The sequence below is a fragment of the Chanodichthys erythropterus genome, chromosome 9, assembly GCF_024489055.1.
Source record: "Chanodichthys erythropterus isolate Z2021 chromosome 9, ASM2448905v1, whole genome shotgun sequence".
Taxonomy (NCBI): Eukaryota; Metazoa; Chordata; class Actinopteri; order Cypriniformes; family Xenocyprididae; genus Chanodichthys; species Chanodichthys erythropterus.
This window is the reverse complement of record NC_090229.1, coordinates 5,457,231-5,520,255: the sequence shown is the minus strand read 5'-3', so window position 1 is coordinate 5,520,255 and position 63,025 is coordinate 5,457,231. Positions and strand designations below refer to the sequence as shown.

The 63,025-nt window shown below is 36.1% G+C and overlaps 3 protein-coding genes across 4 annotated transcripts in view; 2 read left to right on the top strand and 1 right to left on the bottom strand.

Annotated features, from left to right (window-relative positions):
- The first annotated feature begins 11,431 nt into the window (after positions 1-11,431).
- vsig8b (V-set and immunoglobulin domain containing 8b) lies at positions 11,432-30,249 on the top strand. Of its 2 annotated transcripts, XM_067394339.1 has the most exons (8): positions 11,432-11,586; positions 13,301-13,398; positions 17,058-17,227; positions 19,904-20,105; positions 22,275-22,424; positions 22,678-22,800; positions 24,213-24,351; positions 27,362-30,246. In XM_067394339.1, exons 2-8 carry the CDS (start codon positions 13,329-13,331, stop codon positions 27,606-27,608), a joined length of 1,101 nt encoding a protein of 366 aa, XP_067250440.1. In that variant the 5' UTR covers positions 11,432-11,586; positions 13,301-13,328; the 3' UTR covers positions 27,609-30,246. The 2 variants fall into 2 exon arrangements, with proteins under 2 accessions (XP_067250440.1, XP_067250441.1); XM_067394340.1 differs by lacking the exons at positions 11,432-11,586; positions 13,301-13,398 and adding an exon at positions 14,950-15,170 and having other exon boundaries at positions 27,362-30,249.
- A 5,876-nt stretch (positions 30,250-36,125) lies between these two features.
- Positions 36,126-37,106, top strand: tas2r202 (taste receptor, type 2, member 202). Its single transcript, XM_067394153.1, has one exon. It carries the CDS (start codon positions 36,129-36,131, stop codon positions 37,104-37,106), a length of 978 nt encoding a protein of 325 aa, XP_067250254.1. The 5' UTR covers positions 36,126-36,128.
- A 7,325-nt stretch (positions 37,107-44,431) lies between these two features.
- dock5 (dedicator of cytokinesis 5) overlaps positions 44,432-63,025 on the bottom strand; it is an 81,892-nt gene continuing 63,298 nt past the window's right edge. The window contains exons 43-51 of the mRNA XM_067394338.1: positions 61,973-62,059; positions 60,293-60,469; positions 59,859-59,942; positions 55,133-55,270; positions 52,763-52,929; positions 47,738-47,882; positions 46,546-46,696; positions 45,419-45,540; positions 44,432-45,273 (exon numbers count right to left, since the gene is read on the bottom strand). Of these exons, the coding sequence (XP_067250439.1) occupies positions 45,172-45,273; positions 45,419-45,540; positions 46,546-46,696; positions 47,738-47,882; positions 52,763-52,929; positions 55,133-55,270; positions 59,859-59,942; positions 60,293-60,469; positions 61,973-62,059 (1,173 nt within the window). The 3' untranslated portion in view covers positions 44,432-45,171. The remainder of the gene's footprint in view (positions 45,274-45,418; positions 45,541-46,545; positions 46,697-47,737; positions 47,883-52,762; positions 52,930-55,132; positions 55,271-59,858; positions 59,943-60,292; positions 60,470-61,972; positions 62,060-63,025) is intronic.

The following is a 63,025-nucleotide window of genomic DNA, read 5'->3' as shown; positions in this document are numbered from 1 at the left end:
TTGCTAATGTTCCCATTAAGTTATAAAAACCGTGAATGTTCTCTGAACATTTGTGAACATTATAAGGGAACATTCCATTTTATCATTTTGCAAACATTATGACAGCATTACTTTTGCATGTTGACAATGTTACTTTTAAATGTTCTGAAACAAATAATAACATTTATAAAATGGAATTTGAAAACATAAATTTGAATGATGTATATAAAAAAAAAAATTGCTAACGTCTAACAATATTACGTAGGAATAATTGACGATGAGCCGTTGAATCATTATAAAGCACACCTGCTTCATATCGTGCCCGCATTGACAATTTTGTCCAATTTTTGTCCTTAAAATTCCTTACACATCAAATCTCCTGCAAATTCCAAAATGTAATTTTACAGCTTGACTTGAGCCATTGTTATAGCGGACCTGTAGGTTTAACTGCTTTAAGAACAGCAATGTTTTGAAGTTTTTCAATTGCCAAACTATGTGAAGACTTCAGATGCAAAAGCCTTTAAGTGCCGTCTGAAATTTTCTTCTAAAATTAGCACTTTTATCAAGCTCCTATGTTAAGGTTCAGTAATTTCACTTTAATGGCAATTAATAGGTCCTTTTCATTGCCATTAAAGTGAAATAACTGAACATAAACATACAAGCTTGTTAAAAAAATGCTCATTTTATAAGAAAATTTCAGGTGGCACTTAGAGGCTTTTGCATCTGAAGTCTTCATATATTACTGATAGTCAAGGACCAGCACTGACAGCAAGTTTTTGTAAATTTATGTAATATCGAGAGGAAAACTTGGAAATAGTTTGTCATTTTAATCATATTATTTGTTATATCTATTTGCATGGTCAGTGTCTTTGGGGGTTTTGGTTTTGGCTCTTATGCTGTGTTTTTTTGGCTGTAAGTACCTTTGAAACAACTGAAATAATTTGGTGAATTGATATGCCTGGATCTACTTTAGTGGTCGGGAGCATTTCAGTTGTGTTGTTGCTTGATTTCTGTCATGATCACCGTCTGTTCCTGTCACTGTTCCTGGACTACATCTCCCATCATCCTCTCTGTCACTCACCTGCACACACTTCACACTAATAACTGATCACCACACCCAGCTGCAGCTCATTACCTGGACTATAAAGGACTTCCACACACACCACCTCACCGCGAAGTATTGTTTAACTGTTGTTGCAATTTCCGAGCGTTTATTCCCTGTTTGCCTGTCTGTTCTCGACCTTGTCAGTTCCTGTTGTTTGATCTGTTGCTGCCTGTCCTGATCCTTGCCTTGCATACTGTTCTGTGAGTGATATCTGCCTGCCTTTTGACCTTCCGCCTGTACCCTGACTACGACCCTGCCTGTCCTTTGCTGCTCCTGTTTGTTCCTGATTGACCCTGCCTGTACGACCATTCTCATTCTTAATAAAACGCTGCACTTGGATCTCCTGCCTGAGTCTCCATTCATAACAGAATACTTCGCCCAACCAAGATCCAGCAGTTACCGTGAGTGTTTGTCTCATCCAGCATCAGCATGGAACCAGCAATGTGTCTTGTCAGCCTTCGTCAAGGTAACTGTACCCTGGAGGCACATATTCAGAAGTTTCTGGATATAGCCCACTTATCTGATCTACCCGACTGTGCCCTCATTGACTTTTTATTTATGGATTAAACCAACCACTTAAGGACTATGTATTCACCAATGGTCCACGAGGGTCGTTCGTGGAGTTCTTGGACTTTGCCCTGCTCACCGCTGGTTCAACTTTTACTGTGGGGGTCGCGGAGGAACGCGACACCACGCTGAACCACATAATGGCTACCGCGCCAATGGACACTCACAAAATGGCGGCTACCATCACAACAACAGGTCACGTCTCCACTGATCGCCCAGAGTCACGTCACGTCTCCACTGATCGCCCAAAGCAACGTTACGCCTTCGCTGATCGCCCAGAGCAACGTCACGCCTTCGCTGATTGCCCAGAGCATCGTCCCGTCTCCGCTGATCGCCCAGAGCAAAGTCACGTTGCCGCTGATCACCCAGAATCACGTCACATCTCTGGATCTGTCTGGGAGTGGAGAGGGTTGTGTTCCAGTGTGGCTGATCCACCGCTGATGTCGGCGCGTGCGGCTGGAATTCCCAAGCATCAGCCGGCCGCTTCGCACTCAAGCCAGCCGGCCGCTTCGCACTCAAGCCAGCCGGCCGCTTCGCACTCAAGCCAGCCGGCCGCTTCGCACTCAAGCCAGCCGGCCGCTTCGCACTCAAGCCAGTCTGCCGCTTCGCTCTCAAGCCAGTCTGCCGCTTCGCTCTCAAGCCAGTCTGCCGCTTCGCTCTCAAGCTCGCCTGTTGCAACGCTCTCAAGCTCGCCTGTTGCAACGCTCTCAAGCTCGCCTGTTGCAACGCTCTCAAGCTCGCCGGTTGCAACGCTCTCAAGCTCGCCGGTTGCAACGCTCTCAAGCTCGCCGGTTGCAACGCTCTCAAGCTCGCCGGTTGCAACGCTCTCAAGCTCGCCTGTTGCAACGCTCTCAAGCTCGCCGGTTGCAACGCTCTCAAGCTCGCCGGTTGCAACGCTCTCAAGCTCGCCTGTTGCAACGCTCTCAAGCTCGCCTGTTGCAACGCTCTCAAGCTCGCCTGTTGCAACGCTCTCAAGCTCGCCTGTTGCAACGCTTTCAAGCTCGCCTGTTGCAACGCTCTCAAGCGCCCTGGACGCGATGGACAAGATGGCTGCCTTGCCAGTGCCTACGGGCAAGATGGCCGCCCCTTCGGTGCTCACGGAGGTAGGGGACGTTCCAGCCATTAAGTCCGCTCCAGAATCCGCTTCAGCCAGTGAGTCTGCTCCTGAACCCGCTCCAACCGGTGAATCATCGACTCACCCTCGGAAAAAGAGGAGGAGGAGGAGGAAGAAGGCGTCCTCCTCTCCTCAAGACGCTGATGCCCTTCAAGAGGCGTGCCTCGCCCTGCCGGCGCCACTCGAGCTCCTCGCCCTGCCGGCGCCACTCAAACTCCTTGCGCTGCCAGAGCCATTCAGGCGTCTTGACCTGCCGGCTTCACCCCCACGCCTGGCCCTGCCGGTGTCACCCGAACTCCTTGCCCACGAACCTGCAACTGGCCCCGCTGAAATCCCCAAGAACTTTTTTTTTGGGGGGGGGGGCAGTAGACCTAGGGGTGGGGAGCTGGTGGGTGGGAACCCTGCCCAGCCACTGCTGTCAGGGCCATTTATGGACTGTAGCACACTTGGGCCATGTATGGACTCATTGCCGTGGCCACCCAAACCACCTGACCTGCCGTGGTTGCCCGAGCCACCTGATCTGCCGTGGTTGCCCGAGCCACCTGATCTGCCGTGGTTGCCCGAGCCACCTGACCTGCCGTGGCTGCCCGAGCCACCTGACCCACCGTGGCTGCCTGAGTCCCTGGGGCTGCAATGGAGATTCCGTCCCCGTCTGCCGTTAGATCTGCAATGCACCCACCCCCCCCTCCCTAGCTGTTCCTTTTACGGCGCGAGGACACGCCTTCCGGGAGGGGGGCATTATGTCATGATCACCGTCTGTTCCTGTCACTGTTCCTGGACTACATCTCCCATCATCCTCTCTGTCACTCACCTGCACACACTTCACACTAATAACTGATCACCACACCCAGCTGCAGCTCATTACCTGGACTATAAAGGACTTCCACACACACCACCTCACCGCGAAGTATTGTTTAACTGTTGTTGCAATTTCCGAGCGTTTATTCCCTGTTTGCCTGTCTGTTCTCGACCTTGTCAGTTCCTGTTGTTTGATCCGTTGCTGCCTGTCCTGATCCTTGCCTTGCATACTGTTCTGTGAGTGATATCTGCCTGCCTTTTGACCTACCGCCTGTACCCTGACTACGACCCTGCCTGTCCTTTGCTGCTCCTGTTTGTTCCTGATTGACCCTGCCTGTACGACCATTCTCATTCTTAATAAAACGCTGCACTTGGATCTCCTGCCTGAGTCTCCATTCATAACAATTTCGTTGTGTTGTGAACTTATGTTTGCTTTGTTAATTTCGTTGTGTTGTGCACTACTGGGCCACCGTACAAAAAAAGCATAAAAAGATTTCCATTTTTAGTTGAAAAAGGTGTTGTGTAAAAAGCCCCTGAAAGTCTGCGTGAACCAGAAGCTGCAAACAACTTTTCTCCAGTGTTGTGACATATTTCCAATTGAAACTGAATATTGAATAGAGGGCAGAGCTTTACTTTAGCGCTCCTCCTCTCCATGTCTCCATGGCTTATAGCAGACGAACAGAACGGTTGCAGAGGAGTGGTTTACGCATTTTCAACCCAAGCCGTCTAACTGACGTTATCAGAAAAGGAACGCCATTCCAGACCAGAAGTAACTTTGATTAAAGATTACCGCGACAAACGTCTTTTTTCTGTTTTAAATTGCACAGATTAATTGTTTACCACAAGACCAGTAATATGCACTAACAAAGTAAATAAGGTCAATTTTGATTTCATGTGTACTTTACTCTACACATCTAGTGTAACCACACTGTCAAACCATGCTTAGATCACATGACCAGCTGAATACTACAAACAACACCCTTACAATCATGTACTTTCAGCTGAAGAATCAATTCATAATGGGAGGCAAATATGTCTGTGAATGCATTGCTAAACAAAAACATTTCTGCATGCCACTGCATCCACACCAGTAGGTGTCAGCAGGGTCCAAAATGAACACTCAACAAGCACCAAACACAAGTAAAACCTGCCTTGGATGAGTAAATAAATGTATTTAGTTGGTAACTGCAGCCTTTTACATTATTAATCAAATTTAAATGCTTGCCTGGCTCTCGCTAAATGTTAAATCAAACAAGAACCGTCATGAGTCATGACCCATGCGTCTTCCACCATCATAAATTTATCTAGGACATAATTTCTTACCTCCAGAACTCCATTTGGCAACATGTTGAGTTTTTCTCACATCAAGCCACTAAAACAAAAATAAGCAAAACAAAAATAATGTGTCATTATGTTTTCAATGGCAAGTGCAGCAGTTCCAAATGATGGAGATTGTCTCATTTCATATACAGTATGATGCAGCAAAAGACATTATCCTACACTCTATGCCACAAACATATGGGAAACTGCTAAAATAATCATGTTGTCCCAAGGACAAATATTTTCTACTGAACATAGTAATCTAAAATACAGTAAGCATTATTTATTGATGGTATATTTTCTCTATTCACTCACCAAGTTGCCACTGTTTGGTATAAAATAAATTATAGAGTGTGTAATGGTGTAAATCCTAACACCTCTGTCAATGAAAATGTATTCTGCACACCTTACAACTTGCATATAGAGCTCTACAAAACAGTCAAATATTAACAGCCAAAATAAATATTGACATTACGAACAGGGGTAAATCTAGAAAATTAAATGGTCCATAAAATAAAAATTAAGAGAAAAATGATGAAATATCTAGGAATTAAATAGGCGGAATCTAGTGCTTCTGGAAATACTTCATATGTTGTTTATATGAAAATATATTTTGGATTCAAACTGGGTCAGACGTCTCCAGATGACTCATGAACTGAACATTTTCTGAGATTTCCTGTCACCATCTGTGAATCAGAGATGATTGAAAATACTGTACAGTTTTAAAGTTTTAAAGTGTTGGCTTGACATATGGTTGTTCTTTAAGGTCAGATTATAGATCAAGTCGTTCATTATCCGTGTGCACAACAATACAAATCCACAGTTATTTTCAAAGCATCACACCATATAGAAAATAGCGAAGTACGGTCACGTCCTCTCATGTCCTTTCATCTTGTGTCAATGTTTTCTCACTACTAATGGACTGAGTTCATTGAAAACCACAACAAGATGCTTTATTTGTACTTGATAAGAAGAGATAATGATTCTGAAAGCTTATATCTCAAGGTCTTCAGAGAAATTACATGGAATGGTCTTTATTTTCTAATCACCACCAATTATCAGCAGCCGCTATCTCAACTATTAGCTCTGTAGCGGCTGTCAGCCTTGAAGCAAAGCCTAAGAGAAAAATATCAAGACAAGCTGAACATTGTTTTTGTGTTAGCAATTAATAAGATTGAACCTCGACCACAGAACTTTGGTCATCTAATATTCATGCTAAATCCTTTATATTACTGTATATTAATAATTTTGTAGAATTAAAGTGGCTTTATGTGCAGAAGAATTCAGAAACTCTTGTTATTAGCGATGGCCCTTAAAGAATTAGTTCACTTCAGAGTTTAAATTTACTCACCCCCAAGATTTTCATGTCTTTCTTTCTTCAAGAAATGAAGGTTTTTGAGTAAAACATTCCAGGATTTTTCTCCATATGGACTTCACTGGGGTTCAACGGGTTGAAGGTCCAAATGTCAGTTTCAGTGCAGCTTCAAAGAGCTCTACATGATCCTAGACGAGGAATAAGAGTCTTATCTAGAGAAATGATGGTTCATTTTCTTAAAAAAATAAAAATAAATAAAAATGTATAAACTTTATAACCACAAATGCTTGTCTTGCACTGATCTGAGATGAGGCATGTATTACGTAATCATGTCGGAAAGGTCACACGTGACGTAGGTAGATGTACCGCAGTAGGGCGAATGACTCCATCTCATTTTCTCCTCCAACTTGAATTTTTTTTTCCTGTAAAGGCCGGTTGACTTAGTCTTTGCACGTTCATTTTGTAAACAATTGCTCTGTAATTCTGCCTGTAATGTGTGGCGCATCACAGAGCCGTGCAGGATGAGCATTCGTGTTTAAAAAGTTTATACATTTTTATTTATTTTTTTAGAAAATGACCAATCGTTTTGCTAGATTAGACCCTTATTCCTCGTCTGGGATCATGTAGAGCTCTTTGAAGCTGCACTGAAACTGACATTTGGACCTTCAACCTGTTGGTAACTGTTGAAGTCCACTATATGGAGAAAAATCCTGGAACATTTTCCTCAAAAACCTTAATTTCTTTTCTAAAGTGAACTAACCCTTTAAGTAAACTGAAGCTAGCAACATATAAACGTACAAGAGACTGAACATGATTCAATGCCCCGATATACACACAGCTTTTCGCTTAAAAGTAAAAAGTTGGAAAGTTGGAAACTGTTCACGAACATCCCGACACGGTTCACGCTGCTGAAAGTGACATTTAGGGTGCGTTCACACTTGTAGTTCGGTTCGTTTGGTTCATTTGGTCCGGACCAAAGAAGAAAAAAAAACATTTAGTCCTGGTCCGGTTAGCGTTCAGATTGGCAATTTTATCACCGAACCTTAAGGCACAGGGATACATTCATAACATGATTGGTCGGATTTTATAACGTATTATGCCTATTTTGAGACGGAACTTACCATCCAAAACAATGCTGTGTGCTGAGGTAAATGCGCTCGTTGTGTGTGTGTAGCCTGCATGTGATGGTATTTTGGCCAGCTGGGAACTCTTGAAGCGCTTATAAAATGTGTAAAGTAGTCAAAACACCGGCGGGAATCCATCCGTCACGTACACAAACAATCTAATGCGTGGAGACGCGCGTCTGATGCATGTGATGGGAAAACTCACGTCTATGACGAGAAAAATCGACATGCGTGATGATTCTGTCCTTTTTAGGGTCTCGTCTTCCTGTTTTTGGTTCGGTTACATGTCTTTGTTCCGTGTTGCGTTCATATATCATTCGAACCGCACCAGAGTTCGTTTGGAAGCTGGTTTGGTGCGCACGAGGGTTCGGATGGCAGCATTCACACATGTTCAAATGAACCGCACTAACCGAGCGATCGCACCAGGGTTCGTTTTAATCGAACCAAACATGACAAGTGTGGATGCACCCAGATGAATATATAGATGAATATGTGCTGTGTGCTTTCCTCGCAATAACAAAATAAACACAACAAAAATGACAGTGGTGAGAAAACAGCAGTTCAGAAAGCACCTGATCGCTGTTGGCACCAGCTCTGCAATTCACCAGCATCATGATGATAGAAGAGGAAATAAAATTACTCTGTTACGATTAATTATAAAGTATATTTGAGACTATATAGATCTTGCTGTGTGAGACTATAGTTTGAATTAATCGCTTCACATCGACAGTACAGAATAGCTCTTTCGGCATTATCCTGAACATCCTATAAACATTAACTTCATGTGTCATTGAACGGAAGAGAGGCTTTTGGGAGCAAAAACGTCACAAAATTTTGATATTCCTGGCGAAAACGCCCGAGTCCTTCACATAAAAATCAGGCAACCTACACTATAAAAAATCCTGGGTTAAAAACAATCCAAGTTGGGTTAAAAATGAACAAACCCAGCAGTTGGGTTAAATGTTTGTTTATGTAAATTAAAAATCAGACATATAATTATTAGAGGCAACAATAATAATCAAAAGGTGAACATTTATTAATAAGCAATATAATAAGTGGTTATTGTTTGTTTATTATTCATTAAACATATTAATAAATGTTAATTTCCAACATACTTTGCGTTTATTTTAAGCAAGCAATACAGTCATTTTTAAACAATAGTTGAGTTAAATAAAACTACCCAACCGCTGGGTCAAAACAACAAATTCGCTGGGTTTGTCCAATTTCAACCCAACTTGGGTTGTTTTTAACCCAGCATTTTTTAAAGAGTAAGAAGTCAAGGAAGGTCTCATTTTTTTTACAAGCTACTCCCACATTGGCAATAAAAAAGTGATTAATACAAGAAAATTGTATAGCCCTTTTAACTTACACTCTAAAAAATGCTGGGTTAAAAACAACCCAAGTTGGGTTGAAAATGGACAAACCCAGCGATTGGGTTAAATGTTTGCTCAACCTGCTGGGTAGTTTTATTTAAACCAACTATTGTTTAAAAATTGCTATATGGCTAGCTTAAAATGAACCCAAAATAGTTGGGAAATTAAAAACCAGATGCAATTAGAGAAAACAATAATAGACAAAAGGTGAATGCTTATTAATTTAGCTTTAATATTTTATTAATTTATTTTATATTATATATATTATATATAATATATATATATTATATATATTATATATTTTATAAATTTAATAGTTTAATAGTTTATTAATATACATTTATTAATAAGCAATTTAATAAATGTTTATTGTTTAATAATTATTCATTGAACATTAATAAATGTTCATTTCCAACATACTTTGGGTTAATTTTAATGAAGCAATACAGTAATTTTTAAACAATAGTTGAGTTAAATAAAACTACCCAGCAGGTTGGGCAAACATTTAACCCTACCGCTGGGTTAAAACAACCCAATCGCTGGGTTTGTCCATTTTCAACCCAACTTAAACTACCATAAATGAATGACGCAATCGTGTGTTTAATCACAGAACTTTGGACTAATAGAATAAAGTTGTATGACAGTGTTGAATTTGTTTGCAATGCAATTCAGTAGATTCCACCTTCACTCAGCACTATTCAAATTCTAATTCAAATTCAACATCATGTGGGGGAAAAAAACTGTTACACAAAGACAAAATTCTGTGGGAAAAAAATCTTGTTAAACAGAGACAAAATCCTGTACTCAAAATCAAACTCATGAATGAGACCCACTTCCTCGTCGATTCTGAATTGTACACACATTCACACTCACCTCATGGCTTTTTCCACAGAGGCTCGGTGATGTTGCCAGGGTGATCATATCAGCATTTCCACGGTTCTGTGTGTAGCTGTGGGAGTTTGAGGACTCATTGATGATCAAAAGAGCTCTTGACTGACAGAAGACTTCATCTGAGTCCTTGTACGCACATCCATCGCCTACAGTGACAGCAAAGAATGATTCTCCTTGTATTGTACATGTTTTGTAGTGATAATTAGCATCTGAGCAGTGCTAGCAAACAAGCCCATTCCCCAGAGAAACAACACTGCAGTATTTACGGTTTTACATCTGCCTAAAGTTGCATTTCCAAAATAAACACATTGCTTTAACCGACATATGGGCCTTTTGGGCTTAATGTGAAATAATTTTGACAAAAAAGAAGCACAGCTCAAGCGATCACATTTGTCATGCAATATGCAACATAGAGGCAACATAAGCCACACTTCAGTGCAATGGTTCTCATTTGGTTTTGAATTTTGCATTAGGACAGTACCAACACAGTTCCAAAATTGCTTATCGAATGTAAAGAAAATTAGCAATAAATCAAACAGTGGTGAAAATCAAGTTTTTAATGTTGATTATATGTCTATGTGGTGTTTTAATATGCTGTGCAAATTCATGTCAACACCATTGTTGAGTATTTTCTCCTTAAAATTGCAGTGGAAAAAAAGACTCGCTGGTATCTGTGACATCACAAACTACCTTGTAAACATTCACATCAACGTGCCGGCGGGTTTTAGCATATCATTAGCAGTGAACTAGCAGGGGAGTCTCAAGAGAAGCCAGGTTATAGATCTTTCTGTTGACATGAAAAATCATGTATATTTAGCAATATGGTGGGTGTATGATGTATATTACGATGTTATGATGAACATTATATCTTTCTGAGTTGTTAAAAGTGTTTGTAAGGATGCTGATTGTTAGAAGGCAGCTGTTTGACTCTGACATGGTGAACGGGAGCATGGTTTGTGTAACATTAGCAACACATTATTAGCCGTTTGATAACATAGTCAAGCAAAAGGCTAATCATATTAACTAGCGTTATGTGTCCAATATTGTAAAGAGCGAGATCTCTGAGCTGAGCGAGTGGGGGCGGGGCTAATTTGCATATTCATTGACCCGCGTATATGAAATGAGGCAAAGGTGCAAGCTATTAAGGCATGTAGAAAATTTTACACAGGAAAAAAAAAAAACATTTAAATATGTCATTGTGGTGACTCAAATATGAGTTTTAAGGGATAAAATTATTGACTACAGGGAGACTTTAATACTAACCCAAATTGCACAGGCCAAACAAAATGCAAAATGATTCACATGGCCAAGACTGAGTAAGAAAACCCAGAGTTTTGTAAGTTCATAAACAAGTGTGACGTACAACCCAACACACAGAACAAGCACTAATATTGAATTAGGATTAGTCATATTACCAAACAACAGGTCTATTATCACCAAAATACCATGTGTGATGGATGCAAGGCCTTTCAACTTCAACACCAACAACAAATATGTGAGTCTGTCCTTTTAAATGTTGATGTTTATTTTGATATTCTAACTATGGATGACTATAGTTATTCGTATTTAGCATTACTTTCAATATCCAAATGAGAAGCTTTTCTGTGAACACTGTGTTTGGATCATGAAATCCAAGGACTCTTGAAAATTTAAAATGGCTGGTTTAATTCACTTACTGTGATTCTCTGAACACATTTCACATTATAATCCAGAGTGAACATTGCACTGGAGCAAAAGCTCTCAACTGCCTACACAGAGGCCATGAATCACAACTCAGACATGTCAGGTGTAAATAGGCTGGTCATCAGTGAGTTTCACTCAGTTTGTGATTCTCAGGCTGTGATTGGTGGAATGCTGTGATGGGGCGGAGCTTGAGGTGAAACACCTGTTTACCTGCTTCAAGCAAGAGTGAGAGTTGAGTACAAGAAACCGCAAAGAAAACAGCTGATAGGACAACTGTGTTTGTTGGATTATTCTGAAATTGGTTGCTCCATTGAGAGGTAATTTTATTTTTTGAGTTTACATGAGCTTTATATGAATAACAAAAGAACCAGAGCTTGTTGTGAAGTTGGTTGTGATGGGAAGAACTGAAGTTTGGACTTTGCTCTTTAAAAGAGCAAACAGAAATGAGATCCTTGCCTTCTCTGACCTCCATTAATTAGTTTTTCTGGCTTTTTTAAATTCTTATGAGACAGAAATGATTATTGCAGACCGTCAGTAAGGTTCATTGAATCAAAAGCTGCATTCAGTTTTGACAGGACAAGTTTTAATTACTGTGTGTTTTATTGGCAGCTACGCTGGCACATGATTTGTTCCTTAAATGATTTATGGACACACTGATAAGAATCATAGTTTCGGTGTTTTGAGATGTAAAACCATTTCCTTTTTATTGTGTTTCTCTTTGATAACTCCACCTGGTGTTTCAAACATTATAATATTTATGAAAATATATGATAGGCGACAGTGTTTGAGAGTTTTGGATTTGTCACACTTGTCATTTGATAGTGCACAGTTTCTGTTTCGAAATGTTTGTTTTGAATTAATGTTGTGTAAAAAAAAATACTTTTTAAATTAATTTAAGTATATTTAAATATTATTATTTTATTAAAATTGTATTTTACATATTACATATTTTATTTTTCTTTGTTTAAATCTAGATATCTAGATATCAATCTGGCAAATATAGCATTCCAACAGTAACTGAAGAGACACACACAAAACAATACATTTTGTATTTTCTCTTTAGTGAATTTGATAAAAGTGAACTTTTTATATAAATGTATTTATCTTATATTATTATTTCTTATAAATAATCATATTTTTTTTGTAAAATTATATAAATCAGTATCAGTATTGGCCTTTAAAAATATATCTGGTCACTTCTATCAAAATACATTTTTAATTAATTTAAGTATATTTAATTATTATTATTAATGTATTATTTTATTTTGTTTTTTTGTTGTTGTTTGTTTTGTTTTGTTGTTTTGTTTTGTTTTGTTTTGTTTTGTTTTGTTTTGTTTTGTTTTGTTTTGTTTTGTTTTGTTTTGTTTTGTTTTGTTTTGTTTTGTTGAAATAGTGGATCAATCTGGCAAATATAGCATTCCAACAAGTAACTGAAGAGACACAATAAAAATACATACTGTATTTTCTCTTTAGTACATTTTTAAATTTATTTATTTATTTATTTATTTTATTTTTTTTAAGTCTGGATAGTGGATCAATCTGCCAATTATAGCATTCCAACACTCTTAAACATGAAGAACTAAATAAAAATACATACTGTATTTTCTCTTTAGTGAATTTTAAATTGACTTTATTTCAATTTATCATTATTTCTTATATTATTATACTTTTTTATTGAATATAGCATTATATAAATCGGCCTTTAAATATAAATTATATATATATATATATATATATATATCTGATCACTTCTGTCAGATACAAGTCCATCCACGGTTGCTGATTTAATTTTTTCTGTGCCATATTTGTTGACATTTCTCCTTTACTACTTCAGAGTGATTAATGATTCATTTTTACACTTTTGAATTGAAACTCGAGACTTTCTCATTCCGTTTGAGCTAAAATGACATTTGAATTTGTCATACGTGAGACCCTTATCAGAATCAAATGAATCACACTTGCAAATGAGGTGTCCAGTCAGCTAAGGGACAATGACAGGCTGTGCTCTCTCTCTCTCTTTTTTTCTTTCAGGTTTTCAGTTAGAAGTTGACATTTGGCTATGAGCAAGTCCTGGATCAACTTACAGCTAGCTGCATTATACATCATTGCAGCGTGTCTAAATCATGCAGGTGTGTGAAATACTTGTCTTTTTTATTTATTTATTTAACAGTCTCTTTGATGGTTTTCTGCATTAAAGGTCACTTTCTCTTCACTTTGTGTGGGCTGTATCGAGTTTCCACGGCAGTGTGACCATGTTATGCATAAATTAACCCTGCATATTAAGAAGTTGCACTGGCCTCCCACTCCACTTTATGGAAATTCAATCTCTGAATATTACTGCTTCTGAGTTTCAGTTTAATGCCTTTGCATTAGAATTTCAGACTTCTAAAGAAGAAGCAGATGTAGTGTGCACAAAACAATAGTTTATTATGTGTGAACACGATTTGCATCGTATTAAGTGCAATGAAATTATAGAGCATGAAAATGCATGATTTTTGACCATATATCAACGGGTTTAGCCAAGCGGTGTTGCTCAACACATTCATGCTTGGACTGTTTTTATTCCAGCTGAGAGAGGCGATCCGTAAATCACAGACACTCCCTGCGTTTTGTGTGAAAGTGCAATACTAACAGGGATGACACAGTCGTCTGACATGTTCTGTTGTTGTGGTGGTGCAAAAAAACAAGACAAGCCCGACAATCTGTAGCATTTAAAGAAAAAAAAAAAAATGGATGCCCCTAGCGAGGATTGCTCATCTGTAATCAAGGCAGTTGTCTGTGAATTTGAGGCACAGATTGTGACAGGAAGATCTGAGGAAAGGAGAGTACATCAGTTCACGTTGCACAGATCGCCTAATTGTTGTTTCAGGTATTGTGTCTTCACGTTCAGTTTCTGATGACAGTAATTATAACATTATAATATTGCGTAATTCCCTAAAAAAAAGTAACTAATTGCGTTACTTAGTTATTTGCATTACTTTGTCTCATCTGGGCCATCTTGGTTTTTTTTTATAACAACAAAAAAGTTCTATTTTTGCTACACTGTAAAAAATGCTGTTCTTACTTAGAGTTTTTGTCTTGTTTCCAGTCCAAATATCTAAAAATTCTTAGATCAAGAAGCATTTTCTTGACAAGTGAAAATTATTTTCTTGTTTTTAGAAAAAAATAAGTCAAAATTAAGTGAGTTTTTCCTTAAAACAAGCAAAATAATCTGCCAATGGGGTAAGCAAAATCTTATTTCAAACCAAAAATAAGATATATAATCTTGTTTTCAGTTTGGATTAAGATTATTTTGCTTACCCCATTGGCTTATTATTTTACTTGTTTTAAAGGGTCATGAAACCCTAAACCAAAATTTCTGAGATTTTAACAGAGTTATGTGTGTTGAACACCATTGAAGACAATGTTAGCATCTGTTAGATTTAATAGTAGGGGGGAAATGGTTAAATTTTAGTTTTTATACGCTATTTTCGTCTTCCGGGTTTAAAATCTTCATCCTGTCCACGTCACAGGCTGTAACGTGGCAGAGCACGATAGTGCTTTGATGACTCATCGGTGTTTCATAATTATTAACGAGACTGAGTTTTTTATCCAATGAGAAAACACTTTCTTAATTATTCATGACACCACGTGGATCTTTCCAATGACGAGGACGGTTAACGGCACTAAACAGCGAGAGACTGACTGACTGACGGTGCGTGTCCGTTGGCGCGGAGCGAGCAGGTAAGCGCGAGTGTTTTCGGTTCATTCCTATGGAAGTTGAGCCGCGCGTAAGTTAAATGTGACGCTCAACTTCCATATGAATGAATCTAAAAATGCTCTGGTCGCTTGCTCTGCTCCAGTCGACACGCAGCCTGACTGACTGAGCGTGTTGCAGGTTCGGCGCGTGGATCTATGCTATGTACGCAAGGTTTTTTTTTAAGCGTTTTTTTTTTTTTTTTTTTTTCAAATATATGCATGTATAGTGTGTATATAAACAACTATATATTTTATAATGACTGTAATTACACATGTACATTAATATGTTTTAAATAGAATTACGATTACTGTAGGATAAATGTAGCAGGGCATTCAGTAACCCTTGAAAAGACAAAAATAAAGTGTCAGTGTATTTCATTAGATTTTAACTTTTCCAGTTTTTTTAAAAAATGTAGTATTTCCTCATGTTTTACCACTGATTTTTAGTGACAGTCGATATGCATGGGCTAACTGGCGATGAGTTTCCCCCCTCTCTTCTCCTCTCCTCTCCCCTCTTCTCACAGCCACCACGCCCATTTAAGTTGCATTTTTCAAAAAGATTGTGAGCTAGACTTGAGCGGAAAGAGGGGGGTTTCATGACCCTTTAAGGACTTTGACTTTTGACTTTTATTTTCTTGTTTTTAGAAAAAAATACTTCTTGATCTAAGAATTTTTAGATATTTTGACTAGAAACAAGACAAAAACTCTAAGAACAGCATTTTTTGCAGTGCAAATGTAAAGGCCATTTCACACCAAAAGTGCAAAAATAAGCCAAGCAAAAGGCAAATTCACACCTGTACAGTAGAGGGCGCAGCTCAAACAAACCTTTCAGCTGTTCTGCCATTCTGGATCGCAGAAGAATAGGATGCAGGAGAAGTACTTGTTGGAAATGAACATTTATTAATATGTTTAATAAATTAACATTTAACCCAACCACTGGGTTTGTCCATTTTCAAACAACATGGGTTGTTTTTAACCCAGCTTTTTTTTTTTTTTTTAGAGTTTACACATAATATAGAATGTACCATATTTATTGAAATATTCTGCTAGGTGCCACCATCTGTGGAAAACATTTTCCAGTGATCATGGCTCAAGTAATTCATCAAATATGGGAGAAGAAAGTTATTACTGGCCAAATATCCAGAAGCACCCTGCAAGTGCACTTTCAGCATTTTAAAAGAGCTGATGGATGGTGTCTGGATCAGTGGAGTGATGCTGTACAGTCCAAATTGCAGCAGTCTGTATCATCCTCCACACAACCAACACTCAGAATCAACCCACAAGATTGAAGCATGGGAATTGCACTTAGCAGATTTTCTAGCACAGACAGAACGTGTAGATAAATGGCACTATTAGCAACATTGATTCATTATAGCAAATCCCCCTCTCCATCCCTTTTTAAAAGTGCATCATGGAAAACAGGACTGTTTGTGCTCTTTTGAAATAAATGGTGCCGTTTCATTCCTTCCTCAGACCAATCACTGAAATTAAGCTGCAAAAATGGTTTCTTCAGAAATCGTCACAAATATGAGCACATTAATCAAAAGGTTAATGAGTATTCATCATCTTGGAGGTGTCATTGACATGCATTTCTCATGCAAAGATGTTAGCCAATCATAACAGAGCTAATTTACATATTAAATGTGCAGTTGACAAACTGAAAAGCTCGTTTAATTTGCATTATAAACAAAATTGCCATTGATTTTGGTGCGGGGGACCTTGACTAAGTTTCAGAGAGAAAATGCAACACAAAATTCAATTCAATTCAATGGGCAAAAACTGGTTGTTACCTGGTGAGCCGTGGCCCAAACATGGTTGAGAAATCAGTTCTGATTGGATATATTATGCAAATAATACAATGCAACAAACCATATAGTCATGAGTAGTATAGATAGCACAATAAAAAGGCTTATTGACTAGTTAGGAACCAAACCAAATGAAATTCAATTGAATATGACCTATGATAGGGGGGTTGGTTGGGCAAGACAGGTGTTTTTAAAATGAATGGTCATTAATGAATTATTCTGTATCTCTCTCTGTGAACCTTTAGCTCTTACGTGGGCTATACAGGTGACGTCCACAGGACCACAGACGATCAAGAAAGCCCAGGGGGAGAGTGTTTCTTTGGGATGCACGTACACTCTGGACGCAGCAGATGTCGGAGACCTGGACATTGAGTGGACAGTCGTCAGTCAAGACATGACCCAGAAAGATGAGCTGGTGAGAGGCCACTGAGAATACAAAATAGAGTTTAAAGATGGATATTTTTTACTTTATCTTATTATTTTAATATGTTCCTTGAGGTCCACTTATAATGTCCATACAAACAAATATATATGCAGAAAAAGTATTATTTTTAACTCATTCTGTCCCTCTGTCTGAAATTATCCATTTTTAAGGCGTGTCTGTAAACGGTCACTGGCTAAAGTAATTGCATAGGAAAAATATCAATGCCCGCTCGCTATTGCACGTGAGTAAGGGTACGTTTACACAACAATGTACTAAAAACTGTTTTTTTTTATTTTTCCTTTGCATCTTTTGTATAGAGATAACATTGTTAAAATGATCCCTGTTCAAACGGATCCATGAAAATGACTAAAAATGCTGTATTGTTCATGCCAGGCCAGTAGTTGGCGATGTCACTTTGTAAAGAAACACTGCGCACCTACTGTATAGACTAACCACGTAATACACGTGCATGACGTCACCATTTTCATTCACCACTGTTTGTGCTTTTGTAGTTTACACTGAGACTTCCACTTTTAAACTTGTTTTGAAAAGTTTGCATTTTCAGGCGTTGATGTGTAAATGAACAGCCAAAACACATAAGTTTTCGGTTTTTAGTTGAAAACCCTAAGTGATTTGAAAACACAAAAAAGCATTATTAAATTATTTACTTAAAGGGACCTATATGTCAAAAGCTCAAGAAAAATTTGACGTCTCATGTCATGACCTCTTCAAACCACATTCTCATCTTGTATTGATGCTCGGGTTGGCTTTTAGCATCTTTAAGAAATAGCAAAAAAATAATAATAATTCAAATAGTTCCATCTTTCAAAAGCATCAGAAACAAGTATAAAGTTAATTTACTTTACCTTCTTGCCAAGGTAAAATTTCTTTGCTTTAGCTTATCTTGAAGTACAAAAATATCTAAAATTTAAAGTGCTACATTTTGAAAAATGAAAAAAATCATAAAACAATAAAATAAAAATGTAAAAATTAAACTATAAATTAAACTATATAGGCAATATATATAGGCTATATAGGCAAAGTTAATAAAAATAAATAAATAAAAAAAAAATATATATATATATATATATATATATATATATATATATATATATATATATAATATATATATATTACTACTGCTCAAAAGTGTGGGATCGGTAAGATTTTTAATGTTTTTAAAAGAAGTTTCGTCTGCTCACCAAGGGTGCATTTACTTAATTAAAAATACAGTAAAAACAGTAATATTGTGAGATATTATTACAATTTAAAATAACTGTTTTCTATTTGAAAATATTTTAAAATGTAATTTATTCCTGTGATAAAAGCTGAATTTTCAGCATCATTACTCCAGTCTTCAGTGTCACATGATCCTTCAGAAATCATTCTAATATGTCAATTTGCTGCTCAAAAAACATTTATTGTTTACAATTGTACAAAACATTTGTGTACAATTTTTTTTTTCAGGATTATTTGAGGAATAGAAAGTTCAAAAGAACAGTGTTTATCTGAAATCTAATCTTTTGTAACATTATAAATGTCTTTACTTTTGATTGATTTAATGCATCCTTGCTGAATAAAAGTTTTAATTTCTTTAATTTCTTTTTAAAAAAATAAAAATTCTTACTGACCCCAAACTTTTGAACGGTAGTGGATAATCTTACAAAAGCTTTGTATTTCAGATAAATGCTGTTCTTTTGAACTTTCTATGCATGAAGAAATCCTGAAAGAAAAAAAAGTACACAACTGTTTTCAACATTGAAAATAACAACAAATATTTCTTGAGGAACAAATCAGCATATTAGAATGATTTCTGAAGGATCATGTGACACTGAAGAATCACAGGAATAAATTACTATGTAAAATATATTCAAATAGAAAACAGTTATTTTAAATTGTTTGAGTGAGCATACAAAACTTTTTTTAAAAACATCAAACTTTTGAGCGGTAGTGTATATATATGTAATAACAAAAAAGAAAATATGAAATTAAACAAATATAAAAACAAACAAAAAAATAAAAAAATTATATAATTACAATATTACACTGTAAAAAAAAATATTTTTGGAAGATTGTTTGAGTATGTATTACGAGAAATACTATTTCAGTTTTCTACTTCAAAATTTCAAGTTTAATTATATTTTTTACATGCTCTTTCTTTGTAATTGTTTGTAAAAATTTACTAGCATTTTCTGAGTGAAAATTCTTTCTACATCCATTTTTACTAAAATAACCCTCATATTACACGAAAGACACTATGGAACATGTGTTACGCTGCAAGACCCTTTAAAATGAACTACTGAAGGAATAAAGGTGATTTTAACAATGCAAAGAATGCATGCTGTGCAGCTTTTCTTGACGTAAAACATCTGGTGTTTTCTTGATAAGACAAGAATGTTTTCTCAGCTCCATGGTGATGCTCAGCTACACCTGATCAATCTTATCATCTAAATGGATTTATTTTGTAATTTCCTCCCATTTCTCCCTTGTCCAGACTACTTAACCTCAGGCTTTTCAGGGATGTCAGTGGAGATTCAGAGAAATCTGTGCGTATGGTGTAGACTATTAGAGGCTCCGTCTTAATGACGGCGGGTGGTAATACCTGTTATGTTAGATAAGGCTCACTTGTCCACAGTCTCACTGAGCTTCTCTCTGACTGTCTGACAGATCTTATCCTACACGGGAGGGAAACAGTATCAGCTAGGAAACCCAGACCTGATGAGTCGCATGAAGTTTGTCGGCGACCCGAGCCGCGGCGATGCTACAATCACCTTCTCCACCCTCAAGGTCTCGGACACATCCACGTACCAGTGCAAAGTGAAGAAGACACCGGGCATCGACTCAAGGAAAGTCACTTTAGTGGTGCTTGGTGAGGATGTGCACAAATTCTTTCTCTGCTGACTGGCTCAGACAATCTCATCGAGCTGCTGGGTTTCTGTTTTACCGGTTCTCTCCACCCTAGCATGTCCCTTTCACCCAGTTGTTCACGATGACATGACTGGAATGGCAGGTGGGGTGGACGCTCTTTGTTCACGCCTGCCTTCTGTTTTCCTCTATTAACCTCAGCCCAACCCCGCCACCTCGTCTGTCCAGAGACTCAATGATTTCCGCTTTCTTGGAAAACTCTGGCTCAGTGCTGTGAGCCTTTAAAGGATTAGTTCACTTTCAAATGAAAATTACTCCAGGCTTTACTCACCCTCAAGCCATCCTAAGTGTATATTACTTTCTTCTTTCTGATGAAAATAATCAGAGATATTTTAATAAATCATTTTTCTTTATCACCAGTTGCTCGCAAAATTATGGACAATGATTCACAAATCACGTGCATCATTTCCCATGATAATAAAATTAAGTATATTATTAAAGGTGCCATCGAATTGAAAATTGAATTGATCTTGGCATAGTTGAATAACAAGAGTTCAGTACATGGTAATGACATACAGTGAGTCTCAAACTCCTTCTTATATAAATCTCATTTGTTTAAAAGACCTCCGAAGAACAGGCGAATCTCAACATAACACTGATTGTTACGTAACAGTCAGGATCATTAATATGTACGCCCCCAATATTTGCATATGCCAGCCCATGTTCAAGGCATTAGACAAGGGCAGCCAGTATTAACGTCTGGATCTGTGCACAGCTGAATCATCAGACTAGGTAACCAAGCAAGAACAATAGTGAAAAATGGCAGATGGAGCAATAATAACTGACATGATCCATGATAACATGATATTTTTAGTGATATTTGTAAATTGTCTTTCTAAATGTTTCGTTAGCATGTTGCTAATGTACTGTTAAATGTGGTTAAAGTTACCATCATTTCTTACTGTATTCATGGAGACAAGAGCCGTCGCTATTTTCATTATTAAACACTTGCAGTCTGTATAATTCATAAACACAACTTCATTCTTTATAAATCTCTTAGCCACAGAGCATATAGCCTCAAACTCATTCAGAATCAAATGCAAACAACCAAATAAATGCCATACTTATGCAATTAGACATGCTGCATGACGAACACTTTGTAAAGATCCATTTGAGGGTTATATTAGCTGTGTGAACTTTGTTTGTGCAATGATAGAGTCGAGAGCTCGGGAGGGGGCGGAGAGTGCGTGATTTAAAGGGGCCGCAGCCTGAATCAGTGCATTTCTAATTATGCCTCAAAATAGGCAGTTAAAAAAAATTCAATAAAAAAAATCTATGGGGTATTTTGAGCTGAAACTTCAGACACATTCAGGGGACACCTTAGACTTATATTACATCTTGTAAAAAAAACATTCAATGGCACCTTTAAATAAATCAGTAGCCTAAATAAACAAGTAACAAGCAAACTTAAACGTGTTTGCTTAATTTCTTTAAATAATTTGCTGATGCAGAAAGACTCGATTTTCTCAAGGCTCAAATGTCCTTTTTAAGTAACGAAACTTCAAGTAACATTTTTGTTCTTATTTTAGTTACAACTATATCTCTGCCAAGTGCTGGACAATATATTGATATATTTTTTGGCCATTCAGTTTAATAAATGTGACTCTAATTTCATGACTTGCAAGTATGAGAGTGTCAACAGGAAATTGTATTCCCAAACGTTTTTATTTCCTTAAATGTGATGCCTTTCTGTGTGAAATATAAAGTAGGACTCGATTTTATCTAATTAGATGGAAAGCTGGTGTTTTACAGCAGAATGTAGTCAGACCTGATTGTGAAAGATATCACTACTGTAGCTATCCAAGACAGAAAATAAAAGTAACTTAATGTAACATAAAATGTAAAATTCTAGTGCCTGCAAGGCATATTTCATGTATTTGTTTAAAAATTATTTTAAAAATGAACACACTTTGTTACTTAAAAAAGTAACTAAAAAGTAAAGTAACTTTTGTGGTTTAAAAAGTAATTCCTTTTCCAATACTATCATTACTTTTCCAATACACATTATTATTAAAAAGTAAAAATATTAAATTAATAGCTCTCGCAGTCTCCATGCATCAGCCATGTGATTTTGTCCATGACCTCTGATTCTTTTTCTTTTGGTCTCTTTCAGTACGACCTTCATCCCCTAAATGCTGGGTGGAAGGTAGCGAGGAGAAGGGCGGAACCGTTTCGCTCCGCTGCAAATCCTCCCAGGGATCATCACCTCTAAAATATGCATGGACAAAGGAAGGTGGAAACATGCCACCAACCGCAACACAGAGTGAGTCTCCACCCAGGTCTAGCGCCACACTACTCAGCACATACTTGAAGTGAGAGCTTAATATTCGGTCCCGCTTGAATAACCTGTAGCTTCAGGCCTGTGTGTTGTAAAGCCAGCTGCTGTAGATGAAAACAAAAACATTTCTTGAGCCTCATAGCAACCAAACAAGTTTTGCTGTGTGCAATCTGCCGTAAACGACACTGCCGGGCCTTTCGCAATGGCTGCACATTCTGAATGACTCTTTTGTTTGAAGGTCCCCTGACAGGAGAGCTGCTGATCAGAAACCACAGCGAGAGCTACACGGGGAAGTACATTTGTGAGGTCAGCAATGAAGTAGGCGCAGAACGCTGCACATACGCCCTTCAAGCTTATAACCGTAAGTATGGGTGGATCCACAAAGTATTTGCACAACAAAGACACACTTGATGTCTGATTGTCAGTGCATTACATAACGGCATGTCAAATTTATCTGACAGGAAGCAAGCACAGAAATTTCACAAACGTATTCATTATCAAAGAGAATTAAACCTGCAGTTACTCTGCAAGGACACCTGTGTAAGTTTTTGAGTCTCTTGTGCTCACCAAGGCTGCATTAATTTGATTAAAAATGCAGTAATGATGTGAAATATTATTGCAATTTCTTTTTAAAAATATTTTAAAATATAATTTATTCTTGTGATCAAAGCTGAATTTTCAGCATCGTTACTCCAGTCTTCAGTGTCACATGATCCTTCAGAAATCATTCTGATGCAACATTTCTGATTATTATCAGTGTTGAAAACAGTTGAGCCGATTAATATTATTGTGGAAACTATTATATGCTACAATTCAAAGGTTTTGGGTAAGTAAGGTTTAAAAAAAGAGAGAAGATATTAATACTTGTATTCAACAAGGATGCATTACATTAATCAAAAGTGACATTAAAGACATTTATGATGTTACGTAAGATTTGTATTCCAAATAAATGCTGTTCATTTAACTTTATATTCATCAAAAATCCTGAAATAAAATGTATCATGGTTTCCACAAAACATTAAGCATGCAGCAAAATAAATAAAAATCATTATTAATAATTGAGCACCAAAATAACTGATGATAATTTCGGAGCAAATCATCATATTAGAATGATTTCTGAAGGATCATGTGACACTGAAGATGCTGAAAATTCAGCTTTGATCACAAGAATAAATGACATTTTTAAATATATTTAATTAGAAAACATTTTTTTATTGTAATAATATTTCACAATATTACTGTTTTTACTGTATTTTTGATTAAATAAATGTAGCCCTGGTGAGCAGAAGAGACACTTTCAAAAACATCAAAACCGGTATAAGTGCACATCCACTAAAAATCATCAAAAACACCAGCTGATTTAAAGATTTCGTGCAAAAAAAAATGGAAGTTGGTGAAGAAAAAAGTTCCTGAGGCCTTTGAGACATTTTTAATCTATTACTTTAAGTGTCCAAACACTTGAATGGTAGTTATTTGCATGTAAGAGTCTCTTTATGCTTATTAAAGAGAAATCAAGAAATCCAGTCATCCTCCTGTGTATTCAGCATGTTTCAGTTCAGGGTTCATATATTATATGTGTTTATGAAGGCCATTATGCAGTATGTGTCCTTGTACAAATTATCCAGACTCACTCAACAAAGCATTATTTTCTTTTGTGCATATTATTTTGATGAACCTAGATGATTTTGTAAGGCGTTTGAAGCCTTTCAGATGAACTTTTTCCTCAGTGAGCGTGAGATAACCTACTGTCTTTTATCGGAATCTTATCTCTAGCAACCAATAAAGTGGGAGTGATTGTGGGAGCTGTGATTGGTGCTTTGCTGCTGCTGCTCCTCCTCCTGTTGCTGATCTGGCTTCTGATTTGCTGTTGCAACAAGCGGCGCTATGAAAAAGAGGTTGCCAATGAGATCAGGTAAGATATTGCTGGTCGTATATCCGAGTGAAACGGATTATTGAAAAGGAAAGAATTTAAGGTTGGGACCTGGTTCTATGCATCAGTTGTTGATTGGATTTTGAGATGTGGGCGTTTGCTCTCAACAAATGGAGGCAGATGAACATGAGCTTACAGAGGCGGAGGTTAAGTGGACTAAATGCTTGGACAAGTCCTGCATACATGATCAGAGAAAAGTGTGTCATTTTCACCAGGAGGTCAATTTTATGACATTTTGAATGAAAAATTACACGAGAAAAGATTGTTTACAATAAGATCTATAACATTTAGAAAATAGATGAGGTGCATTTTCAGTTCATGCCAATTTTAAAAGTAAAATAAAAAATCTCACAGATGTACACTAAAGGGATCACAGAGACAAGAATGTTGGACTCCTTTGACTTGAGACAGTATGCAAACACATTACACAACTACATTAGCAACCACCCACAACACCCTAGCAGCATAGTGGAAAGGTTTGCATGGGCATTTACAAGTCATAAGAATACTATTTTCAGTGGATTTTGCTAGCATTTTAGTAGATTTTCAAACTTTTTAGGAAAATATAGCCCAAAACTGTTGTTTTTGTTCCTACTATAATTGTGAAACTTAATTATCAAATGTAAAAATCCATTTTTGCTCCAAAAACTGAGTGGTTTAAATGGGAATGGCACCTCTAGGTGCTTCCACACTATGTCAGAATTACTGTAATTTTGAGTTTCTGGCATTTACAAAGTGTTCATCATGTCCTCGTAATATTACAATTTGTGGCCACACTTTAGTTTAGGGTCCAGTTCTCACAATTAACTAACTAGCAACTATGATTTTTGCCTCAGTAAACTCCTAATTACTGCTTATTACTGCGTATTGGTTAGGATTATGGGATGTAGAATATGGTCATGCAGAAAAGGCATTAATATGTGCTTTATAAGTTTCAAAAAACAGTCAATATCCCAGTAATACGCATGCTAATAAGCAACCAATTGTTAACCAATTTGTAATTACTGAGAGCTGTCCGACTTGTACCACCTGACCTGGCATTGATAGTGTTAATTCCGAACAAGACTCTCACATGTTGTCATCTCATAATTAGGATGTAGTGACAAACCGTGTATAATTTCATTGATGTCATTCGGAGTAACCAATATAAAGGGACCATTTTGGGTGTGTTCAATATCATGTGACAGGATGTGACTTCATTCAGACACCTGCAAAGGACCACATGGTCATGAAGCAAAGTAACTAACTCTCTCTTAAAGGTGCCCTCGAATGAAAAATTGAATTTATCTTGGCATGGTTAAATAACAAGAGTTCAGTACATGGAAATGACATACAGTGAGTTTCAAACTCCATTGTTTCCTCCTTCTTATGTAAACTCATTTGTTTAAAAGACTTCCGGAAAACACTCGGATCTCAACATAACACCGACTGTTACGTAACAGTCGGGGGCTCCGCCCCAATATTTGCATAATGCCAGCCCCTGTTCGACGCATTAGACAAGGAAAGGCAGTATTAACGTCTGGATCTGTGCACAGCTGAATCATCAGACTAGGTAAGCAAGCGAGAACAACAGCGAAAAATGGCAGATGGAGCAATAATAACTGACATGATCCATGATATCATGATATTTTTAGTGATATTTGTAAATTGTCTTTCTAAATGTTTCATTAGCATGTTGCTATCGTTTCTTACTGTATTCACGGAGACGAGAGCCGTTGCTATTTTCATTTTTAAACACTTGCAGTCTGTATAATGCATAAACACAACTTCATTCTTTATAAATCTCTCCAACAGTGTGTAATGTTAGCTTTAGCCACGGAGCATAGCCTCAGACTCACGCAGAATCAAACGTAACCATCTAAATAAATACTTTACTCACATAATTCGAAGCATGCATACAGCATGCATGACGAACATCCTGTAAAGATCCATTTGAGGGTTATATTAGCTGTGTGAACTTTGTTTATGCGATGAATATAGAGTCCAGAGCTTGTGTGGCAGAGGTAGCGCATCTCTTAAAGGGGCCACGCTGAAAAAAATCCATGCATAGTTAATGATGCCCCAAAATAGGCAGTTAAAAAAATTAATAAAAAAGAATCTATGGGGTATTTTGAGCTGAAACTTCACAGACACATTCAGGGGACACCTAGGACTTATATTACATCTTGTAAAAAAACAATCTAGGGCACCTTTAACTATTTGAAAAATTCATGTTTTCACTTGATCGTACGCAACATCCCGAAACATCAGGTCATTTGGTGCAACTGCTATAAAACATGGAAAATGTTGGAAAATTTTTAAAAAACTTATACTAAATATAAAATGTCTGATTGTCCTTTTGCTAGCTAGCTAGATATCAGCCTGTTAGCATTGTTTAAAAATATCGTCATTCGGTATAACCAAAAGTGTCATTCGGTAAAACTGCAATTTTAGTTAAACCCAATGATTTTTTTGGTGACACATTTTGTCCATCTTGAAAAAAAATGATGTTAATTGATTATAAAAACCACATAATCTCATTGTTAACACTTAGTAAAACTTAAAAATTAATTATATCTCCATTGTTTTTTTACACTTTTAAAAACCTTATTCATCAATAACCCACATACTTAGGATAATCACTGACAGTTTGTGAAGACCAGATTTGTCATGACAGCGGTAATAACTACATGGCATGAATGCAGCATGTCTCAACACTGGCATACTGTCTCACTACAAGCTCAAAACAAGTTTCCCTTCACCAGCGGAAGTAGCCTACATACTTTTAGTGCATTATTAAGGAATGTCTCACAATACCTGGCTGACTAATCAGCAATACAGGTACCTTTTTATTCATCAACTGCAACCACACCCAATAATAATTAACTGGATTAGCTCCAAATAGGCTAGTGTAGGCCTATGTGTGTCCTTATTTTTGCTTTTGGCTTATAAATATATATATTATAAATCAAAAAAATACATGTGGCTAACACTTTCCTCTACCGTATCTCAGGGAGGACACAGCAGCTCCGGAGAGTCGCCTGGGAAGCCGTAACTCCAGCTTCCGTTCTGGAATGAATTACCACGTCCACCCGGGCATCTATTACAGCTCTGTACAGAATGCCGATGTCATACGGGCCGGATCCGGGCGCAGCAGCACCCACACCGAACGCATCCGAGCCCAAAGGGAAGCCAGCATGCTTGCGTCTGATCACAGGCCTCCGCTCACATATGACAGCAAATACGGATACCCCGTATAACCACTGACGTGCTGTCAGGGCAAACTGCGCTGAAAAGATGCAATACCATGCAAGACCATTGCAAGATTTGAGGACATTATTACTGCACAGAAGAATATTCACATTTGTGAAGGATAGATATATGCTATTATGTGTATATATTGTGTTTTTTTTGTATGATTGTTTTATAAGTGTTTACATAGTTGTTTTGGTGAAATGTGGTCAAAACGATGAATACTAACAAGCCTTCTAATTTCTTTAGAACAATAAATTCAGTCTTTAAAGACTGAAAGTAAAAAATATAAAGTGTCATCTGACTGATTGATGTTTACTAGGGCGTTTTTTAAATTATTTTTAATGTAATTATATTTGATTTATGAAATGTAAAATATTTTTTAAAAAAAATGTGAATTCCATAATGCATTTCCCTATCATCAAAGCAGCTTTAAAGGGTTAGTTCATCCAAAAATGAAAATTCTGTCATTTGTTTATCTAGCAAATTAAGATCTTTTTGATGAAATCTGTAAGATTTCTGTCCATCCACTGACAGTCTATGAAATTGAAATTTTACTCTTCAAAAAGTTCATAAAGAGATTGTAAAACTATGAATTGAGTGGTTTAGTCCAAATTTTTTAAAGAGACTTGATTGCATTATATAATGAACATTGATCAGTGAACAGAAACAGAAGCTGAACTGAACCTGAATGATGCGCAAGAACAAACCTCTTGCTGAAGCTCAAACGTGATGTGTAACACGCGAATGAACTTCATTGGTTCTCGCACGTCAAGCGAACATGCTTGAGCTTCCATTTTCCACAACTGATGTGTGCGTTGATTGTTTATATGTGAATAAAAGCCTAAATTCAATCTGTTTGTCATAAAAAGTGTCTTTTCAGAAAATTTGGACTAAACCGCTTGATTCATATGGATTCGTTTTACATTCTCTTTTTGAGCATCATAGTGCCAGTTGCATTGCTGTCAATGGAGAGACAGAAATCTCTCAGATTTCATCAAAAATATCTTAATTTGTGTTTTCCGAAGATGAACAAAGGTCTTACAGGTGGGGAACGACATGAGGGTGAATAATTAATGACAGAGTTTTCATTTTTGGGTGAACTAACCCTTTAAGTATCTGATTGTGCAGGAAATTGTCTCTTTTTGTCCCCAAAAAGAGCTTGAGCAGTCTGAGCTGTGACACATTGGGTAGAAAGCTGTTGTTGTTGTTGTTGTTGTTGAAGAGACATGAGTGCAGCCCAGAACACATCCCGGTCCTGTTACCCCTTCAAGTCATTTTTATTTATAGCGCTTTTCAATATTTCAAACAAAGCATCTTGACAGAAAAATAATAATGTCTCAAATTCCGTGAGGTCCTCATTTGGAAGTTAAATTACAAGAAAATTATGCATTAGTGTATTTTTCTATGAACCCCCAGTGAGCAAGCCAAAGAGAGGCTGCTCACTGCAGAGCCGCGGGTGGAGCGTGAGGTCCAGCTCCCCCTCTCTGGATGTAATTTGGGCATAATGGGTGGAGCTAGAAGGTCCAACCACATCCTAATCCTACCCATCACTCTTATCCATCCAGCCATTAGATCCACAGAGGTGGAGCTGGCCTAGGTCAAGCTCAACCCATGATGTCCAGAGAGGGGAAGCTCTGCAGTGAGAACCACTTGAAGCCAAAAGTGACTGAAAAAATTCATAGGTGTTAAGAGTGGACAAAAAAATCCTGGAAGAAACCTCTACTTTCCTGTCAGTTCTCCACTATCCTAAAAATAATGCTTTAAGCATAGCCAAAGTGCTTGCGGTATCCATGCTGAAAAGCAGAGCGATGTGGCACAACAGCCAAATTTTGCACATCATTTTACAAACCAATAATTAAAATATATTTGGAATGTGTCTTGCGCCCTCTAAAGGCTGGAAGACACAGTATGGTGGCCACAGACTCCTTTTATTTTTTCATTCAGACTGTTTCCATCCAGTCAGGATATTCAAGTCACCATGAAATCAAAATGAACAATTATTGTTTTCTTATGGAATATTGCAGTATTTATAAATATTTTATTCGTGCACATGATTTTTTTTATTTATTTTTTATTTTTTTTTATTCATATGCACTCATAATCTTTAAAGTTAGCATGAAACAGAAGCTGCGATAGTCTTTTCTTCCCTATTGTAACCTATATCCGAGTGAAAAAAAAAGGATGTGACTGGATTTCCTCTTTGGGAATTGATTGGATTGTAAGAAGTTGGGCATTGCTAACTAAATGGAGACAGATCTGAATGGCAGTTTGCAGTCAGTCAGTCGTGGAGAATATAGTCCCACCCTTCACCAAAACTCACGTCATGAAGAGAACAGATGTCATTTGGAGGGAAGGTTAATGTTTTTGATTAAAGATTACAGGTGGACATGAATTGAAAAAATTATGATATACACAGATAAATCAAAAAAAAAAAAAAAAAGGATAGTTTTGCTTTCATGGTGACTTTAATTAAAATAACTTGTCTTTTGCAGTGACATTTTTTCTCTGAAGTAACGTGAGGGCGTTGCAACCTGTCACTCACATGAGATCCACCAGTAGCAAACCACAACCATCCAATCAATTCCCCATGGTCAAAATCAAGCCCCACCCCACATTTGTTTCTTGTCTGAGAAGCTGTTTCACTTGGATATACGTAAAAATAGCAAATTAACTTCCATTTCATGCCACTAATAAACATTTTGAGCTGATTTTAGAACACACACATTGTTTTTATTTGTCATGCATCTCCTAGCAACTAGATCTTTCTGTGTGAGTTTGTTGTGTTTGGAATGACTTGAAAGTCTGGCAGCGTGTGATCCTCAGTCATTTAGTGTTTGATGTCCAGTTTTTCCTGTGTAACCATTTACAAAGTTGACAAGTGTTTTAAACTTGATGTAAAATTAATTGCTGTGGATTGTATGCCAGTGATGGACATAATGATATGATATAAGAAATATTGACTTCTAATATTGACCTCATTTATATTCAATGCTGCATTTTTTATTTTGTCTGCTGCCATAATTTATTTGATTTGTTATATATTTATATAAGTGATTATTCTCCAGTTTTCACGGTGGCGGTTGCATTGGTAAGGCCTCCGTTTCTAATATGTTGTTTTTGCCTTGTGATGCACCTGCGCTGACAAGCATTCAGTTCAAATCAGCACTGTGATGTGGAGATGATGGGAAAGAAATTGTTTGCTCTGTTCGATTTGCATCTGCAAGTCAATCAATGCATGGCAGCGATAGCATTGTGTAAGAGTGCCCCCCAGCTGCAGTGTACCATCCTCCATGACCTGACCTGCTCTCTTCAGCTTTTCTCACAGAATTGATTGACTAATAACCTCCAATTATGGGATAATGGGTCTGGACAAAGTATGGAAAATAAGCATGTGGGAGAAATACATGAAAAGACATTTGAAATGAATTTAGTGCATTTTCACGCCGTGTTTCAAGGACACATACACAGTGTTGTTGACAGACTGCATGCAGAAGAATTCACATTTAATTGCACAAAGTGAACAAGATTTTCCTTGCCAAGGTTCATTAGGCATGAAATTCTATATTGTGGTTCAAAGAAACCAATATTCTTGAATAGAGAGTAGAAAGATATTCCTTACAAACCATCATTTTAAAGGGTTAGTTCACCCAAAAGTGAAAATGATCCCATGATTTACTCACGTTCAAGCCATCCTAGGTGTATATGACTCTCTTATTTCAGTCAAACACAATCAGTGTTATATTTAAAAAAAAAAAAAAAAAAAAATTATATATATATATATATTCTTCCAAACTTTATAATGGGAGTGAATAGGAACCAGGATTTTGAAACTTTTGGATTTTGAATCCATCCATAATAAAAGTAATCCTTACAGTTTCAGGAGGTTAATAAATGCCTTCTGAAGCAAAGCGATGTGTTTTTGTAAGAAAAAAAAAAAACTATATTAAAATATATTTATTTTAAAGCATCCACATTTAAGCCTCATATCCTGGTCTTTGGAACTGGCTCAGGTCCCTTCAGCTTACATCTACGTGTACGTGCATCATTGTGTAAAAAATTAACAGAACACTTTATTATGGTATGATTTGTGTCATCATTCATGTCTGTAGCACAAACAGTGCAGGATGAAACCAAGACATTTTCTGTGTATCTCAAAACGAAAAGCGTGACTGTATTCAATAAGTGCAAAAAGCCCAAAGTAATGATTTCCTAACATAATATATTATATTGTTGATTATACATTATGAGTTCATTTCTATGGAAATTTAAAAGATAATTGTGACTTTTTTTAATATATCACGCAATTTTGACTTTATATCATGCAATTCTGAATTTATATCACAATTCTGACTTTTTTCTCTTGCAAGTGCGAGTTTATATCTCGTAATTCTGAGGAAAAAAGTTAGAATTGCAAGAAAAAAAAGTCAGGATTTTGATATAACTCGCAATACCTTTTTTATTTTTTATACGGTGGTGGAAACAAGCTTCCATACATTTCTGCTGTGATAAATCAGGTTTTATCTCCTTGTTTATTGTTTTATGGCTCATTTCTGTTCTGAATTTGAACTATATGGCCGCAAGGAAATTACTTATTCAAAATAAGAACCTACTCAAGAGAGTATGTGATTTCAGATGCAGCCCATAACTTACTGTGAGCAGTGCGGGGCCGAAAGCTGTGGGAACGGAGCGAGGCCATCGGTCTCAAGTCCTACAGAGAAGACGACAGTGAAGGATGAGAGAGGACCAGGTCTGAACTATATGTTATATTTTAGTCTATTTTAGTTTTACTTTCGTTTTGTTCTTTATGTTTATTTTATTATTAAAGTTATGTTTAATTTTCGCCAGTTCCTCCCTTATTCTTCCCTTATCAATAAACTTTGTTACACTTTATTATTATTGTATTTTAACTAAATATTATAGATGAACATGAACAGGATGAAAATACAGAGCCAAAGTTATAGTGAAGGCTGACACTGACTATCAACTTTTGATATTTTGATAGTATAACGATTTCTGTAATTTTATGTGTTTTAAAGTGAAACAAACCAACTAATACAACAAAACGTCACAAAATTCATCAAATATTTTGATAATACTTACTGACGTTTGAGCTGTTGCGGTTTGTCCCTCTGAAATGATGTCACTTCCTGGAGGATAATGTCAGTATGTAGTTAAAGGGATTTTTTAGCAAGACTAATGATGTGTGCACAACAAAAGTGAAGTAAATATTAGCATCACATTACTCGCTCTAGATTACTCGTAGAATTATGCACGTCACTTGCGCAAATAAAAACATTGTGCGATTCATTCGACACCAACAACATTTCAGCCATTTTTTCCGTCATCAAGCATCTACTATTGCTGCTCTGTACCTGTTGTGGAAGTACAAAATACACCGGAAAGCCAAATGCCGACGGGTTCACACAGATAACTTACTAGCTCCTCCATTTTCTGATACAAATGGACGTGTCAATAAGCCAGGGTTGCCAACTGCTTTCAATTTAAAGAAGCTTAAACTGGTAGCTAAATGTCACTAGATCATAACGGCAAATTCATTGATTTATATGAATATGAATAGAGATCAGTGGGCAAAATAATAATCTAGATAAGGATTGTCCGAGACGTTGCTAGATTTGTCCCTAAACTTTTGAAAAAAAATCTCAAAAGGGGCAGGGAAGTCACTAAATCTAGTGACAAAATCTCTAAATTGGCAACACTGCAAGCTCTTTGCTGATTGTCTTGCGCGACAATGCGTCATGCGAATTTCCTGCTCGAACCTTGAGGCAAAAATCGCTCCTTCGCGGCAATCCCGTCGCCAAAGTCTTATCAGTCGCGTCAACCGGCTCAAATTCGCATCTATTCACGTTTTTGCATTTACTTTGTATGTAATATACTCGCGCAAATAATTCAATTAGCTTTTGGTGTGCACACACCATAACAGGGAATACAGAAAAAAATATATAAATGAATTAACAACTGAAACATTTTTGAGCAGAGAAAGAAAACAATGAACGAATTGGAATATGTCCTAATAAATAGCCTGTTTTTATGTACCATTTATCTGATTCAAAAGCAACTAGCTGTGTGTTTGTCCGAGTAAATCAGTTTTGTATGGTTCTACATGAATGCAGTATATGATTTATTATTGAATATCCATTACAGCTTTCAGATTCACAAACAGAATATTGTAGGTTCTCCTGATTATCCAAGGCTTTAATCTGTCGGATCTGTGGGTAAAATGTCAGGGTCATGTAAGTGTTCTCACTATCAGACAAGAAGCCGAGAAAACCCGACTGCTGGGTTACTAAGGAAACGAGAAGACGTTTGGCTCAAGGCAAGGACTGCTGGAGGTGTTTGAATGTTTTGAACAAAATTAACAAGAAAGCACCAAAGTTCTTCAAGAGCAACACATTTACATGGCCATGTTATCACCTGCATGTTAAACAGCAATATTCCAATTAAGGTGCGTCGTGCATGTGAATGTCAGACGAGCTATATTTGTCTTGTGAATGAGGTGGGAGATTTTCTCAGGACTCAATCTTCTCATTATGAGTCTCGGTGGTGGTATGTGTGCTAGTCAAATAAAACCTCTTTACATCCAGGGTGCATTAGCACAGGAAGGACGGGTGCAGGCAAAGCAGTTTGAGCACCACAGAATTTGGCTTCGATTTACATTGAGCACATCTGAACAATTACACAATATGAATTCATAATGAGAACAGCAGTTTTGTGCAGGTGCCTTTCAGCATATGGCACAGAAACAACGATTAATATAGGCTATATTAAAATCTCAGTTCTTACAGCCTTGTTAGATGTATTGTAATGTATTATAACTCAATGAATCATGCCAAATTGTACAGACATAATTTTTGGCCAATAAATTATGAACAAATGCAAAAACAAGAGAGAACCAACAAAACACTAATAACTGATTATTTTCTAGTCAATTTATGCTTTCCCTGTGAGCTTTTTGTTTTTCTATGCTTTTTTTTTTTTTTTTGCATTGCATTGCATTGCATTGCATTTACCAGTTTACCAAATAAGTTTGTCAGATAAATACAAAGTTCTGTCATGAAACTCTAGATCAGGGGTCTTCAAACTCGGTCCTGGCCTTCCACTGTCCTGCAGAGTTCAGTTTTAACTTTCCTCAACACTCCTTTTTGAGTTTGGAGACCCCTGCTCATTAACTGGATTGTATAAATGCTGTAATCTTCAAAGTTAACAGATTGTTGTTTCCAAATGTAAAATTGTTTTTGACAACATAAAGCTTTGAAATGAACCTGGCTGAATGAATACTGAAGCATTTCTCACCAGCCTTTGAATACAATTTGTATTGCACCACAATATCTGGTCAGTTAGTGGATAAAATGACTAGTCATGCTTCTGTGCCATTAAAACACACTGCTTTAAATATGGTTACGGTCAGCGTATGAAAATTGTCCTTCAAATCTGTTGTATAAAAGTCACTTGTCTATTGTCAAGAGCTTTCAGCACCAACCATAGCAATTCACCTTCAATTTCCTCCCTATCATTTACTATTTCTTTAAACATTTATTTTGCCATGACAACAGAACATCATTTTTGGGTATTTTCGTCCCCTAAATGCACGAGGAACTCAAGCACAGTGAACATGAGGGAAAATATTTGAGACCTCCCAAAACAAGGTACTGAAATGTTATTTTTGAAGGAATTATAACTCCTATGTTAATGTATGTATAATGTTTTATCAGATGTTTCTCCTTTATTTTTTTCTTTGAAGAAACAGAACCACACAAATGAGTAAATATTAAATGTAGTAAGAGAACAGAGCAAAAAAATGAAAGCTGATGTTGATGTTTGAGTGTTTTTTTGGGATTTTTTTTTATACTTTTAGTATTTCAGCATAACTTTGTATTCCAGAGAACATTTATCATTTTCGTTTTTCAAGTAAAGTTTTTTACCTAATATTTATAGCTTTATTTACATTCACATAAATATTTTTAATAGTTTTAGTTGGCAATAGCCCTGGTTCATGGTGAAAATGAATGTTTATATTCATTCATGAATCAATGTTGTCTCAGACTTAAAATCATTTGAAGAAATAAAAACAAATGAGTCAGTAGTTGTCATACAGTAAGAAAATAGAGCTACTTTGGCATATCTTTATAGTTTCTTTATAGTTTGAGACCAGTGTTATTTTTGTGTATGTGTAATATATATATATATTATTAGTTTGCTTCCTTTTATCATTTTGATTTAGCTTTAATTCAGTGTTTTATTTCAGTTTTGAATGTTTTTTAAGTTTTAAACCTATTTTATTTTATTTCTGCTTTATTTCAATTAACATTTTTTTAATACATTTAGTTAACAATAACAAAACTGACTTTTATTCTCTAAGCTCTAGAAGAGACAAGATTACTGAGGTCTTGTTCTCAGGAGAAACATCTAAACAGACACTTGAGCGTTTGGTCTCACTGAAGATATTTTAAACAGATCTCCTTTTCTTTCCTGTGTGTATGTGAAGACCATCAATCTGACCATCGATAATGCTGACGTCTGTGGATAAACTCGTGGCCTGGGTGCTGACGGGGTTCTTGGCAATTCTAACCATCTTCTTCAACATGTACCTGCTTCTGGTCAACCACAGAAGCTACCGGAAGAAGCACAAGCTCAACCCTGCCGACTTCATCATCACGGCCATCGCCCTGGCCAGCATCTCCCAGCAGGTTCTCACCTACTTATGGCAGACGATGGACGTGATCGACACCGTGTGCCGAATCAGCTTGACGGAGGCCATCCTGCTGGTGCTCATCTTCAGCGTGAAGCTCATCATATTCTGGAGCACGGCGTTCCTGACCTTCTACTACGGCACTAAGCTGGTGGTGGAACCCGTCCACTGCTACACACGCATCCAGGAGGCCATCGTCAAGCACGTCCACACTGTCCTGGCGGTGATCTTTGTGAGCGGCTTCGCCAATGCCGTTCCCTTGCTGAGCGTTCTCACTTATTACAACGGCACCTCCACCGGATTGGGCGACTGCGGGTCCATCATGCCCACCAATACGACCGGGCTCACCTACATCTTCTACTACGTGATCATCTCCGACATCGTTCCGGGCATCGTGATGGTCAAATGCAGCATTTCGATCTCATACCACCTGGCGAAACATCTTCTGGACATGAAGGCCAGCAGCAACGGCGCCCACGGGCCCAAGCTCGGCACGCAGATGCGGGTCATCAAGATGACCCTGAGCCTTGTGGTCGTGTACTTTTGCTTCGTGGCTGTGGACATCTACACGCAGATGACGGTGGTGCTGATGAGGCAGAACACACTTGCACTGACCATTCTCTTCGCCAGCATCTACACCACGGTCAGTGCATTCGTGCTGGTTTACGGCAAAAAAAGCTACTGGAAGGAACTGATCGCCTCCTATAACCTCTTTTTAGACGAGTACCCTTGTTTCAGCAGAATGAAGGTCGAAGAGGTCAAAACAGAACCGCACGAGCACAGCCATGGGCACTAACCCAGAGTTGAGGCCCATTCACACTATAAGGACGATAACTATACTGATAAAGACTTGCGCTCCCATGGACGTGCTGGTCTGGTGTGTTCAGGTGCATTTTGGGCGTGTTGCTATTTTGAGGCAACTGAAAATGACTGCGCCATTGACCAACAAAAACCTGGTATAAAGGTTCCTAAAGGTTTCATCCGTGCTGAATAAAAGATTATTATTGTGTGCATAAACATAAAAATGCTTTGGTGGTTTCCGGCTTGTCCTGCTTTGCGCACGAGCAGATCCATTTTCTCACTAAAGAAGCGTTCCGTTTTTCTGCTTGCAAAATTTCACCATGTAAATAGTGAATCCGCCATGGTGCGGCTTTTAAAGGGAATGGGAGATGACGCTCTGATTGGTTTATTGCACATTACGTCTAAAATACACCCATGACTGATTAAAGGGTTAGTTCACCCAAAAATAAAAATTATGTCATTAATTACTCACCCTCATGCCGTTCCACACCCGTAAGACCTTCGTTAATCTTCGGAACACAAATTAAGATATTTTAGCTCTGTGAGGCCTCCATAGGGAGCAATGACATTTCCTCTCTCAAGATCCATTAATGTACTAAAAACATATTTAAATCAGTTCATGTGAGTACAGTGGTTCAATATTAATATTTTAAAGCGATGAGAATATTTTTGATGCACCAAAAAAAACTAAATAACGACTTATTTAGTGATGATCGATTTCAAAACACTACTTCATAAAGCATCAGAGCACAAATGAATCAGTGTATCGAATCTGCTGTTCGGAGCTCCAAAGTCACTTGATTTCAGGCATTGGCAGTTTGACACACAATCTGAATCATGATTCGATACACTGATTCATTGTGCTCCGAATCTTCCTGAAGCAGTGTTTTGAAATCGAATGATTTAAATACGTTTTTAGTACCTTTATGGATCTTGAGAGAGGAAGTGTCATTGCTCCCTATGGAGGCCTCACGGAGCTATCGGATCTCAACTAAAATATCTTAATTTGTGTTCTGAAGATGAATGAAGGTCTTACGGGTATGGAACAGCATGAGGGTGAGTAATTTATGACAGAATTTTCATTTTTGGGTGAACTAACCCTTTAAGAGACCATGTACAGCCCTTTCAGACCATGCACCGAGTGCGCAGACCATTTTTTTCTGTCGTTAAACTAGCAAAAGTTGATTCGGACACGCCCTAAGTGCACTTGCGCCATACGCTTTAGACCATGTGCTTAAAATAGGGCCTAGTTTAAAAAAAAATAGGCATAAAATAGGCATAGTTTAAAAAAAAATAAAATAGGCATAGTTTAAAAAAAAAAAAAAAATGTATAGAAAGAATAGCAGAGTTCACTCCACAACTATAATGATAATGGCACGGAAAAACAGTTCTGTTGGAATCACTTTCAGAACGATTTTTTTTTCCAGCTGATGAACGATATAAACATCGACATCCAATCAGAATCCATCCTGCTTTGAGCATTTAAAGCGGCTTACAATAAACAGAATGATATCGTTTGCTGGTGTGGACGCTAATATTGTTATAGTTATCTCGTTATAGTTTTAATTCTTGGTGTGAAATGGCCTTTAGAAATTTTATAGTAGCTTGTGTAGCTTCTTGCTATTTTTTCCATGGCGAAGGCATTTTTAGTTATCTTTTCGCCTGAGATTTTATAACTCATTCTTTAAGGTCTGAGCTTTAGATGTTATTGTACATTGTGCAAACTTTCATGGCAACACAATCATTCTGCTCTACTAGTCCTTGAAGATTCATGTTAACGCAACTTGTCAATGGTTGACATGAATAAAAGTATAAAAACATTTGTTCCTTTGCCTTTTGTGTAGAGACTCCTTTGTGGGCTGAAACATGCTGTATCGTCTTTGTGCAAATGTATTGCAGTTCATTCATTCATTTTTAAAGTTACGAAACAAAATGTTTACATAAAGCACCACTGTGGTTCTTACAATAGTTTGACGGACTCATTCATCAAGCTCGTTAAGCAACATCGATGAAAGACTTTACATCAATGCTATTTTCTAGATTAGTTGTCTGAGGGAGAAATGGGTTGTAAAAGAAACACAAATCTGTACAGAGTAAATGTAAAGACCTCACAGGAGAAATTGATTTTGAAGTTGGTTCAGGATTATTACACTCATTTCTGACAACCAGAGCAAGCATTTTAAGTACTGGATACAAAAAGAAGAAGAAGAAGAAATCAGTGTATTACTTTAGACCTTACTAAAAACTGTGGATTGACTATGAAAGAGTTAACACAACACAACTAAAATGTCTGAATGTCATTGCATTACATAAAATATCAAAGCAAGTGGCAACTAAACATTGTTCTTTAAAACTGCTATTTTTCTTTAAAGTAAAGGCCACTTGCTTTGATTTTTTTCAACTAATGCATTGACATTCAGACATTTTAAGTGTTTAAATACTTTTAAATAAGTTATACTAAATTTTACACATTCTATCGATCATACATATAAAATATTTTTGCATTTATTTAATCAAAAATACAGTAAAATAGCATATAAGAATATATATATATATATATATATATATATATATATATATATATATATATATATATATATATATATATATATACACACACACATATATATATATAATATCTATTCACTGTAAACCACGGCTTCTTGGGGCTTATTGCTTTATTCTACTATGCTGATTTGATGTTCAAGCAATAGTTCTTATTTTTATCAATGTTGAAAACAGCTTCATATTTTTATGGAAACCATGATATATTTTTTTGTCTTAATGATTCTTTTATTAATAGAAAGTTCAAAGAACAGCTTTAATTTGAAATTTTGTAATATCATAAATGTCTTTACTGTCATTTTAGATCAATTTAACAAATCAGTGCTGAATATTAATTTCTTTAATATGGTGAAGCCAGTGGACACAGGGAACGCTTCCTGATACAGAGAAAAAAAGATCAAAAGAGACTCAAGTACATGAGAAAACTGTGCCTGGGATAAAAAAACCTTTTCGACAGAAGGCAATGTTTCCACCTGTCGTCACTGACATCACTGACCAGATACCACTCTACCTAATGGACCACATCTGAATGAATGTGGTCCTTTTTTGATGCTTATTTTGCAAAAGACCAACATGAATATACTTCTAAACAGCATCTGTTAAACATTTTGGGTCTTGAATGAACATTTCCTTTCAAGGAAAAACACTTATAAAACAAATATAGTGGTTAACATTATTTTTTCTCCGACTGAAAAACTCTCCTGTTCTGAAGGCATGGTGTTACCATGGAGATATCCATCAGTGGAATGTAAGATTAAAGGCTATTTAGCAGTCAATCATTTTACAGGCTTATAGAGACTATGATGTTCAAGCATCAAGCACTTATCCAGAAGGAGAACAGCACATGTTTAATAAGATCTATTCTGGTTTGGAATCAAACAAAATGGACAACAAAAGAATCTTTATCTTGAACATTCGATATTTAAAAAAAATAAAGAAATAAACATAGATGATTTGCCGCTGTAGTCTAGAAGATACTTGACTTTGTCTGGCTCATATCGTGCAGCACAACAGAGAGAGGTATCCAATTCAGAAAAGAGCGATGCCTTCACAGGCGAGATTCCCTCTGTAATCTCCAGCCTGAGGGACAGAGAGCAGCTTTGCGCTGCGTGTCTTGTGTATAATGTCATCCTGGGGCAGCGTAAACTCACTAGATGAGCAGTCATTACCGTCCGGTCGGGGGTCTGGGAGACTTCAGAACAATAGAACAACTTCACTGAATAGAGTAACTTGTCACAATGATTTTAGACACTCTATAATCGCCTTCTTGCTTTCACTAGTTCACTATTTTTAAAATGATAAATATGTTGTCAATACGAGGTCCATGTATAATTAAAAATATATATTTAAAGTGATTTTAGATTTTTGTGAAACAGATTCAAATACTTTTAGTGCCATTGTAAATAGCAAAATAAAACAATGCTTATGTTCAATATAGCCATAGATGATTATTGCATTAATAATAATAAAAATAGCTTCTCAAATCACTGTACACAAGATAATCAGTACATAAAACAATGAATAAAACAGTAAAAAGTCATCAAGCATAAGCTAGTCTAAACAGATGCGTAACACTTTACAATAAGATTTCATTAGTTAACTACTTTAGTTAACTAAGAATTAATAATTCTACATTATTAATCTTAGTTTATGTTAATTTCTACAAAAAAATAAAATTAAAATTTGTTAACATTAGTTTATGCACTGTAAATAACATGAATAACTGTATTTTATTAACTAACATTAAAAAAGATCAATAAATACTGTAACAAATTTACTGCCCATTGTTAGTTCATAACTAATGTTAACAAATGAGAGCATATTATGGAACTTTGTTTCAAATAAAAAATAAAAAAAAAAGTAAAAAAATAAATTATCTTGTAATTCTGACCTTATAACTCGCTTATATCAAACTATTCTGACTTTAAAAATCTCAAACAGAAAAAAAAAAGTCAGAATTGTGTGATAAAGTCACAATTGTACCTTTTTACATTTGTATTCAGTGGCGGAAACAAGATTCCATAAAGTGTTACCAAAAAAGTTTAATTAATACCGAATGATTTTTTTCACCAAGTTTCTACAGTGCCTAAAGAAAATCATCATAACCTGTGAAAATCTTTACCTTTTGTCACATTACATCCTGGAAAAAATAAATAAAATAAGCCTAACTTTTTGAGCTGTATGTACACATTATAACCCTCATCATCAAAAAGAAAATAACATTTTAAAACATTCTGGAGGATTATTAAAAATTAATTAGTGAAATACCTGGTTTGGTAAAGTGATCAGTCCCTTAGAGTATTCCATTATAAACTTGCTTAAGTGCAACCAATCAACTCCCAGATCAAACACCCGGCCAATTGCCCCACCAGACATCAACTGTAGTGGTTTTGATTACTTCAGACTAAAACCAGCAGTTTCTTGAAGATTCCACGGTTAGAACTGCATGTACTGCAAAGAATCCACCATGGTTGGGAAAGTCCTTTCAAAAGTCTATTTGCGCTCACCATAGCATTTGACTGAACTTGAGCAATTCTGAAAGATAGGCAAATATTCCCCAATCTAGGTGTGCAAAGCTAGTACAGACATAACCAAAAAGATGAATAGCTGTGATTAAAGCAAAAGGTGGCTCTACAAAGCATTAGATCAGGGGACCGAAGACTTTTCCAAGCCTGTTTTTCTCGTTTTTCAGAATTTTTTTTAAATTAATCTCAGAACTGTTGCCTTTTTCTTTTTCGTTACAAGGCAAAATTTGTAAATAAATCTGGAAAAAGTTTTTTTTTTATTTTTGAATGTTTTTTTTTTTTTTTTTTCAGGCTGTATGACAAATAAAGTAACTTTTTCAAAGGGGTGTGATGATTTTCTATAGGTACTGTAACTCAAGGATTAGAAGTGGTTCAGGCAAGGACAACTGTGTCTTTCATAGGAATTAATATTTTTATAGGCCTATTAACAATTATCTCATTTCCAATGTGATTATTTGAAAAGTGTTAATTTCTTTCGAATTTGATTCCACCTGCAAATTCTAAACAATTAAACAGAAAAAATGTTACCAAATCTCACAGTGTCAAGTTTTGAAAAAATTAAATAATAATAATAATAATATTTAGACTGAAAGGTAAATCACTCAACTATTAAACTCCATTAGTGGGAAAAATTAGTAAACAGTTTTTTTTGTTTTTTTTTTGCACTTTTATTCAAACTGGAGTGCAAAAGTTCTCAAATAACAGTTTTTGATCGGTTGTTCATTCATGAGTTTCTGCCTGCCCACAAAAATATAAATAATTACCTTAAAAACATGCATTTACTAAACAGAAAAATGTGTTTGAATGTTGAAATGATCAAGGCCAGAAAAAAACACACTAATTCATTCATTCAAATCGAATTTAAATTAGTTTCAAGTTTAAATAATCCTGTAAAGAATAATTATTTACACCTACAATCCCTTTATAAAAACATTGTTCTGGTTTCCCTGGAATTTTGTGTAATCTCTATCACATTTGTTCTCATAATTTCATGGTTTAATACAGAATGTACAAAACATTTCATGTAGAAAGAGCATTTCCCATGTGCACATCAATTAAATATTACCATATTTGAAAAAAACAAACAAACAAACAAAAAAAAAACACTATCTTAAAGTACAAAACTATGCAATTTTTATGCAAATTACCTCACTATAAGAACCCATTACAAACAACATTAATGCCGTGTAGTTTTACCCAGTGAACTTTAACTGTCCAGATGAGAAAGATCCTGCTATTCTGATGTTTATACCTACAAACAAATTCATAACTGGAGCGCTGTATTCAAAAACATTACAATGAATAATTTACACATCCAAAGTTGCAGCTGCATTCTATCACAAGGGACAAGAAACACATTTTGAATCACAAAATAAAACCATCTAAACATCTGTATCATATAAAGAAATAATAAAAAATAAATCATCATGAGCAAAAAATACAGTATACAAATACAGCTTTTCCATACAGTGCAGATACTACTGAAGTGATATTTTGACTTGAGGTACAAGCAAATCTTAAATATGATTTAGTGATCTCAAACCTCTGTTCTGTGAAGTAAAACGCTTTACCTAGGTGAGATTTAAGTGCTGAAACATTAGGCAGTATTCCTGAATTCAGAAACATCTGATCTGCTTTTTTGCAATCATGACAAAACCTGCATTTTCTGCATTCTCTACCACCAAATTCAGTCCACAGGCTTTCTTAAAGGTTCACTTCAGAATTAACATTTCCTGATCATTTACTCACCTCCATGTCATCCAAGATGTTCATGTCTTTCTTTCTTCAGTCGAAAAGAAATGAAGGTTTTTGAGGAAAACATGCCAGGATTTTTCTCCATATAGTGGACTTCACTGGGGTTCAACGGGTTGAAGGTCCAAATGTCAGTTTCAGTGCAGCTTCAAAGAGCTCTACATGATCCCAGACTAGGAATAAGAGTCTTATCTAGAGAAACCATCGGCCATTTTCTAAAAAATAAAAATAAAAAATTATATACTTTTTAACCACAAATGCTCGTCTCGCACTGCTCTGAGATGCTCCACACATTACGTAATCACGTTGGAAAGGTTACGCATGACGTATAGAGCAGTGCAAGACGAGCATTTGTGGTTAAAAAGTATATAATTTTTTATTTTTATTTTTTAGAAAATGACCGATGGTTTCTCTAGATAAGACTCTTATTCCTCGTCTGGGATCATGTAGAGCTCTTTGAAGCTGCACTGAAACTGACTGTTGAACCCCAGTGAAGTTCACTATATGGAGAAAAATCCTGGAATGTTTTCCTCAAAAACCTTAAATTCGACTGAAGAAAGAAAGACATAACAATCTTGGATAACATGGGGGTGAGAAAATTATCAGGAAATTTTAATTCAGAAGTAAACCAATCCTTACTAAGAGTTTTTTTCATACCAATGTAGCTGTCTAGAGTGAAAACAGAGAGACAAATCAGTCTTTTCTTAATTATTGGTTTCAAGAAATTCAACTATAAAAGGTTTAACTGCATAAACACACAACTCAACAATTATGAGCAACGTGCAAAGTGAATATGTGCACCGAGGAAGTAAAAACTTCAATAACATTAAATCTCTCTATTTATAAGGCACAGCTACAGGTCTAGATCAACTAATGAATCCAGTGGATGTGAGGCTGATTTGAACATTCGACAAACAAACCAACCTTTGGTCACGTTCCTGCCCAGCAGTGATGAATAAATACACACTAGAGGTTCATTTCCAAATAAGAAATAGCATTTTATAATGATGAAACTGCTACAAAAAAAAAAAAAATGCAATGATAATCTTCAATCAAATTCTCATCAGAAATCCCAGATAACCATGACAAAAAAAAAATCTCTCTCAGCTCAGAACATTTTAAAACAGGAGGAAGTACCGTTCAGAAGTTTTTGCTCCATAAATCGAACCTGCACAGCACGCAGTTAGACGCAGGTACCGCGGGAGAAGCGGAGTGTGTTTATTGCGGATTGCTCTCATAGGTGGGAAGCATGGACTTGCGTGTTTTGGGTGGTGGCGGCGGAGGCTTGACTTCAGCTTTCGTCGGTAAAGGAGGCGTGATCTACATGTGAAATTAAAAAAAGAGGAAAAGCTTATTATTTTCAGTTTGAAAATGTCGTTGTAGCTTTTTATGCCATTTAGATGCACATTTTACTGCTAATATAAACATTTTTCGACGTTTCTAAATTGCACATGTCGTGTCTCACCTCAGAATTAGAGTTATAGATGCTCTCGCTCTCGTGAGGGTGTTTTTTGGGTGGCATTGGTGGAGGGGTGTTCGTGATGTCAGGTGCGCTGAAGTCACTCTCGCTCGGGAGGCATGTGTAACCTACAGGAAGATGATCAATATGAGGTTTATTACACCGATGTGCCCTGTGCTGGATCACTGTGCTAGACCATCCTCAAATGCCTGTAGGAATTTGTGTTTGTTTAAAGGTTGGGTCAGTAAGATTTTTTTAAAGAAATTGTCAAGACTCCGGTTTGAACAATGTAAGGCTGAACACCGTTACTGACAATCCTCATTTTGGCTGCGTGAGATTCTCCAGCTTTGTTGTTGTTGAGCTGTTAAAGCTCCGCCCTCTTCTGGAAAGGGGGCGGGGAGCAGCAGCTCATTTGCATTTAAAGGGACACACACAAAAACGGCGAGTTTTTTGAGCTGAAACTTCACAGACACATTCTGGGGACACCAGAGACTGATATTACATCTTCTGAAAAGGGCATTACAAATCCCCTTTAAATTGATCAAAAGTCACCATTAAGACATTTACATTGTTACAAAAGATTCAACTAAATGCTTAATCTTTAACTTTTTAATTAATCAAAGAATGTGTCAAATGTATCAAGATTTCCACAAAAAAATATGAAGACGATAATGATTAGAAATGTTTCTTGAGCAGCAAATCAGCATATTTGAATGATTTCTGAAGGATCATGTGACACTGAAGACTGGAGTAACGATGCTGAAAATTCAGCTTTGATCACAGAAATAAATTACATTTTAAAACATATTTAAATAGAAAACAGTTATTTAAAATTGTATTACTGCATTTTTTATCAAATTAATCCAGCCTCGGTGAGCAGAAGAAACTTATTTCAAAAATTTTACCAAGCTCTAACTTTTGAATGATATTGTATTTTGAGGACATTTTTATTTTTTAAACATAACTGTATTGGCACCATGGTATAGAGATGGCAGCAGACAGTAATACCATACTGTTTTGACATGTACTAATTACCATATTTATGCACCATGTTAAAGTAAAACCACAGATCATGTCAAAAACCCACTCCACTTGTGTAAGTGGTGTGTGCGTGTGTGTGTGTGCGCACTCACTCGAGCTGCGTGGTGTGCGCGGTGTGGCAGGCAGAGGGCTGAGTGGGTTGTGTAAACTCAAATTGGATGATTCTCCATGAAACAGCGACAGCGTGAGTCTCCGGTCCCCTATCGTCAGACTTTTCGGCCTCGGCTGCTTCTCTGGAGGAATCTGTCATCACACAGACAGAGACAGCACATGAAATGAAATCATGTCTCCAAATATTAAATCAGTCCATTTTATAACTGTCTAAAATTCTATAATTTAATCCACTCAATCATTTGAGTTCACTATGAAATAATCACATAAACATCACAGAGTCATCACATTTAATGTTTTTAGATCATTTTGCCAAATGCATAAAGTTTGGCACAGGCGTGTATTTTTATACGAATTTTACTGCCACCCTCATTTCCTTATAAATCTATTTTGCACAAGGTACACGAAATAGTACCTCTCAGGACCGTAAGGACAAAAATGTCCCCATTGAAACCCATTGAAATTGCCATTTTAAGTCACAGGGCCATTTAGCTATAAAATGACACAGTTTTTGTTAACAGGCTTTCATTCAGTTGGTAAGGCTTCGAAATTAAAATTTTTACTATTTTTATAAGCAAATAGTGCCATTTTCTCATGTTCAAAGCTTTATTTCCGTTTCCTGCTTCTGCATATTATAGTCAATTGGATAAATAATGCAGCTTTAATTGTGTGGGTGTGTTGGTGTTAATGTCAGAGTGTGGTTTATGTGTGTAATAAAAAAAATTATGTGTGTAATATTGCTGCAAATCACAAATCCAACCACTGTGTGTACCAGCAGAGCTTTGCTGGCATCTAATGGGGAAAATTTGGTACAAACTAAATATTACTGAAAGCTCAGTTTTTGAGATATGAACCACAAATTTGGCTTTGATTTTCTAGTAGTTTTAGAGTTCAACATGTTTCATAAAATATATATTTGATATAAAATACTGATCACAAATCAATTTCATAAACTTAAACCTCTATAACTTTTTTTCTTATTTAACTTTTTTCACTTCAACAATAATCTGCCAAGGGTCTTCTTTAAAATGAGACCAAACTTAAGTCTGTGCTCACAAACTTCAAATTTTTATGAGAGTTTTTGTCCTCTATGGACCTATGTGTAACTTTTTTAATTGACACACAAGGGCTAAACAGCTCACTGACAGCCATGAACAGAAGAAATCAGCACACCTCGTCTCTGTCAGCGGGTCGCTCCAGTAAGACCTGAGACTTGCTCATGCTCCATTCCTTCCTGTTCTTCTTACTTATCCGATTATCTTCCTCTGAGCGGGACAGAACCGAAACCCTGCTGTCGCTCACGCGGGAGAGCAGTGAACTGAGAGAAAAGAGAGACAATCAGATATATTTTGTGCACCTGTACAAATCCTCCGAGCACGTTGCCATGTATTATGCATTTGTGCGACAGGATTCTGGTTATGTATTAGTTTAGTAATCTGGTCTAGAAACACATCTGACTACAAGTAAGCCACTCGTGGGTTGAGTGGCGCAGAAGTAGAAACCTCCAAATAGCAACCTGATTTAAAATTTCAATGTATATGCAATTATTCTTAGGAGATTTTTCAGAGATTTTTGTCTTATTCTCTCAGCTGCTTGTCTTGGTAATTGCTACTTATATATGATATACACACTACACTGGCATTTCAATAAAAGCACATCTGCTAAAAACAGAAATATAATTGTTAATGTGTATAAATATAAATGGATATAAATGGAAGGTCAGTGAATCAAAGATGTTTCTAACATAACATAAAATGGAAACATTACATTTGAGTATAAATGCTTCTGACATGAAAAAGTCATAATATAAAAGCACAAACATTATAAAACATTCAGTCCTGAAGTTTTAACACGCACAGAAGGAAACATTAAGACTCTTCTCAGCTCTTCAATGTTATGAAATGAGCAAGTTTATTTAAATGGATGAAGTTTATTCTAAAACTTTTTATGTTTATGTCAGTCTGAAATATTTTGAGCAACACATTTTGGCACCGATTGTTTTATGAATCTGTCACAATGTACTTTCATTGTTGATTCATTCCATGTCATGGCTGATAACCCGATAACATTACTGAATATTACAGAGCCCCACACATGACATATCGTGGCCATGAGTTATGAATTCATTCCCTCGTTTTATTAATTTTTCCCTTCGTTTTAATTAAATTGTGGCCATGAATTAAGAATTTATTCTCTCATTTTTCTAAATAAACGCTACGTTGTAATAATTTCTTCCCTTGTTTTAAATTGTACTAAAATATCCGCTTCCCTTGTCCCTTGAATCAAAACAAATTGGCTAACAATTTACTAAAACGAAGGTTTAATAAGTTGTGGGAACAAATACTTAATTCGTGGCCACAATATATTTTTGGCCACATATCATATGTGGCCTCCATAGAATACACTATTTTGCATAAATAAATTAAAAATACAATGCTTATTTTTGCTTAATGCTTAAACCCTTTTTTAATGCAAGAGTATTAAGCCATATCGACATTATAAAGTACAGTATGAATGAGGATTAGTTCAATTAGGGCATCTAAGTAGCTTTTATGGTAACACTTTACAATACGGTTCATTAGTTAACATTAGTTAACTACATTAGTTAACATGAACTAATAATGAACTGCACTTATACAGCATTTATTAATCTTTGTTAATGTTAATTTCAACATTTACTAATACATTATTAAAAGCTTGTTAACATTAGTTAATGCACTGTGAACTAACATGAACAAACAATGAACAACTGTATTCTCATTAACTAACACTAATGAAGATTAGTAAATACAGTAACACATGTATTGCTCATTGTTAGTTCATGTTAGTTAATCCATTAACTAATGTTTAACAAATGAACCTTATTGTAAAGTGTTACCGCTTTTATAAACATGCCTTAGATAAAAACATTACTGGTGTGCATCTTGAGACAAAACAATGACACTGACATATTTTAACCCTCTACTGCACACATGTTGATGGCACATGAAAAAAAAAAAAAAAATATTCCACATCATTTTTTGGTTGATTTGGGAAAATTTTATTGATTATTTTATTGATTTTATTGATTATTTTATTGTCAACATTGTGCGACAATGGAATAGAGTCATAGAGAAAATTATCATCAAAATCAAATTTTTTTTTTTTTAATTCAAGAAATCATTAAGTAAAAAGGGAAAAACACTTGAAAGACATTGATATATTGAATTTGATACATGTGGTGTTGTCTAACACCTCCTCGAAAAGTACTCCTTATCGCACAACGTTGCCCTGAGGCAACGAAAAGAAAAACTGAATTTCTGAACATGCAAAATAAAAAAAACTTCATAAAACCTGGCAAAAGGCTTCTCTACACCTTCATACATGCACACATATTTTTTATGTACAGTTCATGTCATTTGAAATAAGATTACTAAAGTAAGTAATATTGCCTTCTTCTCACACCATGTGCTCTTGTGACCATGTGTCAGAACAGGATGGCCCACCTTTAAATGGTGCTTGATATCGACTCCAACACTTACTGGACTGTTATTTGGTACTTTCTCGACCTTTCTAATCATTTAAAGAAAAACTGACTAAACATAGGGCTAAAGAAAACTTTCCGTTGCCTGAGGGCTGAAGAGGATTAAGATATGTCATTACAAGTTGCTTTCAGTTAACACAGCTTAAACATGCATTTTAGTCTGAGTCTAGCTTAAGCCTAGTCTGTGAAACTGGGTGGAAATGTTTTAGTTAATGCAACCTCTCATGCGGAGGCGCCACATGCCCTCTCAGACTTTTGAGACAAATGGATTTGAATGCAGCTTCCAAAGGACTAAAAAAAATTAACTCTTTTGAAGCTTACGATCACACCGGTGTGATTAGTGCGTCATGTGATCAATTGCTAAATTCAAATCTGCATTCATGCTTTCACCACAGAAATGTTTAATATTTACTTCTAATATTTGTTAAAAGATCTTAGATGTACACTGTAAAAAATTAATGTAATTTTAACGGTAAAATATTGTAAAAACGCTATTGTAAACAGGTTAACAGTAAGTTCCCGTATTATATACAGGGAAAAACTGTATAAGCTGTAACCAGACATTCATGCAATTTTCACAGTAAAATTCTGTAAATTTTATGATTTTTATAAGTAAAAAAAACAAAACCAATGTGTAATTTACAGCCAAAATCTGTAAACTGATGTTCCCACAATTCCCTGTGTGACACTCCACATTTGAGAGTATTTCGTTTAAATAATCATGTTTCTTAATAGTTTTTGTTATCAGTTATGTTCATTAGGGTTTTATGTTACAATTTCTGTTGTTTAATGAAAGTTTATTGCATTATTTAAGTATTGTGGGTTACCATGATGGTGTTTTGCCTTTGTGTGAATGACTCTTTGCACCTTCTATACTGTATATTAGTATATACTTCAGCTAGTGGAAAAGCTACTTGTGATGAACTCTGATTCTTCATTCTTCTCTTTTGCCACCTGCATTATTATGGCGGTTGTCAGTATATGTTAAAAGGTACAAAACAGATTTTAGTAGTAGTGTGCATTGTTGAATTTATTGGTTTACAATCAAATTTTCTTAAATTACAGTTTAATACTGTAAAATTTACAGTTTTATCTGTAAATGTGTTTACAGTTTTTCTGTATTTTTTTACAAAATTATTCTGGCAACCACAGCTGCCAAAATTATTTTGTAAAAACTATGGAATTTTTTTTTTACAGTGTAGGCAATATGTATTTAAAATGATATAAAATATGCTGTACTATAAAATGCGATTGAAAATAAAGGAATTATCATACAAACCAATTGTTGTGTGGAGTATTTTAAACAGTTTAGACGATTTAAGTTAATCTGTAAAGATTAATTTATGTATGAAGTACAAAAAAAAAGTAAAAAAATATGCTAGTATTATTAAAAAAAAAAAAAAAAAAAAAAAAAATAAACCCATCATGCTGGGTTAAATAAACAACCCTATTTCCTGGGTAAAATGAACCCAACATGTGCTCTGTCCTATATTTACCCAGCCGTTGGGATGTTTTTAACCCAGAGTTTTTTTTTTAGAGTGTAAAAAGTTTACTCTAATTTTAGAATATTGTATGTACAAAATGAATAGTGCCCCAAAGCCATTGATTTTCCACGTGTGGACTGTGAGTGGTTAGGGAATCCGTCCAAAATTTTACAAAAATAATCATTTTTAGCCTTCTGTTAAAATGACTTTTACTGATCAACCTTGCATCAGTGCTTATATGCTTTAAATTTGTTTGTTTCTATAAGCTACAAAATACAGTAGACTGAATCAATGCAGGACTTATTAGCCTAATAGTCTTAATATTCCTGAATAATGACAGTAAATGTGTTAATAATGTATGTTCTCGCTCTCATGAAATATGCAAATGATGCAAAATAAACATGCAAAAAAATATCTAGGATATTAAATGAGTGTTGTCAGGTGTAAGGACAACCTATGTAAAACAGGCTTTGTTTTGTGATTGAAATACTTTACTGATGTGAAGGGTTCAACAGCTGAAAGGAACTAAACTGAATTCAAAGGGTCAGAGTTAGGGAAAATGGTCATAAAAACTAAAATTATTCCAATTATTTGAAATTAAAACCATTTTGACACATACACAAAAAAAACCTTCACTACCATTTTAAGTGGACCTCACAGGAAATAAGACTTAGTATGAATTAATTACCAAGTACATTTTCTAAATAAAGCAGCACACACTTGGATGTCATCAAACCAATCATAAGGTGAGAGGGAGAAAAAACAGAAACTGCACTTTTCATGTTCTTTCTCACTAGGCGTTCATCCACAATAATGGTTTCCAGGAAGACCAGCTATGAATCACTCATTTAAAATAATTTCATCTGCAAATACTCAAGGGAAAACAAGCTGACCAGTGAGAACTGGTTAAGGCGGTCATTAAGGTTTTCAGATTTGAGCCTAGATTTTTTTTTAATCTAAATTTAATCAATGGTAATTAAGGACTTCTTTAATGAGAATCCACTTATCCAGCACCTAAAACAACCAATTAATCATAGAGGTTAAACCCGGATTAATGTCATGTTTGTCCATTAGCAGAGGCATAATTACAAAGGAAACTGAATCATTCTGTGACCACAGGAACTCTGTCCTGCGTCAAATTAGCCTGCTGAAAATGAGCAAGGTTATTTCTAGAAATGAGAGAATACTGACTCCTGGGATGCAGGTCTGGAGGAGTTTCCGTCGGAGGAGCCCGAGCCGCTGGAGTGTCCGGAGGAGGCGTTTGAGATGGTGGACATCCGTCTGAGCGTGGAGGACATGATGTACGGCATCACCATCGACCCCACGCGACTCTTCTTCTTTTCTGTCAGAGAGCAGGGCTGGAGATACAGATACAAACACAAACATGTTTCTATTTATATCATGGCATCTATAGTAATTAAATTAATTGAGACCTATCTGAAGCCTACTCTTGCTGAATAAAAGTGTTATTTTCTATCCAAAAAAAACTTACATAATACATACAGAGGCTTGAAAAAGTATGTGAACCCCTTGCAGAATCTGTGAAAATGAGAATTATTTTAATAAAATAAGAGGGATAATAAAAAATGCATGTTATATTTTGTTTAGTACTATCCTGATTAAGATATTTTACATAAAAGATGTTTGCATTTAGTTCACAAGACAAAACAATAGCTGAATTTATTAAAATAACCCCATGCATAAGTATGTGAACCATTGATTCTCAATACTGTGTGTGGTTACCTGATGATCCACGACTGTTTTTGTGTTTTGTGATGGTTGTTCATGAGTCTCTTGTTTGTCCTGAGCAGTTAAACTGAGCTCTGTTCTTCAGAAAAATCCTCCAGCTCCTGCAGATTCATCAGTTTTCAAGCATTTTTGCATATTTGAACCCTTTCCAGCAGTGACTGTAGGATTTTGAGATTCATCTTTTCACACTGAGGACAATTGAGGGACTCAAACACAACTATTAAAAAAGGTTCAAACATTCACTGATGCTCCAGAAGGAAACACGATGCATTAAGAGCCGAGGGGTGAAAACTTTTGAATTCAAATATCAAGGTAAATTGTACTTAATTTTTCTGCCGGGAAACATGCAAGTGTCATCTGATGCTTCCGAAGGGCAGTACTAAATGACAAACAATGACTTTTAAACAAAATAAGAGAAACTGTGACATCTTCATCCTGTTCAAAAGTTTTCACACCCCGACTCTTAATGCATCATGTTTCCTTCTGGAGCATCAGTGAATGTTTGAACCTTTTTTAATAGTTGTGTTCGAGTCCCTCAGTTGTCCTCAGTATGAAAATACAGATATCAAAATCCCACAGTCACTGCTGGAAAGGGCTCAAATATGCAAAAATGCTTGAAAACTGATGAATCTGCAGGAGCTGGAGGATTTTTCTGAAGAACAGAGCTCAGTTTAACTGCTCAGGACAAACAAGAGACTCATGAACAACCATCACAAAACACAAAAACAGTCGTGGATCATCAGGTGACCACACACAGTATTGAGAATCAATGCTTCACATACTTATGAATGGGGTTATTTTAATAAATTCAGCTATTGTTTTGTCTTGTGAACTAAATGCAAACATCTTTTATGTAAAATATCTTACTCAGGACAGTACTAAACCAAAAATAACATGCATTTTTATTATCCCTCTTATTTTATTAAAATAATTCTCATTTTCACAGGGTTTTTCATGCCACTGTATGTATTATGTAAGCTTTTTTTGGATAGAAAATAACAATTTTATTCAGCAAAAGTATACTAAATTGATCAAAAGAGATGGTAAAGACCTATGTAATGATACAAATATTTCTATTTCAAATAAATGCTGCTCATCCCCCCAGTAAGAATTTTTTTATAGAAAATTGCACACCTGTTGTTGACAATAACAGCCTATTTTAAATGTCATGTGCTTTATTTCTCTTTTTGTTTGTCTCCACTCGCTGTGGTGGATCAGTGATGAAACACTGTTCTTGTAAATACTTTCCAACATTTCCATAAAAAAATATCTTTAAAACAGGTGCAAATTACAGCGAAGGTCAACACTTATCATACGGTGCTCTGCAGTGGTCAAAAAGGATTTAAACTGTGAATTTTGTATTGATCTCTTCTTGTAAACTCAGAGATGTGGATTCGGATGGCAATTAAATCACCACACGACCTTGGTGTTTGTCAAAAAAACAGTAGGTAATTTGGCCGGGTATCTTTACGCGAACGGTGGGAGAAAACACTTGACATTCTGGATTTGAATGGCAATAAATTCACTGACTAGCCCCTGTAAATGTTGAAAATACCTTACGTCTCCTTGAGAAACAATTGCCATCTGAATAGGGCTAAAGAAAATATCACTTCATCAAAGCAGATCTGTCCTCCCTCTTGTGGTCTACTGTCTCACGAAAATGAACCTTGTTGCCTTGGCTGATTTCAAAACCCCTTCAAAATTATTGTTAGACAATATTCCGTATGAATCATTTCATCAGATCTGAAAGATTTCCACCAAGAAACAGCAAACCCTCGATCTTGCTCTTCTCAAATCCCTACTTAGACTCACTAGAGTAATGACACCATAGAGTTTCTCCACTTTCGCGCGCAGGTCCTGGAAGCAGGTGACGATTCTGTTGTGAAGGGGTTTGAGCTGCTCCGTGGATTTCTCTCCGTGGATCCGAATCCCCTCATCAAGCAACGGGACCTAAGATGGAACAGACATTAAAGCATTTTCAACATTAAAAATTGAACACTGAAATAAACACTTGTAAAAGTGACAGTAAAAACATTTATAGTGTTACAAATGTTTTCTATGTCAAATAAATGCTTTTCAACTTTCTATTCATACAAAAATATTGAGCAACACTGTTTTACTGTATTTTTGATCAAATAAATGCAGACTTTGTGAGAAACATGAACAAAATCTTAACCACCCCAAACAAATGGACGGTAATGTAAATAAATTTAGATAATATAATTTATATATAATTATATAATACTTAAAGGGTTAGTTCACCCAAAAATTAAATTCTGTCAATAATTACTCACCCTCATGTCGTTCCACACCTGTTAGACCTTCATTCATCTTCGGAACACAGATTAAGATATTTTTGATAAAATCCGATGGCTCTATAAAGCCTGCATCGGCAGCAAAAATACTCCCTTTTACAATACACAGAAAGCTACTAAAAACATATTTAAATCAGTTCATGTGACTACAGTGGTTCAACCGTAATATTAAAAAGCAACTAAAATAACTAATTAAGGACTTTATTCAACAATATCTAGTGATGGGCGATTTCAAAACACTGCTTCATGAAGCTTTATGCATATTGTGGGCCCTATAATACACCCGACGCAAGGCGCAGCGCAAGTGTGTTTGCTAGTTTGCATCCGGCGCTGTTCGTGTCTTCCCGTTGAGCGCCACGTCCTTAAATTAGTAAATGCATTTGCGCCAGTTAGTGCGCCCATGGGCGTGCTGGTCTAAAAAAGAGGTGTGTTCAGGCGCATTGCTATTTTAAGGAGCTGAAAATAGACTGCGCCATAGACCAACTCAAACCTGGTCTAAAGTCTAAAGTCAGTGGCGCAATATTTTTTTGTTAGAGCGCGTTGTTACAAATTCCACCATGTAAATAGCAATCCGCCATGGCGCGAGCGCATCTCGCTCTTAAAGGGAAGGGGAGATGACACTCTGATTGGTTTATTGAACGTTACGCCCATTACTCATTAAGAGAATAGGGACAACCCATTTCAAAAATGCGCCCCGGCGCACGGACCGTTTTTCCGCCGTTAAAATAGCAAAAGTGGATTTGGACACGCCCTGAGTGCACCTGCGCCATGCGCTTTACACTTTGCGTTTAGATCGTTAAAATAGGGCCCTTTGTTTCGAATCAGTTGCTTGTAGCATGTATCAAACTGCCAAAGTCACGTGAACTATTGAAGTTGCAAAACACTTATGACGTAACAAAGCCTCTTTTACTGAAATCATGGGATTTTGGCACTCTGAACTACTGATTTGGAACAAAAGATCCATAAAGCTTTGAAGCTTCATGAAGCAGTGTTCATGAATCACCCATCACTAGATATTGTGGAATAAAGTCATTATTATTATTATTTTTTTTGGTGAACAAAAAGTATCCTCATCGCTTTATAATATTAAAAGATTAGTTCACTTTTAAATAAAATTTTCCTGATAATTTACTCACTCCCATGTCATCCAAGATGTTCATGTCTTTCTTTTTTCAGTTGAAAAGAAATGAAGGTTTTTGATGAAAACTTTCCAGGATTTTTCTCCTTATAGTGGACTTCAGTGGTCTCCAGATGGTTGAAGGTCCTAATTAAAGTTTCAGTGCAGCTTCAAAGAGCTTTAAACGATACCAGACGAGGAATAAAAGTCTTATCTAGAGAAACGATGGGTCATTTTTAAAAAAAAATATAACTGTATATTAGGGATGTGACGAGACAGGTATCTCACGGGACGAGACGAGACTCGAGATTGAGTTCACGAGACGAGAAGATTTTTACACACTATTTTTAAGAAATCCTCAATGGCGAAATACATGACTAGAAAAAATATTCTGCAGGTGTATTTGAAATGTTTTAACTAATCATCTTGTAATGAATGTCATTGAGTTCTACTTTCTGAGTATGAATTATCATATGCAGTAAAAGACAACAATACTCAAGCACTGTAAAAGGTTTTGCCACAAACTCAACTGACTGACTTCTCTTCTGTATGATTTCAGTCTCTTCAGACCTCACTGTACATGATTTATGAGCTTCTACAACTTTTGATCTCCTAACTGAACTCCTTTCCACAAACTGATCATAGAAATAAAAACAGTATAAATAAAAATGGTAACACTTTACAATAAGGTCTCATTTATTAACATTAATTAACCATCATCAACTAACAATGAGCAATATATTTGCTACAGTATTTATTAATATTTGTTTATGTTAGTTAATAAAAATAGTAATTTATTGTTAGTTCATGGTAGTTCACAGTGCATTAACTAATGTTAACAAATGAAACCTTATTGTTTGTGCTTAATACGATTAAGAGAATACTGTTATTCATTTTTATGGTAACACTTTACAATAAGTGCAACCATAATCACACTCTCTCAATATTCAAAGTGCAAATAAGACCAAATTTTTCTTTGATACAGAGCTGAGAGACAGCCTAAAATAGCTTTCATATTGAGAGATATTTGCATTCATCAGGGAGCCTCTCTCAAAATTGCGGGGTATTGAAATCGCATTTGAATGCGCGCTCGCGTTTACTTTCATTTTCACAATCACAAGTAACTCTGTAAATATGGAGCGGCGACAACCGTTATCCAACTGAATTAAATGTTTTTTATTTAAATACAAAGCAAAATGACAGTGGAGGCGTAATGTAAACGTAGCGGTGGCATATTCTTTCCTAACCATCCTCACGCTCTGTCATGGCAACATCACGAGACTACTTTTCGCCTCGACGAGAAATCTCGTCACGTTTTAGTCTCGTGAGCTCTCGTGACATGAGATCTCATCACACCCCTACTGTATATGCTTTATAAACACAAAATATCACCTTGAACGTGCCTTCTGCATTCTTCAAAACGCTTACGCTGTATGTCCTACACCTTTCCTATTCTACTTACGGAAAAAAAAATAAACTGCCGCCGTGTTCATTCCGTAAGTAGAACTGGGAAAGCGTAGGACATACAGCGTAAGCGTTTTGAAGAATGCGGAAAGTGGAAGTACGTTCAAGGCGATATTTTGTGTTTATAAAGAATATACATTTTTTTTTAAAATGACCGATCGTTTCGCTAGATAAGACCCTTATTCCTCATCTGGTATCGTTTAAAGCTCTTTGAAGCTGCACTGAAACTTTAATTAGGACCTTCAACCATCTGGAGACCACTGAAGTCCACTATAAGGAGAAAAATCCTGGAAAGTTTTCATCAAAAACCTTCATTTCTTTTCAACTGAAAAAAGAAAGACAAAGACATCTTGGATGACATGGGAGTGAGTAAATTATCAGGAAAAGTTTATTTAAAAGTGGACTAATCCTTTAAAGATGAACCACTGTAGTCACATAAACTGTTTTAAATATGTCTTTAGTGCCTTTCTGGGCATTGAAAAAGGAAATTATCTTGCTGGCAATAGAGGCCTCACTGAGCCATCAGATTTCATCAAAAATATCTTAACTTCTGTTCTGAAGATGAACGAAGGTCTTACGGGTGTGGAACGACATGAGGGTGAGGAATTTTCATTTTTGGGTGAACTAACCCTTTAAGTATCACTTTACGAACAGCTGGTGCTACCCTATAATTAAATTCTTTGTTTGTATAATTTTGAACAATAATTGAAGAAAAATAAGCATAAAAAGTATAACAAAAATTTATCGAATGGTACTTTGAATAATAGAGTATAAGCCATTTTTTAATGAAGCTATTGTGATATACACAGCTTCCATGGTATATGGTCATATCTCCCAAGATAATCTGAACATTGTGTGAATTAGTGTTGTCATGATACTGAAATTTCCAACTTTGAATCAATACCTTGAAAAATATCGATATTTGATACCATTTTCGATACCTCAGGTAAAAAAAAAAAATACTACAGAAATAAAAGTACTCAAAATGTAAAATAACACTGAATAGTTTTCATTGTAAAAAATAAATACAAATTAATGCTTCAGTCAAGAGCAGCGAGTGATTTTCTCTTTGTCTTTTGTTCTTTGATTAACATGACTGACAGCAGCAGGTTTATTAGACTGCTGTCCCTTTAAGAGCATATGCACGGATCCAATATACTGTTACTCAACATGCATTGCATTTCTCAACTATTTATGCTCCAAAACTGACTATATTTACCTGAATACTCGACAAGATGGGCATTTTGACATAATTTTAAATGTATTTGAACATTTAAGCGCAATAAGCCACAAAAAAACACTTCAGTCTGGTACTACTCGTGAGCTGTTTGAGAAGCGGCTTTATGAAAGCGGCACTTATATACATCAGGGGTGCGCGAGCTTTCGTTGTGAACGTGAAACCTGTGCGAATGACTAAAATAATGCTCAATAAAAGCACTATTCAACCAGAGTGAATGAGCTGAGGGAGTGAGAGGATGCAGGTGTGTGTCAATCCGCCGTCGGTGAGAAGAGAGAGCGAGAATGCGCAGCTGATATCAGTGTATTGATATCAGAATATTTCAGTATTAATACACATTGAAATATCTTTTTGACAACACTAGTGTGAATGCTTAAACACAATACAGATCTGCAGAAGTTTCACCTGCAATGCGATCAGGTGTTTTAAGACTTCAATGCGTTCCAGGTGGTCGGGGTTCTTCTTCATGTACGCCTCTGTGAAAAACGCCTGAGGATGGAAACAAAAATTTCAATTAGGTTCAGTCGGTGCTCCAGCAGACCTAACGCCTCGAGACACGCATCAATTTTTCATATCTGACCAGGAGAAAAGGTACAGAGCAACTGTTGAGCACATATGACCAATTCAGCTGAGGATTATCAGGGTGATAGTTTGATTTCTTTTGGTTAAAAATTAATAGAAGCAAAAATACAAAAAAGGTGTGCACATCCCGAACTTTAATTGGACTCAGGTGCAGGACAAAAAGATGACAATCATAGAAGTAAGACGAGTAATGTCCGCACATTAATGTCTGAAATTAAGAGTAGCAAAAAAAGGAGAAAGGGGGGAGAAAGTCTGACCTTCTCATAGTTGGAAAAGCCACCCATGACAGCCGGGTCCACGATTCCATTGAGCATCATGGAGAGCGGGTGCACGGGAAGAGAGCGGTCACATGCCTGCTGCTGCACCAGATTACTCAGCTTCTCATTGGCCAGCTCCATGGTTTCTATAGCGTTGTCCAAAGGACTGATCTCTTCCTACAAACGAGAGACAATATGAGACTGGCGGAAAGATAAGATCTGATTATGATCTGTTTTTTGAAAGAAATTAATACTTTCTTTCAGCAAGGATGGATTAAATTGATCAAAAGTGACAGTAAAGACATTTATAATGCTACAAAAAAAGAGACAAATTTGGTGAATAAAGTTGCTATTTTTGTTTTGTTTTTGCACACAAATTCTATTCTTGTCGCTTCATAACATTAAAGTTGAACCACTGCAGACACGTTGACTATTTTAACAATTTTTTACTACTTTTCTGGACCTTGAATGTGGTAATTTTGTTGCTTTCTATTGAGGATAAAAAAATCTCTTGGATTTTATCAAAAATATCTTAATTTGTGTATCAAAGATGAATGAAGGTCTTACAGGTTTGAAAAGACGTAATTAATGATAGAAATTTCAATTTTGGGTGAACTAACCCTTTAAAGGTGCCATTGAACATTTTTTTTACAAGATGTAATATAAGTCTAAGGTGTCCCCTGAATGTGTCTCTGAAGTTTCAGCTCAAAATACCCCATAGATTTTTTTTAATTAATTTTTTTAACTGCCTATTTTCGGGCATAATTAGAAATGCGCCGATTCAGGCTGCGGTCCCTTTAATTGCTCGTGCCCTCCGCCCCCTCCCGAGTTCACACAGCTAATATAACCCTTAAAATGGATCTTTACAAAGTGTTTGTCATGCATGCTGCATGCATACATCGGATTATGTGAATATTGTATTTATTTGATGGTTAATATTTGATTCTGAATGAGTTTGAGGCTGTGCTCCATGGCTAACGGCTAATGCTACACTGTTGGATAGATTTATAAAGAATGAAGTTGTGTTTATGAATTATACAAACTGCAAGTGTTTAATAATGAAAATGGCTCTTGTCTCCGTGATTACAGTAAGAAACGATGGTAACTTTAACCACATTTAACAGTACATTAGCAACATGCTAACGAAACATTTAGAAAGACAATTTACAAATATCACTAAAAATATCATGTAATCATGGATCATGTCAGTTATTATTGCTCCATCTGCCATTTTTCGCTATTATCCTTGCTTGCTTACCTAGTCTGATGATTCAGCTGTGCACAGATCCAGACGTTAATACTGGCCTGTGTAATGCCTTGAACATGAGCTGGCATATGCAAATATTGGGGTCGTACATATTAATTAACCTGACTGTTACATAACATAACTGTTTTTCGGAGGTCTTTTAAACAAATGAGATTTATATAAGAAGGAGGAAACAATGGAGTTTGAGACTCACTGTATGTCTTTTCCATGTACTGAACTCTTGTTATTCAACTATGCCAAGATAAATTCAATTTTTAATTCTAGGGCACCTTTAAGGGGCATTTGTAAAGAAGTGAATAGGGTTCATTTTTATATCATGTTGTCTTTAAAAAAGTATTTTGTTTATAGGTAAGTATTAAGTGACATTTAACAATAAAAGTTTTAGAGAATTGAAAGAAGGATGAGTCACTCACCACCGACATGGATTTCACTTCAAACCATTTGAGGATCCCTGGAAAGCGATATGCCGTAATAAAGGTGGTCCTTTCAATCCACATGGTCTGTGAGGTCAAAAGCAGAGAGAAGCACATTTACACAGAGGGGTTCCAAGATAATCATCTCCATTCATGAATAATTATATAGAACTGAATTACTGACTCTCTTATCATCCATAAAAGGTTCACAGAATTACAGCAACATTCGAAATTACTGGCAAAAAAGGCAATTCTTCAGTGTTAGTGAGTGGCAGCTTTCATTTGAAAGTGGTATCTAATTATTTAGGTATCTAAATCATTATTATCATGAACATTTTTAAAGAGGACCTATTATGCCCTTTTTCAAAGTCTTGATTTTGGTTTTTGCCGTCTACTAGAATAGGTTTTCATGCTTCAATGTTCAAAAAGTATGTCAGTAACTCTCTGTTTAGTTCCTGTCTCTATGAAGCCCCTTCTTCTGAAAAGGCACAATGTGCTCTGATTGGTCAGCTGAACCAGTGACTTGTGATTGGTCAACTGTTTCAATCGTGTTTAGCCCTTTACCATAGCCGCAAGTTTCAACACAATACTAAATAACTCAACCAGGCCCCGCCCCTTTTTGTGTATGCATTGTGCGGGAATTATTTAAATAAGGACTATTGTGACGTGTTCGTTCCAGGACGAAAACTCAAGACTACAATCGAAGCGTTTCAGGGACTTTAAAAATAGTGACACTGATCTAGAGAAAAACTGCCTTCTCATACTTAAACTGCAACATTACTAAAAATAAAAAAGTAAGCATAATAGGACCCCTTTAAATTATTGCTCTTAAATTCCATGATTTCTTTTCAGTCATTTTTTATAATCAGATATGGATTTAAAAATAATAATTTCATAGAGATTGCATTTGAAATGTTTTTAGCCAATTAAATATCTTAATATATAATATCTTAATATTAATATATTTTTAATCCAAAAATCTTACATATTGTGCCTTTAATATTGAGCATAAGTTAGAACTAAAAATATTTGTATTCACTTTATCTACAATTT

Bases quoted from the DNA above. Each gene is read 5' to 3' on its own strand.
- tas2r202 (XM_067394153.1), top strand. From the start codon at position 36,129: ATGCTGACGTCTGTGGATAAACTCGTGGCCTGGGTGCTGACGGGGTTC.
- vsig8b (XM_067394339.1), top strand. From the start codon at position 13,329: ATGAGCAAGTCCTGGATCAACTTACAGCTAGCTGCATTATACATCATT. The intron at 13,399-17,057 runs GTGTGTGAAATA...GTGAACCTTTAG, and splicing joins AGCGTGTCTAAATCATGCAG to CTCTTACGTGGGCTATACAG. The intron at 22,801-24,212 runs GTAAGTATGGGT...TCTTATCTCTAG, and splicing joins CGCCCTTCAAGCTTATAACC to CAACCAATAAAGTGGGAGTG.